Source organism: Notothenia rossii (genome assembly GCF_949606895.1).
Source record: "Notothenia rossii genome assembly, chromosome: 5".
In the NCBI taxonomy this organism is placed as follows: Eukaryota; Metazoa; Chordata; class Actinopteri; order Perciformes; family Nototheniidae; genus Notothenia; species Notothenia rossii.
This window is the reverse complement of record NC_136903.1, coordinates 49,877,228-49,949,316: the sequence shown is the minus strand read 5'-3', so window position 1 is coordinate 49,949,316 and position 72,089 is coordinate 49,877,228. Positions and strand designations below refer to the sequence as shown.

General features: G+C 41.1%; 2 protein-coding genes across 21 annotated transcripts; one reads left to right on the top strand and one right to left on the bottom strand.

Moving 5' to 3' along the window:
• Positions 1-29,543: 29,543 nt before the first annotated feature.
• LOC307038723 (uncharacterized protein) lies at positions 29,544-52,133 on the bottom strand. Of its 17 annotated transcripts, none has more exons than XM_079680350.1 (8): positions 42,673-42,718; positions 41,777-41,809; positions 41,311-41,417; positions 40,172-40,346; positions 39,566-39,721; positions 39,226-39,346; positions 35,491-35,660; positions 34,584-35,079 (listed from the first exon to the last, which is right to left on the bottom strand). In XM_079680350.1, exons 3-7 carry the CDS (start codon positions 41,325-41,327, stop codon positions 35,608-35,610), a joined length of 522 nt encoding a protein of 173 aa, XP_079536476.1. In that variant the 5' UTR covers positions 41,328-41,417; positions 41,777-41,809; positions 42,673-42,718; the 3' UTR covers positions 34,584-35,079; positions 35,491-35,607. The 17 variants fall into 17 exon arrangements, with proteins under 17 accessions (XP_079536483.1, XP_079536486.1, XP_079536487.1 ...); XM_079680364.1 differs by having other exon boundaries at positions 35,540-35,660; XM_079680354.1 differs by having other exon boundaries at positions 35,540-35,660; positions 40,172-40,335.
• On the top strand, positions 44,488-62,503 carry LOC307038722 (uncharacterized protein; the record flags this gene model as incomplete). Of its 4 annotated transcripts, none has more annotated exons than XM_079680347.1 (5): positions 47,211-47,416; positions 59,686-60,549; positions 60,848-60,994; positions 61,107-61,199; positions 61,485-62,503. In XM_079680347.1, the coding sequence occupies exons 2-5, from the start codon at positions 60,535-60,537 to the stop codon at positions 61,698-61,700; spliced, it is 471 nt and encodes a 156-aa protein (XP_079536473.1). In that variant the 5' UTR covers positions 47,211-47,416; positions 59,686-60,534. The 4 variants fall into 4 exon arrangements, with proteins under 4 accessions (XP_079536470.1, XP_079536473.1, XP_079536472.1 ...); XM_079680346.1 differs by having other exon boundaries at positions 47,213-47,416; positions 59,686-59,805; XM_079680345.1 differs by having other exon boundaries at positions 47,218-47,416; positions 59,686-60,521.
• Between the last annotated feature and the right edge of the window lie 9,586 nt (positions 62,504-72,089).

Genomic DNA, 72,089 nt, shown 5'->3' with positions numbered 1-72,089 from the left:
CATAAATAGTAGATACCAGCCTTTTTTGGTCACAATCAAGGGTGAGAAACTGCTTTTGAGCAAAATGCCTAATTTGGAAGAAGCGGAAAAGATTACGGTTTGGCAGGTGATATTTGGCTGACAAGGATGCAAAGTCAGAGAAAACCCCATCCTTGTAAAGATTACTGATTGTGACAAGCCCGTTGGCAGCCCACATTCGGAAGGTGGGGTCCGAGCAGGATGGGGAGAATTAGTGATTATTTAGAATCGGAGCTTGGATTGAGGCTCTGTGTAAGCCATGTTGCTTTCTGAATTGAAGCCAAATATGTACTGGTAATGGTAACAATTGGGTTCACTGAGATTTTGTGCGTCATTACGGGAAGTTGGGAGCAAATCACAGAGTGTAAGGAGCTAGAGGAGGAGGAGATCTCCATGTGAACCCATGGTGGGCTGGAGTTAGGAGTCTTGGGGCCAGTCCAGTAAAGGAGTCGGTTAATATTAGAGACCCAGTAGTAGTGACGGAAGTTCGGGAGTGCCAAGCCGCCCTCCGACTTGGGGAGCTGAAGAATTGATTTTTTAAGACGGGCGGGTTTGTCATCCCAAATGAACGCATTTAGTTGACTGTCAAGACTGGTGAAAAAAGATTTATTGATGCAAATTGGGATAAGCTGGAAGAGATATAAGAACTTCGGCAGAATTACCATTTTAATAAGATTGACATGGCCAACCAGGGATAAGGGAAGGGAAGACCACCTAGATAGAATCGATTTACATTTAGCTAAGAGTGGTTGAATTTTTTTGGGAAACAGATCTTTAAAGGAGCTGGTGATGGACACCCCAAGTATCTGAAGCCGTCTGATGCAATATTAAAGGGAAAAGCGGTTAGGGGGAGTGTCTTCGCCAGTTGGTTTACAAAAAATAGTCCGCTTTTTTGGAGATTTAATTTGTAGCCTGATAAACGACCAAACTGCTCAAGGATTGACAATATAGGAGGGAGAGAGGACACAGGATTGAAGACGTATAGGAGAAGTTCATCCGCGTAAAGGGAAAGTTTGTGAACGATACCATGGCGAGTGATGCCCTCAAACCTATTGTGGCCTCTGAGCCATATAGCTAGAGGCTCAATGGCTAAATTAAACAATAGGGGAGAGAGCGGGCAGCCGTGGCGTGTCCCACGTTGGAGAGGGAAGGCAGACAATTGAATGCCATTTGTGTTTACCGATGCAGAAGGGGAGGCGTATAAAAGCTTAATCCAAGAAATAAATTTGGAGTCAAAGCCAAATTTTTCTAAAATGAAGAACAAGTAGCTCCACTCCACCCTATCAAAAGCTTTTTCCGCATCAAGTGAAACTATGACTTCGGGCACATTGGACGGGGGCGAGAAAATAACATTAAGTAGCCTCCTGGTATTGAAGAAAGAGTGTCTCCCTATCATAAAGCCTGTTTGGTCAAGCGGAACTATAGAAGGTATCACAAGTTGGAGGCGGAGGGACAAAATCTTAGCCAGTATTTTACAATCAACATTTAGGAGGGAAATTGGTCCGTAGCTGCCACAAAGAGTAGGATCTTTATCCTTCTTCAATAGTAGAGAGATGGATGCCATGGACAGGGTTTGAGGTAATCTGCCTTCTTTAAGGGAATCATTATACATCCTTGATAGAATTGGGGCCAAAAGAAACAAATATGTCTTGTAGAATTTGACTGTGAAGCCGTCCGGACCAGGGGATTTCCCATTTTGCATAGATTTGATGGATTCCTGTATCTCTAAAGTGGAAATGGGGTTCCCCATTCCGCCTGCGTTAACTACGTCAATTTGGGGGAGAGTTAAGGAGTCAAGAGGATTTGGGTTTAATGTGCCAATTGTGGGGCATTCAGAAGTGTACAAATTATTATAAAATTCAAAGAAAGACTTTCAATCGGGTCAGAGACTAAATTGCCTTCAGGCGACTTTACTTTGGGGATTAATCCGGAGGCGTTAACTACCCGAGCCTGTTGAGCAAGAAGCCTCCCAGCCTTGTCCCCCTGTTCAAAAAAGCGCTGCTTAGTTTGCCTCAGTTGTCTCTCCACTACGCTCGTCATTAAAAGGTCATGTTCCAAATGTAATAATATGCGTTTTTTATATAAGGTCGGTGAGGGGGAGGAGGAATACGTTTAATCAATTCGGAGAAGTTCTTCCAAAATTGCCGACAGCCGAACCCTTTCATCCTTTCTTACTCTGGAAACATACGATATAACCTGCCCACGGACATAGGCTTTGAGAGCCTCCCACACTGTTCCACAACTTACGTCAGCAGTGTCATTAATTTCGATATATAAACGAATCTGTGATTTAACAAAGTCCTTAAACTTGTCATCTGAGTTGGCAATAGGATGGTATTGACACGCGCTGGCAAGGTGTAGCAAGCTGTCATCAAGCAGAAACTTTTTTATTTGCGAGAATGTGTGGTGGACGTGTGAGAAAAAAGAGAAAGCTTTACTTTGAGGGTTTTTAAATCTCCAAGGGTCTGAGATTCCTAATTGTGCTGCATAATTTGAGACTACATTAGCGGATTTTGAGAGAGTGCCAAGCTTAAGGGATGACCTGTCGAGATGCACATCTTGAATCAAGTTAAAATCTCCACCCATAATTATGCGGCTATTGTCTGCGTTTGGGAGTTTAGCAAAAAGGTTAATAAAGAATTGCTCATCATCCTAGTTGGGTGCGTAAACGGAAACCAAAATTACAGGCATGTCCTGCAAGACACCTGAAACTATGACGTAGCGCCCATTATTGTCGAGAATAGTATTTGTTGGTACGAAAATCACACTCTTGTGAATAATAATGGCAGCACCTCTGGCTCTACTAGAAAATCTTGAGTGGAAGTAATGGCCCATCCACGCCCGCTTGATGCAAAGGGTGTCAGACGCTTTAAGGTGTGTTTCTTGTAAAAAAATATAATGTCCCCTTTAAGATATTGCAGTCGAGTCAAGACCTTACCAATTTTAATAGCTTTGTTCATTCCTCTGGTGTTCCAGGAGATCAGGCGCACACTTCTGCCAGGAGTCGTCCTACTGTTAGTCATATGGGGAGTCTAATGAAGGTGGTCTGAAACCGTTGTGCTTCCCGAGGACTGAGGGGAGAGGAGTGGTGGGGGGGAAGAAGAAGACCGGGGAAGGGAAAAAAACAGTACAAAAAAAACAAGCGAAGGCAAAAATAGACAAACCATAAACAAAACACAACCCATAAACCCAAATGTGACCATACCTGGAGCATCCCAAATACAAACCTTGACTGAGCGCTATAGCTCAAAGCTCAACAGCTGAACTCAGAGCTCCTCAACCTGTGAACACTTTTAAGAGAGCACTAAAAACCTACCATTTTAACAAAGCATTTGGTTAGCTTTTTAAGCCGGTTTTAATAACCCTGCCTCTCCTTTTTAAAACTTGTTTTTAAACTTGTTTTTTAACCTGTTTATACATTTGTTGACTCTTGCAAATGGTTTTCTTTATCTTTTTTTATTATGTACTGTAGCACTTTGAGGTTTGTTTCAAATGTAAAGTGCAATACAAATAAAATGTATTATTATTATTATTAACTTATCTTCCGGGGTCCCGTTCCCTATACTAAAAGCGGGAAGCCCATTGTAACACGGACGAGTATTAAAGTGAACAAACAAAAAAAAACTCAAGTGTATATATATGCATAGAATAGTAATTATAATAACATCCATAGATACTGTAGGTAAACAGCCAGCCAATATAAGCATAGCAGAGGGCAATAAGGCACTGACATAGATCTCAAGTAAAAAAAATAAGGCCCAGAGATCAAGTAAAACAAAATAAAATTGCACTTTAAGGGTTAAAACCCATAGAAGGAATCAGTTCAAACAGCATTCAAAGCAGTCCAAGTACTTGGGTCCCATGTAGTGTAAACAGTAGCAGGTGCATTCATGCTCATTGCAATATCAGCACTAGGCTCAAACTATATCAGTGCAAATATCAGAGCGGCTAAGGTGCATGTAAAAAAAGTCTCCATGAAAGCAGAATCCGAAAAAAAAGTAGTAATAGTCTTTTACTAAACGTCCCATCAGACGCATGAGTTATCGGCACTGTTAGTGCTAGTCAGCGTCAGGACGAATGAATGCTATGTAGCCTTTAGCCTCTGCCACCGAGGTGAATCTTTTCTTACCTCCCTCCTTCGATATGATGGAAAGCCTCGCAGGGAACAGCAGGGCTGGCTTGAACCCTAGGTTGTAAAGCTCCGCCATCACCTCTCTGTATTTGTAGCGCTGTTCCATCAATTCGGGTGTGTAGTCCTCGTAGATGGCGATGGGCGTACCTTGGTACTGTAGCTTGCCTCTCCTGGCCCGGGCCTCGCGGATAATTTTCTCCTTCTGCTTTTACCTGTGGACGCGGATGATGACCAACCGTGGCCTTTGTCCCGGCGTGGGCTTGTCGGTGAGTGAGCGGTGGGCCCTGTCGCACTCCGGCGGCCAATCAAAGACGCCCTCACCAAGGACCTCCATCAGCAGCTTCGGGAAGAATGTCGAGGGATGAGGGCCCTCAATGGATTCTGGCAAACCGACAATTCTTATATTGTTGCGCCGGCTGCGGGACTCAAGATCAGTGACTTTGGCCAGCAGTTTAACATTGTTGTCCGTTAGCGTAGCACAAGTAGCCTCCAGGGCTAACATGCGTTCATCCTGCAAGTTAGCATTGGACTTGAGCGAGGCAATTGTCTGCCCGTGGTCTGACACAGTCGCTTGGATTCGGTCTAGTTTTGCTTTGAGAGTTGAGATGGCAGACTTAAAGTCGGCAGAGAGAGCTCTACGCTGGTCTTCAAGGAGGCCAGCTATGCCCGCCATGCTGAGATTGTTGCTAGCTAGCTCGGGGCTATCGGTCCTGGCGTTTTGTTCTTTTTTGTTGCTTTTCGCCGATTTGGACGGCATACTACGGTGGCGTTGTGAGTAGAATAATATTAATGTTCACTTAAATGTAAGTTAAGGAAGAGTTACGGGCTTCAGAAAAGTTACAACACAAAAGATGCGGGAGCAGAACTACGCACGTCTCTACTCCGTCTTGCCCAACCGGAAGTCCTCCCTGCGTCTGCTTTTAATGAATATTCAAGCCATAGTCTGTTGTTGTACCATGCAGTGGCAAAAGTGCGCTTCTTTCCTGAAAACAATCTCCCTGGATAACGATCCAGTTTCACCTGGTTGGGTTTATTAACCCCAAGATCATCTGGGGCTGTTGGTCTTTGAGCGGTTGCTGGCCCAATAGCACCTGTTGATGTGCTGCAAAGGTAGCGCCTGTAGTGGAGGCACCGGCACGGAGGAGGAGGAGGGTGCTGGCGGGTGTGGTACAGGGTGTGGCAACGCAGGTGGTGATTGTAGGGGCACACAACCGGGGCCCTTTCTCATTTAATCAAATCCCCCTCCTCGACTCCTCAACTCCTCGGTCCTCCGGTAGTGACACGGAAATGAATTTCAGCGCGCCATGTTGAAGGACATCTCATTTCTCGAAATGCACTTCGAGGACCGAGGATCGAGCATCGAGGAGGCTCTCTGGAGGAGATATAAACGAGGATACACTGATGGGTCCTCCACGGTCCTCCACGGCTCCTTCGTGGATGCATTTCCGGGAACAGAGATGTTTCAAAGAGTCGTGACACACGGCCTGCTGCTTCCCCTCCTCTCTCCTCGGTTCCCCTCCCCGGCTCCTCGCTCGCATCTCCGTGCTGGCGGGACTAAGTCTCGAGGATAGGAGTCGAGGAGGGGAGTTAGAGAAATGAGAAAGGGCCCCAGGCATTTCGTGTTATAGTCACAACATTTAATCTATTGATTCGTGTTCACCAACACGATTTTCCCTTTTTTTTCGTGTCACACAGAACGATTTTAAAAGCAATGTATTTCTATTGGTAGTATGTTTTGTGCCCGCAACACGTCTTTCAGTCCGTTCGGGTCTTGCAAGACCGGAAGCTCTGGGGTTCATAAAAACATGTTGTTACTCAATATCAAGCCACGATTATTGTTTTTATTTTAAATCGTATAATGTCTGACTTTTTTTGTCGTCTGTGAGGAAAAGAAATGGGGCTCTGTCATGTCTCGGAAACTTATCATGAAAGGCTATTCTTTATATTAGTTTTGTCATGTCCCTTTGTTCTGTGCCCTCTGTCTTATTGTAATAAGTATTCCTCCTCTCGTTTCAGAACTCCATGCTCCCCGCCCCTATGTGTCTCCTGTGTTCGTGATTAGTTTCCCCGCCCTGATTGTTTCCACTTGTTCCCCTCACCTTGGGTATATATTGTGTTAGCCCCCAGCTGTCTAGTGCCAGTTCGTTCCTCATTCAGGACCACGTTCAAGCCTGCTCCATGCATGGTCATATCCTGTTTTCTCATGATCACGATTATTGCATCTAGTTTTTCCTCGGAAGAGTGATTTTGTGTTTCTTGTTTTTGTTACTGTGTTAATTCCAGTAAAGTCTTTATTTTTGAACACCACCCGAGTCTGAGTCTGAGTTGTGCATTTGAGTTCATGCCTCTGAGTTCACCCCCGTGACAGGCTCAGAGCCTCAGAATACTGAAATCTGTATTTTAAAAAAATCTTTTTTTCCTTCTAATTTGTTATTCAATCACCAATAACACACAATTATCCTTGTTTTTATTTATTTGTTTAATTCCATAATCTCTGCCTTTTTTGGCATCCGTCAGGAATTGAATTTCAAAATAAAAATAACCGAAAACAGACGTAGGCCTATAAGGGACATTTTGAGCATCATTGCGATACACAGCCACTGAACTGATTACCCAAGATCCTCAGCTATGGTTTAAGCTCGCTGATTGGATGTTTTAGCCGCAATACATGTAGGGATATGGTCTTAATGCGATATGAAATACGAAAAACATTTCTGAGTTTAGGATGGCCGAAGACACTACACTACCCATAATCCCCAGCTATCGTTTAGGACTACTGTCCCCATGATTAATCTTCAAGCTCCGGGATTGGATGTTGTAAAGAGAGAAGGTAAAAACCCTGTATTACTTTGGACCTATTTTTCTTCAAATAAACTGATCCCACCTTTTGGATTGGGACAACTTAAAAGACATCTGCGCTCTCCTCTCCTGCTTCAAAGGTAAGATTGCACCCTGCCACACTCACACTTAGGTAGGGCCACACCTCATTTACTGATATCAAAATCCTTCAGGATCGCAGCAGATTTAAGAGAGTTGTCTGAATTGAAACAGCAGTTAATTGAACCTGGTTCTTCAGGAGTTAATAGAGGTGAGAACTTGCTGACGTTGGTGGATCTGAGCCAACCAGTGAACTTACATAGACTCACTTCGGTCAGGTCAATTAGTAGGTCTGAGTAATTTCCCGGAATAAATTATCAGGTCCTCACCAACTCTTACAAGATAGATACCCCCAAAGTTTTTTTTTCTTATTTAAAAGAAGACCTTAATCTAAAGTATTATTTAATGTTTAAATAAAGGATAATTTGTTTTTCTGTTTTGCACCTCCTCCTATTAATATCTTTGTACATCCTCAATCAATCCTCGAATAGTGCTAAGAAAACAATTTAAAATTCATTTTTCAACAACACAATACTAATGTTTTAACATAGGAAGGGCTCAGGAATCAATAATTGGTGGAATAACCCAGATTTTCAATCACAGCTTTCATGCGTCTTGGCTGCTCTGCACCACCTTTCACATTGCTGTTTGTTGGGTCACTTATAGCCACTCCTGGCACAAAAACTCAAGCAGCTTGGCTTTGTGATGGCTTGTGACCATTCATATTCCTCTGGATCACATCTGGATTGACCTGGCTGTGGGGCATGGAGCATTGTCCTGCTGGATAAACCCACCCTCAGCTCAATTGCGAGACAACAATGCGAGAGAAGCCCACACCGTGTTCCCGCCAGTTGATACTTCCTGTGGCTGTGTTACACCCAAAAGTATGAGAATTCAACCAAGCCCTGTTAGCTAAATCACTCACCAGATTCAGTAGATAAGGCAGCCGTGCAGCGTCCCTCCTTTGGAAGCGTAGACAACGCGGTGAAAGGGTGCAAGTGGTGCAAGTCCGGCGTTCAAAGTGGGGTTGCGTCCGACTGAGAAATTGCGAGCGGGAAACGTGGCTGCGGCACATTCAAAGATCCTTCTCTTTCCCATAATGCATTGCGAACATGACTAAAACTTGATAATGTACAGTTACTTAACTTAAAATTATTGACACATTGCTTAACTAACGTAGTATATGCTTACATTTGGTAGTCAGCAAGTAGAATATGCTTACATTTGATAGAAATGCAATCAAACTTAAATAATGTCAGTAATTTGTAATTCATTATTTAATTAGATATGAACTCCGGGCTAACAGTGTGTGATGTTTCTCTAATTGTGCCATCAACTACTCTCTGTGATACATTTCTTACATTTTTTATCGAAAAAGTATCTGCTCTTAGGCTGGCCCACACTAATGCTACCCCATATCCCACTCATTTTCTGTGCCCTGCTGCCCTCGACCACTTTGAGCCTGTATCCCTCTCTTCTCTCTCAGATGTAGTCAAGCACCTGCGGCCGACAAACTGCACCTCAGACAGTATTCCCTCTCGCCTTCTCAGAGATTTTTTCGAATCAGTTGGAGCAAGTATTTTATTACTTACAGTATAAACGCCTCTCTTAGCTCAGGATGTGTCCCAGCTGCCTTCAAACATGCCGTGGTCCAGCCACAACTTAAAAAGAAAAATCTCGACCTTGTAGTGATCACTGATTGACTTAATTCACTCATGGAACTACAGGTTGGGGGTATTGTTCCGCACGGACATGTTTGTTGACGGTGCGTACTGTGTGCCCTCCTTTCTTCTTCCTCTTGTCTTCCCGGGCTTCGACCCGACAACATGTGCGTTTCTGCTGCTCATTAAAGCTAACTTTGTACCTTCGATGCACCACCTCCGAGTCCCGTCTCTCGGCACTATAACCCCTCCATTCTCGCACATTTTAGGCCCATTACCTTTTTTATCTAAAGCCCTGGAGCGAGTAGTCTATGTCCAGCTACAGTCGTTCTTAACCATGCATGGCATCCATGAAAAGTTTCAGTCTGGCTTCAAACCCTTGCACATCACTGAAACAGCCCTTTTAAGAGTTTTTAATGATCTGCTCATAGGCGCCGACTCAGGTAGCCCAGCTGTCCTGGTGCTGTTGACAGCTGCCTTTGAAACTGTGGACCATAGCATCCTGTTGTCACGGCTTGAACAGTCCAGAGGCATCAAAGGCTCTGCACTTGCATGGTTCAGGACCTACTTTACCTGACAGACCATAGCTTCTCAGTGCAGCTAGGTACCTTCTCCTCTGCTAAAGCCCCTCTTACCTGTGGGGTTCCCCAAGGCTCGATTCTGGGCCCCATCCTTTTTCTACTGTACATAATAGGTTCAATTCTCACAAAACATAATATCCCCTTCCATTGTTATGCCGATGATGCACAGATCTATCTGCCACTCAATTCAAATATCAACTCACTACAGCAGTCGATGGACTGCTTAACAGAGATCAAATCCTGGCTGAGCCAACATTTCCTCAACCTCAACGAGAGCAAGACCAAGGTCATCTTTTTTGGACCCCAACCTCCAGCCTCCCCGGTTGAAATTCTGGGCTCCCTCAATAAAAATATCCTCCCCTCAGGCAGACCCGGCGCCAGAACGAATCTAAAGGGAGGGCATATGATTTTCATGGGAGGGCACACAAAACCGTCACGGTTTGCGGGCCTGCGGCACAATATATATCAAACAGCAAGGCCAACAGCATTGCGTAAAGACACACACTTATCGCAAATACATACACAAATAAAGGGCAACATAGAAACCACTTTTGAAACATTGTTTGCGTGGCAACACAAACACTGGTAAATCACGAGCAAGGCACACCCTGGGTAAGGATGGCAGCTTCCTCATCGTTGCACTCGGAGAGAAATAGTAGACACGGAGACGATGAACTGTTTAGCCCTCCTTGGGCATGGTTTATTTGTCTATGCACTGCAGGTGCATCCTTTCGCTCAGCCGAGGCATACTTGTCAACCCTCCCGATTTTCGCGGGAGACTCCCGATTTCATTGCCCTCTCCCGGTTTCCTCCTGGGGTCATATTTCTCCCGATTTCTGACAAAATCAGATTTACTCAGGACTGTTTCCACTCGGACTTTAATACAGCTACACCATTGTTTGGTTTCCATGGTAACACGTCTCTTTAGTAGCGAGCGCAACTGAAAGTCTGACAGGGTGAGGCAGATAGTCACAGAAAACAGAACAAGAATCGACAACTACTCTACTCTCTGCTCACTCCTTTCCTGCCCACACATATGCTCCATCAAGGATGGTGCTACAGGCTGCACTTAGAACTACAATAAGCAAGTTAATGTTAATCTAACAGCGATAAACTAGCACCCCGCCCCCCCCCCCCCCCCCCCCCCATTTTGCATTTTGAAATGCTCCCGATTTCTGAGGTCTCAAGGTTGGCAAGTATGAGCCGAGCTAACTTAGAACATTATTTTGTCCAACTCTGCATCTCTGTGCAGCGTATACTCAAACAGCGATAGGAAGAGCCCACTGCCTGACTCGGACAAGCTGTGGAGTGAATCGTGGTCACCTCTGAGAGGGAGTTGGTTGACAGCTAAAAAAGCTATAATATCAACGACAGCTGACACGTAATAACGGTTCCGTGCCAGCTGACCTGTGTGCACCAAAGTACTCATTTCCTTATTTGTTTCCTCGCGTATCTGTCTCTCTCTCCACAAACTCTCACATGAAATGTGTTTTTCGATGCGGCATGCCTTAGCAGTCCTTTATCAGTCTGTAATGCGTGTTTCCAGTCGCAAAAACCTTTGACAGTAAAAGCCGCATCAGATGAAGACGTAATTACTTTAAACTGTCTACAGGGGAAACAAAAGGCTGCGTCTGCTTTTAACAAATATTCAAGCCATGGCCTGTTATAGTACCATGCAGTGGCCAAAGTGCGCTTCTTTCCTGAAAACAATCTCCCTGGATAACGATCCAGTTTCACCTGGTTGGGTTTATTAACCCCAAGATCACCTGGGGCTGTTGGTCTTTGAGCGGTTGCTGGCCCAAAAGCAGCCTACCTGTTGATGTGCTGCAAGGTAGCGTCTGTAGTGGAGGCACCGGCACGGAGGAGGAGGATGGTGGGTGTGGTACAGGGTGTGGCAACGCAGGTGGTGATGGTAGGGGAACAAGGAGCTGTGCCTCGGAGGACAGCGTTGGTGGCTGCCGCGTTGATGAGTCAAGGGCTCGCTGGGCTCGCTAACTCAGCCCCGGGGTTTGCCAAGGTCAAGCTTGTGACATTAAGGCGTGCTGCTGCAACGGCAGGTCCAGGGTCGCCAGCAGCACCATCGGCTGCAGTTCTTTCATCGCTATATCGTTTCAATAAATCCTTAGACCTTTTAAGCCAATTTCTGATGTCCATTTTATCATCCAAACAGAAATGGGAGTCTACAGAATGCACAATAAACAAATCCAGAATAGGCGGCAGAGTGTGACGTTGTGATTGGTCTAAATGTGGACGAATCACAAATAACAACAGACACATGAATTTATTTGACGTAGCCTGCGATTTTTTTTTTTAGTTACTATCTGACATCACATACATCGTAGCATAAAAGTTCACCGTTTATTTATAATTAAAAACATTAAAAACATTTTTTTTTAAATGTTATAAATAATAAAAAAACGTGTTTATTGGGGGAGGGCAGGAATGTCAAATGGGAAGGCCTGGCCCTCCCACGGCGCCGGGCATGCCCTCAGGTCAGGTTTAGCACCGTAGTCAAGACCTGCTTTTTAAAAATATGACTATTTATCTTTTAAAGACCTAGAGGTAACACTTTACGGTAAGGGTGCATGACTTAATGCATGAAAAAGCATGAATTCATTCGAATAAAGTGGTGACCCGGTCGGTCGGTCGGTCATAGCAGTGCATGTATTCTGTTGAATTCAAAGTGTTGACCCCAACCCTGTTTAGTGTGTTGTTGACCATTAATCATATGTTAGTTATCAGTGTAAACGATGGAACAGGTCACCACTTTATTTGAAGGGGCACAATCACGATAAAGTAATGACAAAGTCATGCTTAATTAATCATGATTACAACACTTGGAATTGCTGTGACTGGTCAGATTTTTGGCCTGACACTTTAATTGCAGATATATATGAAGAAGACATGAACATCATTAATAACTCAGAAGTCATGATGATTGAGATACCTTATTTGATGCATTAACCCTTTGGAGTCCTGGGCTAATTTGTCCGTTTTCGCATACTTTTGATTTGTCTTACTAAACCCCATTAAGAAATGTTTGGCATGTCAATGTTTGGTATCTTTTTTTTAAGAACAACCTCACCTATATAACCTGATAGTTATTTCTTTCATTTTGAGATACTATATGAACATTTTGGACCCAAAATCACAAAAAAACGTAAAAACCTATTAACAATTTAAACTGTATACCCCGGTTATCTAGGCCCTTTTTGTTTTGTTTAATGTGTACATGTCACACTGTGGGAAACGATATTTCTGGATGTATAACACATGAAGAATGACAAGAAGAGTGTAGATAGAGGAGAGAACCACTACAAGTCAGGACACGTAAAACAGTGCAGCCTAGATGAAGGTGCGCTTACCGGTGTTGTCAGGGCTAGCATGAGGGACAAGGTTTATGGTGTCGGTGAGTAGTGATAGCAAGAGTACCGTTAACCTAGAGTTAATTTATTCACATTAATTTCCCATCAACAAATCCATTTTATATGTCACATGAAATCTTTATTAGGCAAGGCAAGGCAAGGCAAGTTTATTTATATAGCACATTTCAACACAAGGCAATTCAAAGTGCTACAAAAAATGAAAGACATTAAGAAAATTTAAAATCAGTCATTAAAAAGAAAAGCTAATAAAATAAACATTAAAAGAAAAAATACATGGATAAAAGTTACAGTGCAGTCTAAGATATGAATAGTTCAATTAAAAGCAGCGACAAAAAGAAAAGTCTTCAGCCTGGATTTAAAAGTAGTAAGAGTTACAGCGGACCCGCAGGTTTCTGGGAGTTTGTTCCAGATGTTTGGAGCATAATAACTGAACGCTGCTTTATCATGTTTAGTTCTGACTCTGGGGACAGAAAGCTGACCACTCCCTGAAGACCTGAGAGATCTGGATCATGGTTCATAATTTAGCAGGAGGTCAGAAATGTATTTTGGGCCTAAACCATTCAGTGCTTTATAAACCAGCAGCAGTATTTTTGAAATCTATTCTTTGACACACAGGAAGCCAGTATAAAGACTTCAGAACAGGAGTGATGTGATCCACTTTATTAGTGTTAGTGAGGACTCGAGCAGCAGCGTTCTGAATCAGCTGAAGCTTTCTAATAGATCTTTTAGTGAGACCTGTGAAGACACCATTGCAGTAGTCCAGTCTACTGAAGATAAAAGCATGGACACGTTTTTCCAAATCCTGCCGTGACATTAGTCTTTTAATCGTAGATATGTTCTTTAGGTGATAGTAAGCTGATTTAGTAACAGTTTTAATGTGACTGTTGAAACTCCGGTCAGAATCCATGACTACACCTAGATTTCTGGCTCTATCTGTTGTTTTGAACATTGCAGACTGAAGCTCAGCGCTAACTTTTATACGTTCTGCCTTGGTTCCAAAAACCATTACCTCAGTGTTATCTTTGTTTAATTGGAGAAAGTTCTGACACATCCAGTCATTGATTTGTTCAATGCACTTACTCAGTGTTTGAATTGGAGCATAGTCTCCTGGTGAAATGGTTACGTACATTTGTGTGTCATCCGCATAGCTATGGTAACTTATTTTGTTGTTCTTCATTATTTGAGCCAGTGGTAGCATATAGACGTTAAAGAGAAGAGGCACCAAGATTACAAATATTACACACCAGAAAACACAGAAATATCCATGAAATAAAAATACAGTAGGCTATAAACAATTAAAGGGATAATTGGGAAGGCATTACAAATGTAAATATATTTTAAATAATAAAACGAGCCCACCACCACAGGTATCTACAGGAGAAGAGGGAATTCTCTCCACAAAATGTGAATGCCTATGTGGAGAATGGAAATGCAGTCATGCGGCTGCATGAGCCATCTTTGCCATCCACAATTTCAGCTGCACTGACACCCCCTGTCAGTGGAAGAAGCCAAAGACAGTTAAACGTACGCATTCAGTGGAGGAGACATTTCCTCCAACCAATAACTAATTTAACCCGCTGACAAGAGAGCCCACCTCCGAAGATCCTGACTGGCTGAGGGACAGACTCGGGGGCAGGTTCTCAGGAATTTCTTGGCTTCTCTCCCCCGAGCCAGAAGAGGAACACTACAGCTTGGAAACACTTACTGTTCCTGAAATTATCAAAACTGTTGGGCATCAGGGACCTGAGGCAATTGTGGCAAGCATGGCATTGTCTGAAGAGCAACAGAGGGCAATTCAGGTGGCTACCACTGGTCAGTGAACCAACCCAAACTGGCATTTGTTCAGGAAAGGAAGGTTGACTGCCAGCAACTTTGGAGCTGTCCTGAGGTCAAAGCCTGTGACTGCTTCCTTTATTGCCAGGGTGCTAGGGCAACAACAGGCCCTTGATGGTGTTTTGTCCGTACAGTGGGGGACTATGAATGAATCTGAGGGCGTCAGGGCATTCACCACTGCAACAGATGCAGGTCCATGAGTCAGATTTGTGGCTCTCCCAATCAGGAGTGTTGAGGGCATCTCCAGATGGTCTGGTAGGGTCTTCCGCTGTGCTGGAGGTAAAGTGTCCCTACGGAGCCAGGGAAATGACAATTAGTGAAGCATTGCAAATCAAGGGCTTCTGTGTCAGTAAGAAAGGAAAAACATTCAGCCTGCGTGAGGAACATCCTTACTGGCACCAAGTGCAAGGTCAGCTTCACCTCACTGCAAGAAAGAAGAAGAAATTAAAAAATTGTGAATTGTTTTTAATTTACATTTACTCGCCTTTGCAATGTTGTGGTTGTTAGAGTGTTAGGTTTCCTGTCAGCTCGTCTGTTGGGAAGATATAAAATATTAGTTTCATGGAAGTCACACCTTCACATATAAGAGCATTAAGACATACAGTACATAGGCTAAAACAAAACGTCTAAAGATATAACCTTGCACTTTGATAAGTCTCGTGAACATCTTCACTATTTTGACATTTTTATAGATGAAAATTGAACTAAAGAAATAAATGGTAGATTAATCCATATTGAAAATAGGTGTCAGCTGCTACACTAATTATAATAGTTAGATTTCTTAATTAAGATAGTATATTACTTTATTGATCCCAATTTGGGAAATGTTTGTGTTGCAGCAGCATAACAAGAAAAACAAAATATAAGTTATTATATATATAAAAGTATGTGAGGGATGGAATATTAAATTGAATATAAATGTAAAATGTACATGTGATTTTACGTCCAAGAGAAGCTATGGAGCAGAGAGTTCTCTGCCAGCCAGACGTGATTTGTTATTAGTTCAATATGTCAAACTGATTTCCCTGACTACAATCTTTAGTTACATGGTGAAATGTTATGCTGCTTGTACTAATTAGACTTATCATTTAAGTCACACAGGTTTTAATAGGATTTATTCATTATCTTTACTTATGTTGCGGTCTTTTCAGCAGCGCCATCTCTAAAACGGCGATACAGTCACTGCCCATCATTTACATTTCACCGTGACATGGTGTTGGGGCAGAATCTCTGCTCCGCGCCGTTCCTATATGAGCGGGTTCTCAAAAGAAGGAAAAATTCCAAGCAGCCAGGATAAGGGTTAAACAATAATCTGCTTTAATGGTAAAACATACAAATACATCACCGAATCACGAAGCACTCTGCAGAGTACTCCGGGCTCAGGTTCTACCACCGTGTGAGACATGTCTCAGGAACGGCCAGTCAGAAACAAGAGCCCCGATCTTCAAAATGATCACAACATTTATACACAGAGTTCACTTCTGAGCGAGCTAGACAGTGAGTTGGCAGTGTTCCATTGGTCGGTTTCCCTTCTGGGCGGGATCCCAGGTAGTAAGTCAGTTTGTTGATTCCATCGTTTGCTTCACAGTGTATGTGTGTGTTTCTGTCCCTCTGCCCTCAGGCAGATCCCCCAATCAATGATTTGGAGTCATGACAGAGGACTCTTTGACAGGACACATACTCATTCCCCCTAAACATTTTCAACACACACATCCTATCATGTATCTTTAACAGAAGTTAATTGTTCTTATCGCTTAATGGCTTCCCTGAACTTCCCTTCACCCCAAAGTCAGCTTACTAGGAATGAATACATTTTATTGATAAGCTCAAAAGGACCTTTATCTCATTTACTGCTGGGTGACCCAAGTCTCAAGGCCTCTTTTGGGGTCTGTAGGAGATAAATCATTAATTCTACAAGGCTTCAACTGTCTTGTATCTGAGGCACATCTCCCTTTGGGCTAATCAATACGGGTTTTAGCAATTAGCAGAGGAAGCTAGAGACTCAGGGCCCCTTCCTTGCTGGGAACTGCAAAGCAGATGTCAAAGGTCATAAAACCACCCTTCTGACTACACATGAAAAGTGGAAGAAAAGACTATTGCTTTAATTTATTATTACTAAGTAGTGGGACATTGTTTCAGGAATATATGAAAAGCCTCTCTATTATTTAAAGAGTAAAAATGCACTTTCAAATTTAACACCCACGAATATATAAGGTGACATTAAAATGAATATACCAGATTGAACTTTCCTGCCATAACACGTTACTTTAATACTTCAAATAATTCAAATAATCCTTCAATTCCCCCTTTTGGTCTCGCCTCACGAGACCAACACACATAAGACATTTGAAACACAACTACTGTCATTCTTTTCTACTGTGTCTGTCCCCCAACATTAAACCTTTGGGAACAGAACACAACTTTTCATGTCAGTGAAGGAACTATCAGAGTGCGAACCTGAGTGCCAGAAAGCAGCATCCTTGCGTGTTGTTGAATCCTCAGGGCCCCCCTCCCCCTCAAAGGAATACACCAACAAGGGCAGCTGATAGGGAGGGGGAGATGCGGCCTTTCCTTCAAAGGTGGAACTGATGAATCTGATCAGAGAGAAGTAGACTCCTCTGCTGCCTCGAGAAGTCCCCCAGCCCGCTGACGCCAGCTTCCGAGTCGTTTGCTGTAGGGATGTCCTCGTTGACGATAGCCAGGTCCGTCCTGATGTCCTCCATGGTCCTAGCCGGTGATTTCCTCGCCGCACACTGGCTCCAGTAGTACCAGATGTCCCCCTTTGCTCCTCGGCGGACGGCATGAGATGTCCTCTGGGTCACTCTGTAGAGGCCGGAGAACCTGGGGTTGAGTCACGTAGGCCTGACGAACTCCGCTGTGTCGGCCTCCTTCTCCTCGGGTCCCCCTTTTGGCGTCAGCAACCTGTGTGGAGAAATCTGATACCCACCCCTCAAGTCTATGCTCAGGGCTTCTGGGCCCTCAGGTGTTTGACCCACCACTGGTAGGCCGCTTCAGAATTCTAATACTTGGCCTGTGTCAACAAAATAAACCCCCACATCTTTTAGGTGAACTAAGCAACATATTTCAATAGCTCTGAATGTTTTACAAGCATCTGTGTTATTTTAAAATGAAATCCTTGAGATCCTATTTAAAATGTAAATATAATATGAACTGCTAATTTTTCTGGTAAAGAAACACACTAATGTTATGGATTAAAAACAACTAAAATCATGATACTGACAAAGTTAATAATTTCCTGGTGATACTGCTTCTACCCGTCAGTGCTTAGATATTATCAAGCTGAAAAATGAATACAGAAATCCAACATACTGTCATCAAATGTCTTTCTATTATGAATTTAAATTAAATGTACATCCCAATAATGATCTAAACAGTCTATGGCTTTTACTTCTTTAACAGGCTAGTTACAAGATGTTGTCTCAATTAAATTATATCTCAATACATTACTATGTTTTAACTTAGCTGTAATATGTTCTTTCTACATTTCAAACCTCAGTTACTTTAATACCTGTTGAAATATTACAAAATTGTTTTCATTATCACAGTTCACCTTCTCATTCTCATTCTGGAATTACCTCTCTCAGTAGCGCCTTGGCCACTGATTCTGCATCTGTGTTACCTGTTATAACTCAATCAATATTAGAAACATGTCAACATTAATCAAACAGTATCTCATCCCCAGATATGGAGCAGGTTAAATCTAAAACTGTCAATCAATGGTCAGATTGAACATCTGAGTTGGGGTGGCAGGTTTCTTCCAGTCCCTAAATGAAAAAATCCCACACTACCCCTTTTTACACATGTACACATGTGTAACAAAATCCCGTATGAGAAGAAAACCTTCAGGTAACCAGTGGTTATAAGAAAATACCAAACATCATTCACAAATGTACATCCATCATTTTTCCCAGTAAACACTCCAGGGAAAATAAGTGTTTATTTCCAGCTGGCAGTCCTAAAAGAAACAGAATCTTTAGATTTTAGTTTGAGTTTTACATTTGCAAACCGCCAACTCCTGTGGGAATTAGAAACGGGTCACATGTGGTTTCCCCCTTTTGCAGAATTTTTAGGAAACCTACGTTTCCCTTGGAGCTCCAAAATAATATGTTAGTCCAAAGACATGCTCGGTTAGTTATTGTTTTAGAATAATGCAGTTGCACTGATCACATGCAGAAATACATTCACACTCACTCCGTCAGGTTTTAAAGTCAAGTTCGGTCAGCCCCAGAGTCTGTCATTGATAGTGCTTTTCTCAAGTCACACTGTCAGTCAGGGTCAAAGGTCATTTGGTCTCAGTTTCATTGGCCATGTGTCGTGCTCTGCAGAGTCTTTAATATTCTACTAGCTGGAGTTGTACTAGTGACATCATTGTGTTGATGTCAACCAATGCAACAAAACATTTCTCGTGTTCGCAGCACCATTTTCTTCAGATGTTTAACAAACAAATTATCAATACACTTTATTAATATACCGCCCCTAGGAAACACAATACCTGACAAATGTTCATGCAAGGCATTCTTAAGTGAACCTGCAGAAAACGGCCTTTTGAATTAATATTCCAAATTAATCAATAATAATAACAATAATCAATTTTATCAATTTGTTTACCCTTAGAAGTGAACATACCTCATGTTACATCAGGATGTTAAACTAAGCTTTGGCCAAATCAATCATTATTACTGTTTCAGATCTAACTGGAGGTTGAACAAACAAAACCTTTTTTTTAATTTTTTTTTTTTACATCATGTAAACCATTAACATATTTTCCAATTTCAGCATCAGCCTTGTTACTCTAAAATTACATCCTAAATAGGAATATTAGGAATGAAACAAATATTTAATCTTCAGAAATGTTCTCAACAAATGGAGAGTAATGCCATCTCTCTGTCTAGTGAATAGCCAACATATTTAAAAAATGTCAGATATACAAAAATAAGCCTAAATACTCTATTACTATTAAAGTCTAAAGCTAGACCTAAGCAGAACAGTTTTTTAATGGACAATTTAATCTAGAAACAAAACAAAACTGGACTTGTGTTCTTGTGATGTGTTCTTCAAAATACATTAGTAAATACCTTGTGAAGTATTCACAATATAACTAATCCTCTCTAGGATATGAAAACCATTCATCTTTAACCAGATACTATTTCCATATTTATTTTTAGTTCATGATAATAATGGTATAACGTCCACACGTTTACCCATAGCTAGTCACTATGTCAAGATTATCATGTGTGTCACGGTTTGTGAAACAAGCAGGACCCAAATGCAGATATAAACTGAAAATTCCTTTATTTCAAGGCTATGATATATATATATATAAAATGACAAAACAGAACACTCACCGCAGAACTAGTCAGGGAACAAGACGAACCGAACAAGACAGACAGAAAACCAAGAACTTAAATACACACAAGACTCAATCACACAACAAGACACAGGTGAGGAGGGAGGAGAAAACACAGGGGCCCAGGTGAACATAATCAGACAATTAGACACACCAGGGAAACTAATGACAAGAGGAAAAACACAGGGAAAAGATCCAGACAATAACCCAAAGGAAAACATGACATGGAAAACAGCAAAAACACCCAAACCTACAAAACTATAAACGTGACATAACATGAGAATCGTGACATAACCCCCCCTCAAGGGACGGATACCAGACGTCCCAAAAAAACAAAAATCCAGCAAGGTGGGTGGAGGGGGTCTGGAGGACGGGTCTCGGGCGGACGGCAAGGCAGAGTTAAAAAAAGGGGAATTCGGGCGGACGGCCCGGGGGCAAGGCAGAGTTCAAAAAGGGGAATTCGGGCGGACGGCCCGGGGGCAAGGCAGAGTCAATGGAGGGAATCTCGGGTGGACAGCCAGGGGGCAAGGCAGAGTCCGAGGAGGGGTGAAGACCCGACAGCTCCGGAGGCCGGTCAGGAGCCGGCGTCGGCAAGATCCCCCATGGAAGAGGACACGGGACCGGCAGGATCCCCGGCAGGAGAGTAGTCGGCGGAATCCCCAACGCGACAGGACATGGAGTTTGCAGGACCCCCAGCGGAAGAGTAGTCGGCGGGACCTCCAACGTGGCAAGACATGGAGTTGGCAGGACCCCCGGCAGAAGGGCAGTCTGCGGGACCTCCAACGGCTCAGGACATGGGGCTGGCAGGACCCCCGGCAGAAGAGCAGCGTGCGGGACCTCCAACGGCTCAGGACATGGGGTTGGCAGGACCCCCGGCAGAAGAGTAGTCTGCAGGACCTCCAACGGGACCAAACATGGAGTTGGCAGGACCCCCGGCAGAAGAGTAGTCTGCGGGACCTCCAACTTGACAAGACATGGAGTTGGCAGGACCCCCAGCAGAAGAGTAGTCTGCGGGACCTCCAACGACACTTGAGTGGGTTGGTTCGCCAACAGAACCCGGGGAGCTGGCGTCGGACGGACAGCCAACAGGAGACGAGGTGCTGGAGTCGGCCGGTATGCCGACAAGACACGGGGAGCTGGCGTCGGACGGACAGCCATCAGGACACGGGGAGCTGGCGTCGGACGGACAGCCAACAGGAGACGAGGTGCTGGAGTCGGCCGGTATGCTGACAGGACATGGGGAGCTGGCGTTGGACGGACAGCCAACAGGAGACGAGGTGCTGGAGTCGACCGGGATGCCGACAAGACACGGGAGCTGGCGTCGGACGGACAGCCAACAGGAGACGAGGTGCTGGAGTTGGCCGGTACGCCGACAGGACTCGAGGAGCTGGCGTCGGCCGATGAGTCAGCAGGTGACGAGGAGCCGGAGTCGGGACCATGGTTACTGGAGCCGGCACTGAAGCCGGGAACATGGCTGTAAGGTCCAGTTCTGGACCCGGAAACATGGCTGTAAGGTCCGGCTCTGGAGCCGGAAACATGGCTGTAAGGTCCGGTTCTGGAGCTGGAAACATGGCTGTGTGGGCCGGCACTGGACCCGGAAACATGGCTGTAAGGTCCGGTTCTGGACCCGGAAACATGGCTGTAAGGTCCGGTTCTGGAGCCGGAAACATGGCTGTAAGGTCCGGTTCTGGAGCCGGAACCATGGCTCTTGGGGCTTGAGCTGCCTGCTTGGCCTTGCGACTCCTCCTCTTAGCAGCCGCCTGAATACTCCGTGGACCTCCATAAGCCAGACGAGTTCCAGAATATGACTCCTGGACAGGAGCAGGAACTGGGGCAGAAGCACGGGCTGACTGCAGATGGAAACCACCGAGGCGTATGGTGCCAGGTTGGGAATTGGGAGGCCGGGAGCTAGCATGCCTGGGGCTAGCAGGCCGGGAATCACACACAGGGAGGATCTTTGAAATCCAGCCAGGTAAGAACTTCACCATACCTGGTTTCTCTCTAGCCATCTGGCGCGCCTCCGACAACACAGCCTCCCGCTGCTGAACTCCGGGTGCTCTCTTCCATCTATCCGAGCAGTTAGCCAAAAAAAGGAAACATTTAATAATTCCGACTCGAACGGATCTGCTGGGCCCATTTCTTGGTCGGTTCGTACTGTCACGGTTTGTGAAACAAGCAGGACCCAAATGCAGATATAAACTGAAAATTCCTTTATTTCAAGGCTATGATATATATATATATACAATGACAAAACAGAACACTCACCGCAGAACTAGTCAGGGAACAAGACGAACCGAACAAGACAGACAGAAAACCCAGAACTTAAATACACACAAGACTCAATCACACAACAAGACACAGGTGAGGAGGGAGGAGAAAACACAGGGGCCCAGGTGAACATAATCAGACCATTAGACACACCAGGGAAACTAATGACAAGAGGAAAAACACAGGGAAAAGGACCAGACAATAACCCAAAGGAAAACATGACATGGAAAACAGCAAAAACACCCAAACCTACAAAACTATAAACGTGACATAACATGAGAATCGTGACAATGTGTGACATAATAATCAGATGTCTTGTTTGCCAAACAAGGATATTAAACTTTATTCTTTTCAACATTCCAGACCATCATTAAACAATCAGCCTCCCGCCCTAAACGCTTAAGCATATCGTTCTACACCACCTTCTGATAAACTCTTGCACAGTTATGCTGTAAAATCATTGCATGATTTCTTCAGAGTCTGAACAGACTGAGACCAGCCTGTCTCTTGATCATGTCATATTGAGAACAGTCAATGATTCATTGTCCTCTTCAGCTGTAGTCAGTGGCAGGCCCCCCAAAAAGCTAGAACCGGCCCTGGTCAGTGGGCTCCAAGGAAACTCTCTCTGGCATTGGGATGTCCTGAGGGGGAAGGGACCTCTGGATCAATGTGATACAATCAGCAGACACACGTTGTCCTCTGTACCGCAGAAATCCCCAACACTGCAGTACCTCTTCACACCACTGTTGCCTTGACAACGAGGCACAAGAAAACTGTCAAAACCTCCTCTGAGATGTGTTCTTTGCACCGTTCTTCTGTTTGCAATGAGCAACATTTCACCAACACACTGATTCAGAGTACAACCCAAAGGTGGCTATCCAATGCTGCTGTAATCACAGCAAATCAGCTACTGAGAAAAACTCAATGTAAATCTCTCCCCCAGCGGGTTACAAAATAAAACAGCTGAGTGTCTATATTGTCAGGAATGCTGAAACATGTGAATGTTAAACCCATTAATGGTAACAGTCTTCCTATTCTTCATTACTTTAGTTTTAAGTTAATAGGCAAAACAAAAAACTTTTCTGAACCACTATAGATTCATCTTTAATCTTCTTGCTTATTCTATTATTTTCAAATTGTTTATCCATGTTGTGTGTTACAAGCATGGTTAGATTTGTAACAGAATACAAAACTAACTGTATCCAGCGCTATATATTTAAAACAAGTAATCTGACTACAGTTAATGAATATATTTTTGGAACACTTAAAGGAATTATTACAAAATGTAATCTTCATTATTACTAAAACTGAAACCTAAATAAACCATCACGGAACATTTTTCTGTCCTTATTACTTAATTGTTTCAATAAAAACTAAAAACATTGTGAAAACTCCCATTTTTGAGAACATCTCTCAACACTTTTATTCAATCTAAGCACGAATGTTTATGACAAACTCGTCCTATTAATCTCAAACGGTATTTAATGGTATCAATTGTGAACTTTCTTAACATTAATTGTAAATGCAACGTATGTTCTCTTTAGAACAAAGATAGGATAGTTGCAGCTGAAACTGGTTAATAGCAATGTTCTGTTAACCTAGATAAGCCTGTTGTTCTTATATCTAGTAAATATATTCTTATCTTATGTTACTCATAAAACAATATGACATTTTCCAGAATAGTAGTAACTCTATATAACCTTTACTCTCTCTATACTTCTTCAAACCATCTGACTTTTCTCTCTCTCTTCCTCTCTGCGCCCTGCAGCTGCCGGCCCAAGCTTCTCTCATCAAAACCTCTTTTGTTCTCCAACTGTGTGAGATGGCTTTTAGACTCGTGCAGCACCTCTGTCATGCTTGAACATTAACAGATTCCCTCTGACAAACTTACAAAAACCTTCTTTTTACTTTCTACTCCTTCTTCATAAACTTAAAAACACCATTGTGGTGAATCGTTCACGTTTTCCGTTTCCTATCTACTTTAAACAACCATCAACTGAGAGTAACTGTATATGATAACAACTCCTAAATAACCTCACAATATATATTTCTTCCAATGAGTTCGTTATTTCATGTCTAACAAATTCTCCTCTTTCCATGTCGTATTCTAGATGGAAAAATCCACCTATCATATTTAATTTGAATAAAACCTTAACTTTAATGTACTTCATATACTCAGTAAATCTCTTTTTACTTTCCCCTAAGGTTACTGTATGTACTATAATTTTCCTTGAAGTATAATTAAGTACAATCCTTAGTTCATGACAAATACCATAAAATTCACAACGCAATGCAACGTTATCAATCAGTTCTCAAAGACTATGTTTAAATAGCAGCAAATCATTGTTTCTTATTTATTTCAATATATCTACTACATCAAATCACACATTGATCTGTTAATTTTCAATGTATTTCCTTCCAACTTCAGGCATTAGAGAAAAAAGCAAGCAGACACCCTCCGGGCTGCTGCTGCTGCTCTCGAGAGGAAAAAAGGTGGGGGGAACTCTCACAGACAAATACCGACACCCCCTTCTCTCTCCCCCGCTGTAGCTCTCAGCCTCTTTAGGAAAAGGGGGTTTCTTTCAACAATTAACACTTCTGCTATCCTTTTATTCAATTTTTCTGCTTGAACCCACTGTTCTCGTAAGCTCTCAACTCACGCTCCTCTCGTTAAAATGCTCCCTTCATTATGACTTCGTATCTATTCATCTGACTTAGGCTGTTTCATGTTCAATAATATATTCTATTTATTCACAAGAAATATATCCTCCTTACTGTCTGTCCAGCTTTTAAGATGCAATATTTCTTTCAACAGAATGGGAGTTTAAACCCAACAGACTTATAACGGAAGGTTTTTGAAGGTTGCGTTACTCTCCTTTGGATTTTACTTAAACCTCAACTTCGATTCCTATGAACCTAAGAATTGTTATTCAGATTCGTCCCCTGGATGCCGTCTGAAAACGGTCACTGGACGTCCCCCAACGAGTCTTCAGCCGTCTCCTTTCTGAAAAAAGTACGGGGCCTTTCACCTTCGTCTTACATACCTCGTTGATTCACTTTTATGTTATATAACTTTCCTACCTATCTAAAATATGTATTTGTATATTCAACCGCAACAACTATGACACCGGAATATGTCTCTGACAACACTAAAATTTAGTTTAGCCAATTACAGACCTTCGATAAAAACAGGCTTGTCTGCTCACCTTTCAATTGTAGGATCCCCGTTTTAGTTGTCAGAGATTATTCTAGGCCTCTTCTCCGGACCATTCGTCCGCTGGCTGCTGCTGATTTTCCTCTCAAAAACCCTACTCATGACGTCACCACGTCATGACGTCATCACGTCGGGGAAACACCATTCGTTGGGGCAGAATCTCTGCTCCGCGCCGTTCCTATATGAGCGGGTTCTCAAAAGAAGGAAAAATTCAAAGCAGCCAGGATAAGGGTTAAACAATAATCTGCTTTAATGGTAAAACATACAAATACATCACCGAATCACGAAGCACTCTGCAGAGTACTCCGGGCTCAGGTTCTACCACCGTGTGAGACATATCTCAGGAACGGCCAGTCAGAAACAAGAGCCCCGATCTTCAAAATGATCACAACATTTATACACAGAGTTCACTTCTGAGCGAGCTAGACAGTGAGTTGGCAGTGTTCCATTGGTCGGTTTCCCTTCTGGGCGGGATCCCAGGTAGTAAGTCAGTTTGTTGATTCCATCGTTTGCTTCACAGTGTATGTGTGTGTGTGTGTGTTTCTGTCCCTCTGCCCTCAGGCAGATCCCCCAATCAATGATTTGGAGTCATGACAGAGGACTCTTTGACAGGACACATACTCATTCCCCCTAAACATTTTCAACACACACATCCTATCATGTATCTTTAACAGAAGTTAATTGTTCTTATCGCTTAATGGCTTCCCTGAACTTCCCTTCACCCCAAAGTCAGCTTACTAGGAATGAATACATTTTATTGATAAGCTCAAAAGGACCTTTATCTCATTTACTGCTGGGTGACCCAAGTCTCAAGGCCTCTTTTGGGGTCTATAGGAGATAAATCATTAATTCTACAAGGCTTCAACTGTCTTGTATCTGAGGCACATCTCCCTTTGGGCTAATCAATACGGGTTTTAGCAATTAGCAGAGGAAGCTAGAGACTCAGGGCCCCTTCCTTGCTGGGAACTGCAAAGCAGATGTCAAAGGTCATAAAACCACCCTTCTGACTACACATGAAAAGTGGAAGAAAAGACTATTGCTTTAATTTATTATTACTAAGTAGTGGGACATTGTTTCAGGAATATATGAAAAGCCTCTCTATTATTTAAAGAGTAAAAATGCACTTTCAAATTTAACAACCACGAATATATAAGGTGACATTAAAATGAATATACCAGATTGAACTTTCCTGCCATAACACGTTACTTTAATACTTCAAATAATTCAAATAATCCTTCAATGGACAAAAATGTAACGTCAGTTTACCTCATGGCACGAATCCAGACTCTCCTTTTGAAAACATTGGCCGGGAAACGATAGAACAAGCACGTTTCATGCGAAGACCTGTGGCTGCAACCCGGAGCAAAGCAACAAACCATTGCGTAGCTAACTAGTAGCGCTAGCTTTAGCTAACGTTAGCTAACGAAACGAACTGCCGAGTAAAATTGGAAAACACTGGTAATTAATTATTCTATAATTTGTAAAACTACGGTGTTAAAAACGACAATATATATATATACAGATATAGATATACAGATACTAAAAATTGGCAGGTGCTTGCTTTCAAGCAGAACACAGGGGAAAACAAACTTAGCGGGAGTGTTTACGTGTTCGGCATAATGACGTACAACGGCCTCGACAATTTCTGTAGTCCTATTCAGCCACTCGGTAACAACCATCGTTTTTCAGACACGTAAACTCTTCAAAAATCTGCAGTGGGGTCACTGCTGATGTATTTAATGTCGTAGAACAAAAAGTGATTTATCTCTTAAATTTGTGTCAACCACAGACCTTATTTCGAGCTATTTTCCAAAACCCTATGGAAAAAATGCATTGCTTTTTCACGAAGGAACCGGAAGTGCTAAAAATGCTAACTTACTTCCGGGTTTTACGACGCGTCACTGCGGTTCTCTATTACTGATATTTCATGAGTACTACATGAATGAATGAATTATTTTTCATGCATTAAGTCATGCAAAAATTCATGATGATTCATGTACCCTTACCGTAAAGTGTTACCAACCTAGAAAGGGTTATTAATGCCTTTGTTACCTCGAGACTGGATTACTGCAACGCTCTGTATGTGGGAATGGACCAGGCGTCAATTAGACGCCTGCAGCTAGTCCAGAATTCAGCTGCACGTCTTCTCACTGGCCATAAAAAGCGTGACCACATCACCCAAATTCTGGCCTCACTGCACTGGCTTCCAATTCGGTTCAGAATTGATTTTAAACTCATTTTATTTGTTTTTAAAGCACTAACCCAGCTAGTGGGGAACGTTCTCACAACTTTGGCTAATGTTACCTACAGGTTCTAATAAGGTTTTAAAGAAACGTTTTAATCTGATATTCAAAGAACCTTTTTAGGATGTTTATTTTTTCAAATAATGTTCCTATAAGGTTTAAGGTTAACTAACGTTTTAACTGCAACATTCAGAGGATGTTTTGAGGATGTTATTAAGGCCTGAGATGACAATATTTTTTTATAAAACGTTCCTTTAATGTGATATGTTAACAAAGGTGGAACGTTTTGCCTGCAACATTCTAAGGATGTGTTTTGGACGTTGTTGGGTAACACATGAAAGATGTTCTTTATAAAACGTTCCCTCAATGTTACATGATAACAAATGAAGAACATTCTCCAAGCAACATTCTGAAAATGCTTTCAGGATGTTATTGAGGCCTGAGATGACAGAAAGTGTTTTATAAAATGTTCCTTTAATGTGATATGTTAACAAAGGTGGAATGTTTTGCCTGCAACACTCTAAGGATGTGTTTTGGACGTTGTTGGGGTAACACCATAGGGTAACACATGAAAGATGTTCTTTATAAAATGTTCCCTCAATATTACATGATATCAAATGAAGAACATTCTCCAAGCAACATTCTGAAAATGTTTTCAGGATGTTATTCTTTTTTTTTATAAAACGTTCCTGTTATGGCAAATATTAACATGGTCAACGTCAGATTTATTTCTAGAGTGCTTTAAAAAAAAAAAAACTTGTTGAATTTGTTTGAAAATGATGTTTTAAAAAAATCTGATGTCACCATATTTTCCTTTTGAAAAAAACAAACAAGCACGTAATTCATGATAAACTGTAAGCAGATATTGCATGTTTGCGGTGGCATGTGTGAGTTCCCAGCTAGAAATGTTTGTTACCATTTGTTGTTCTAGGAATGTTTTCAGCGGGACGTTTTATTTTGGTTCCCAGAATGTTCTTCTGAAAGGTAGGCTAACGCTCTCTAAAAACATTCTTAACATTTTTGGTGATAACTTTCACAATGAAATGGACGTATAAAAAAGAATTTAAGCATGCCAATATTCACTCACATGCACTTATAATCACACTAAGGTATGTAGGCCCACAGTATTCATAATATCATTTGTGTAAAATATCCGAAAATAATCACACTTTTTTCTGACTATAAAGGTTGTGTCTCTTATGTAGGTTCTAACTGTTGGATAAGCTATCTGGCCATGTGTGGTTTGTGACGGCTGATGACCCACTGGAGAGCTGTTTAATTATCCTTGTTAAACAAAACACCTACACCTTATCCTATCCACACTGAGCACTGTGACGTAGCCCCTCCACCCATTCACCGTCCTCTGCCTCTAGGACATAGCGTGTTAGTCTATGTTTGATAACCGTGAAGTAGCCGAAATACACCCTGCGAGCCGGTTTCGAATCCCGCTCAATCCCTTGTATGTCAGAACATGCATAAATGTAAAGGTGGAGCTATTTATTATTTTACCACACTTTTGGGTAGGTTGTGTATAAAATCAATGGATCATTTAAGTAATTCACCATAATCATTCATGATTCATTGTCTGTTTATATTATTGTACTTTGTAACAGAATCTCAATCTTCAAAGTAACTCAGGTTATCAAATCAATGAGGTTCAGAGTCAAATCTTGTAGTGAAATGTAGTGAAGTATTAAGGAGCATGCAAGGAAGTACATCATTGTACAGTACTTCTATAGATGTACTTAATATAGAATAGTACTTAGAATATAAGTAATATGACAAATATGTATGAGGATTATTGTTATGTTGTGCATTTATTATTATAATTACAACTTTTAATAAATGTATTAAAACTTAAGAACAAAGTATTAAGTAAATATAACAATAATGAAAGTGAAATATGATGATGAAATATTCAAAACAGAAACATCCATACTTGTTTTATATGTATTTATATATTTAAAACAACATTAATAATATAACAATAATAACAATTCTTACAATATGTATAGTAAAGTGTAAGGTAAAACTATACAATAAAAAAAGTGCAAAATATAACAAAGTGAAGAAGTTGCACCGGCTCACAACATTTGGTGATTTAAGGTGCATCCCCTCTCTTTTTTTAACCATACCCTCTTTGCTCCAGCACAGCCCTCCAGTCCTCATAGGACTGGGTTTCTGATTCTTTACAGTACCAATTGCCAAAGTACTGTAAGTGGGCTGGTGGCTTCCTGTCTTTGTTGCAGTTTTTGCAAATGATGGCGTCTGTCTTTTTGACATATTTTATTTTGCCTGATCCAGATTGCTCCCTCTCCTCTTGTCTTTCCCTGTACTGCTGTGTGGTGTACGGAACGTTACTCTGAACAGATGTTAGCGCCTGAGTAGCTGATGCCAATGGCATGTTGAGAAGCATCATCTGAGAGCTTCCAGGCACAACCTGTGAGGGTCCAGGCACTTGAGGAAGCTGCACAGATGGTACCATGTATGGTGTTGAGAAGGGTGGAGTCGGTGCAAGGAAGGGAAGAGCATAGTATGGAGGTGGTGGAGGGACCTGGGAGATGGCCACTGGTTGGGGTCTCTTCTGGAGCTTTGCCTCACCAGCAGTGTTTGGTGGTAGAACAAAGGTGTGAGGCTCAGCCAAACTGCCAGGAAACAGAGATGTCCCTTTCTGCATTGCCACAAGAAGCTTCTCAGGTCCTGCCATGGGAGTGTCAGGAGCGGGGATACCCTGCTTCAGGACCTGCTCTTCCTGAGACCTGCAACGCCTGCTGAACCTGCGGAAACATGAAAAAATCAATATTAATGAACAAAATTGAATATTTGTAATGAAAAAGAGTTGGGATTATTTTGAACAGTAAATCATTTTATTGGGTAAGTATTACAGAGTAAGTATACATGTCTTGCAGTACATGTAGTATGCTTATTTACTCACCATTGTGTGACGGTTGCAACATTCACTTCTGGGAAGTGGATGGTGGTCTGAGTCATCACCTTGGGGTGGAAAGCTGGTCTTCTTTTTGGCGGTGCCCTCCCTTCACACTGGAGCCAGTTTGTGCGTAGAACTTCTTGACCTTTGTTGCTTCCAAAGTGTCTGTCAAGTTGAGAATACCGTCCCGTTTTCGAAAGCGTGGTTCCATCTAGAGAATAAGAAAATAGTCATATTTTAAAAAGCTGAGAAATATGTAATTTATAATAAATATTTAATAAACAAGCTGTAAAAGATTACATATTGATTCAAAGAAAAACTGATGACTACATACAATACAAGTTAAAGATGAATAAAAACAAGTAAAAAAGCAGATTATGCATTTAAACGTAATCAATCAATCGAAATGTATAAATAGCCTATATTTTGTATGAACAACTCGACCTTCATACTAACTATTTAATATTAATATTTCCTCTCAATTATAGTGGGAACAGGCCTGCCTAGTATTTCATAATATAAGGTGGAGTTAACTGTCCCCCCCGGACTTTCATTGTTTACAGGTGAGGTTTAGTATTTAAATTAATGGTAAAATAAAAACAGGTGTCCGGTTACATTCAAGGGCAATATTTGTTTTGCTCTTGTTTTATTTGTATATCATATCATACTGTTAAAGCTTGCTTAAAGACTAAATTCACTTTTAAAAAACGTCGGTCGCTGCACCACCGGTTACGGAGAAAAAAAAAGCAATAAAAGAAGCTCCGCTCGCTCCCGTCCAAGATTCTCTACCGGTAGGTAAACATCACATAGTATCGAAAGCCAAAGGTGCCATAATACGCCCGTATGTTCATCCGTAGTTTCGGGGTGGCCCGTAAGTTGGTGCGAAACTACGGACGAACATACGGGGAGGCCCGTAAGTTGGTGCGACAAAACGGGCGAACATACGGGCGTATTTTCGCGCAGTTTTTCATATGATAATGAGCCCCTCCTTCTGATTTCCATAGCCAATGAGTTCAAAGTTTCTGTAACCAATCAGTGAAGAGTAAAGCCAGACCAAAGCAATCTGTAGATGAAAAGTTCCTGACATTGTGAAGCTGTAAATTGTACGTTATTCCAGATGCATGGGACTATGTATTAATTTGCGTTTCAATATAATAAATATATCAATCAATATATCCTGCCTTCATTGTCTTTTAAAATAAAATCGCCTTATGAAGTATTATTTGAATTATTTGAAGGATTAAAGTAACGTGTTATGGCAGGAAAGTTCAATCTGGTATATTCATTTTAATGTCACCTTATAGATATTCATGTGTGTTAAATTTGAAGGGACAAAGTATATTTTTCCTCCCCAATATATTGAGGTGAAGTCTTTGTGTTTAGAGTGGGATGTGAGCAGGGGACATCCTTATTTGGGGATAGCTCCAAAACTCTGGAATGTTTCCCTCATAAAAGAAGAGGGTGCGTTACACATGCTTAGGGCAAATGTGTGTGTTTTCATTGCAGTAAATATATGTGCTGCGTGATTACTGTTCAACCATATACTTCTGTTTTTATTCTTTCATGTGTGGGTACTAAATGGCTACAAACATTGTGGAGAAATTAGCTTAAACATGTTTTATTACTCTATGAAATGGAAGCAGTTTTTATGACAGGGACGAGAGAGCTGGGGGAGGGGACATTCTTCTTAAGATTTTCAGCATGTCAATTATCAGGGAAATCTACTTGTTTTAAATAGATGTGTGTGGTTAATTACTTTGTATTAATAATAACAGTATGTGTAAAGTAAGCTGGAAATATGCAATGTGAAACCTTTTATTTGAAGTAAAGATGTTAACAATAGCTCAAATGGCTGGAAAGGCTGCAGGACAAATGAGTGTGTTCTCTATATTGGGCCTGTGTGAAGTTTGACTATTTGAAAAGCATCTCTAATACTGCTTGTTACGTGCCAGGCAGGCTGTACTTGTGTGGTTTTCTTTCCCTCCTGTGTTTCTCTCTTCTCCCTGTCTTCTGCACAGCTAATCAGCAGCTGATCGGAATCTGCCTTTGCACCTGAATCTGATGGCTGATTGGATCTCCTCACCCTCAGCTGGCCTATCAGCAGCCAGGGCCGACCATAAAGGAGGCACCCAGGAAGTCTTCTCTCTCTCTCACTCTGGGCCTGTTGCTGATGAAGGAGCCTGCAGTGTTTAAGCAACTCATGATCTTTGAATTGTCTGACCTTTGTGAAAGTGTGTGTGTTGAGAGGTGGAGGAGTTAGGTAAGTCTGGGGTACCCTGTACATTTCTCACCACGTAGCTAACTATTGTTCAGACACACTAGGTTAGCGGATTGTTGCCACCCCTGTATATTGTTTTGTCAAATTCTTTGTAGTTTAGTTAGTGAGGGGTTTTTTTGTTTGAGTTTTGGTTTCAAAGGATAGATGTAGAGATAGGCCTGGTTTTGTTATGCTTGTTTCTTTTGTTTGGCACAATCCTTTGACTCCTCCTCCTCCTCACCAACCGAGTGTTTCAAGTATATGTCTGTTCGATTCTGGGTTTATACAAAATAAACCTTTTGTCAACTGTTACACTGACTCCCTAATTTTTATTGGTTGTATGTTATTGTCTCCAGGTCCCCTAGACCTTAGTGGGGACGTAACACTGCTTAAGAGCATAGGTAATGTGTTCCTCGTTATTATTGATATGAAAGTAATTTACATGTATTACGTATATTTAGCCAACTATAACAACTATATCTTAAAACATACTTTTAACTTGTGTGTGGTAACCTGAGGGGGGGGAAGATGGACACAGGGACAAAAAGTCATAAAGGGGATGTGTGTGTGCTGGCTGCAAGATGTGAAATAAGATAAGGAAACTTGTTGTTTAGAGGAGGTTCGTTCCAGACACCAAAAAGTATCTGGTTTTCGTCAAACTGAAAGAGACTTTTTGTTTCCGGGTTTCTTCTGCTGTGTCGCGCTGATTGGGCACGACAGGCCATGTGTTGGTCTCTCCCAATGAGATGACCTCTGGGGGAAAACATCCACACACCTCCTCCTGTGTTTTTAGTATGAAAGCCTGTGTTTTCCTTTGGTTCGCTCTTTTTCTTCAGACTGACCAGAGAGTGAGACAGGAGAAAGAGCAGGAAGTACTTCCTTTGTATTTGTATTATTACTTTGTGTCATTAAAACAAGATTATTGTTTAACTTGCATTCTGGTGTTTCTTAATCCCTTCCTTTTTACGAATTTACCCAGCTTACCAAACGACACGCGGAGACGAGGTTGGTTTTAAACATCCTCCAAATCTCCAACACTTACCTTACCTTATCTTACTGAAGTGAAGGGTATTTATGTCTCCTTAAATCACCTAAGTGTACTTCTTATAACATGGTGTTGCATATCAAAATGTTCAGTCTCTGGTCTTGCTAGAAATGCAAAGTCACTCCTCACCTTATGAGATACTCAGCTTAGAAATCAGATTTTTGGAAAACTTAAAAACTCTTGTGAAAACACAGATGTACTATGAGAGTCGATGAAAAGTTCCAAGGGGACCAAGTATTAATTTTCCTTTGAATATAATCAATAAATCAAACAATATAAAATATATATATATATAAAACATACAATTGCCTTACCCTTTTCCTTAACCCTCTGGAGTGTGAAGTGAAGGGTATTTTCTAAATTTGTTGATGTCTCCTTAAATCAACTTTTAAATGTACTTCTTATAACATGGTGTTACATGTCAAAATGTTCAGTACAGTCTCTGGTCTTGCTAGAAATGCAAAGTCACTCACCTTATGAGATACTAAGCTTAGAAATCCGATTTTTGGAAAACTTCAAAACTGTTGTCAAACACAGATGTACTCATGTCGTCCATTTTTTTGGGTGTTTCAGATTTGGTTCACCAAAGTAGTGAAATATATGAATTACACTATAGGCCTATATAAATGTGTTGTTCATGTCTAAAATGAAAATGTGTAAATTATAATTTAGAGTAAAATATTTCCATCCCTCTACTTTCACCACAGAAAAGTTACATCAGGACTGATTCATATTCCATACCAAGGTTCATGTGATGTGTACAAATACAAATTGAGCATTAAACATTTTTATTCAACCAACTATTTATGTTAACATAAGAAACTGTAAAATCTCAATATTTACAATATCAGAACTTTCTCAACCAACTATTCATTATAAATGTAAAGACAGGGGGAGCAGTGTAATGGTCTGTCTTCCATGACAGTGGGTCTGGCTGCTGTGTAGTTGGGGGTGATGGTGCATGGGCTGCTGGTGGCTTTGTCGGAGGGAGGTAGGTGTGATTGTCCCAGGTTGATGCTGGCGGCTGTGTGGGAGGTACGTATGCTAGGAGAGACTTCTTTGCTGGCTGGGTTGATCGTGATGGCTGTGGTGGAGGCCTTTGTACCGAGGTGTATCTTAATCTTGTGGCAGGCACAGATGGAGGTGGAGGCCGCTGTAGTGATGCTGGTCCTTGGTGGTGATGGCTATGGTGAAGGCTCTTGAGCCACGGTAGATCTTGACCTGGTTGTATGCACAGATGGAGGTTCTTGCTGCTAGGCCCAGGCAGCTGTGAAATCGGAAAGAAATATAGGACAATAATTAACTAAGTTCATTAAAATATAAAGTTCAAGTGGAATGTTTCTCAAGCACAAATAACAATGAACAACTCAACCGTTTCTTGGAATCTAAACTAAGATGGTGAAACAAAAACCTACCGCACCCACAACATTTTCTTTTACATGTGCAATGTCCGAAGTCAAGACGCCATTGTGCTAATAAAGCACTAGGCCATGTTTTGGCCCAGAGGAGGAAAACATTGTTTTGTTTGTCGTTACTCTGAGCTTTGAAGTCTGCCATACAGACTTTGCACTTTGGCGGACATCTTGTGTTGGTCAAGCTGCATGATTATTTTCTAAAGTACTTCAAAAGTGAAATGAAGGGGTTTTTGGATATGCTATGTTGAGTGCATATAGCAAACCCAGAAGGAGGGCACAGGCTGAGGCAACTGAAGGCAGTTTATTCAGCACCTCCACGCCCTCGATGATGATGCCGATATCTGCTGGTGGCTCCTGCAGTCCTTCCTCCTCCTTCCGTATCACAAACAGACCCATTGTGAGCTCCTCAATCTCCTTCTGAAGATCATCTGTTCTGGAGTCGTAGAGTAGGAGTAAATGACAACAAACATCACTTGCATCAATTTGCACTAATATGCAATTAATATGGGACAATAATATCAATGGCCGGAGTCCTACTCGGAGTGATTACCAGTGCTTGAATTGGGCCGGTACTTACCGGTACGCAGTACCGGCACTTCAGATTTTTACCCATGTGGTACTGGCACTTCAGTGAGGGAACAACGGAGCGTGAGATGGGTCGGAGAATCGGAGCAGCGGGAGCGGTACTGCAGTCTCTTTACCGCACCGTTGTGACGAAAAGGGAGCTGAGCCAGAAGGCAAAGCTCTCTGTCTACCGGGCCATTTTCGTTCCTACCCACACCTATGGTCATGAAGGATGGGTCATGACCGAAAGAACGAGATCGCGGGTACAAGCGGCCGAGATGGGTTTTCTCCGCAGGGTGGCTGGTGTCTCCCTTAGGGATAAGGTGAGAAGTTCGGTCATCGGGGAGGGACTCGGAGTTGAACCGCTCCTCCTTCGCGTCGAAAGGAGCCAGTTGAGGTGGTTCGGGCACCTAGTTAGGATGCCACCTGGGCGCCTCCCTAGGGAGGTGTTCCAGGCACGTCCAGCTGGGAAGAGACCAAGGGGTAGACCTAGAACCAGATGGAGGGATTATATCTCTTCTCTGGCCTGGGAGCGCCTTGGGATCCCCCAGTCAGAGCTGGTTGATGTGGCCAGGGAAAAGAAAGTTTGGGGCTCTCTGCTGGAACTGCTACCTCCGCGACCCGACCACGGATAAGCGGGAGAAGATGGATGGATGGATGGATGGATGGTATTAGCACTTCTTACTGAGTACCGGCAAGGTGCCGGTACTCAGTAAAATGCCGGTACTCAGCCGCCGTCGGCACGTCATGACGGCCCGGACTGGCCATCGGGAGGACCGGGAGGTTTCCCGATGGCCTGGCCTGTTAAGTGGCCTGGGGATTTTTTTTTATACTTATGTATTAGGGGTTTCACAGCTACCAATATTTACCAGTCGAGTAGTCGTTACGTCCTAATAAAGACACACAAAGAGAGGTTTACAACTGTATTTTCTATTGGAACTCATACAGTAACATTAAACACTGCATTTTAATTTGTGTTACATGGCTGAGTAAATAACAAACAGTAACTGGACTCACTAAAATCGACAGCAAAAAACTCTTGTTTACATACATGCCACGTAAATCCAGTGCGCAACAGCTCATTGCGCAACACTTTATTCGCTGTCCTCCACGATAGCGTCCACCTTTCCATATTTTTGGTTTGAACACCAACGCATCGACATGTGAGGGAAGGAGGCTTGACCGCTTTCGGGTGACAGTGTTGCCTGCCAGGGAAAAAACCCTCTCACTCGGGGTGCTTGTGGCTGGAATAGCCAGGTAGCTCCTCGAAAGCGGGGGAAGCGGTGCACGTTTTCTGCCCACCACTCCAGTGGATTATCCATTGTGGGGATATGCGGCGTCCGCTGGCAGTAATCCCGTAGCTCATCATCCGCATCACTGTTGACCCGTGTTTTCTTGCTGTTCGTTTGCCTCTGTTCAGTGCTGACGCCGGTCCGTTGCTCACTGGTGCTAGCATTACTGCTAGTGCTAGCTGTCGGCAGCGGGTGTTTCATCTTCAGATGGTTGCGCATAGCAGATGCATTTGTATTGTACTTCAGTACAGCTGTACACAACTGACACTTCACTGTGGAGTTGGTTACATCTTCGTTGAAGTACTTCCATACATAAGAATGTCGGATGTGTTATGTAGCATTTTGCAGCACCTCGTTTACCTCCATTTTTTTCACGACTAGTTGACTAGGGCCTACAGCGTCGACTAGTGGTAAAGGTAGTCGACTAGTCGATTAGTTGGTGAAACCCCTAGTATGTATTATGAATGCAACGCTGCGCAAATGTGGGTCTGACTCTGCCTCACAGAGGGTGACTGGCTGTCTACACATGATGTGGCATGCCGACATGGCCACTTTCATACAGATCATACTAATGCCCTCGATTGGTCTCTGTGTGTGTCATTCAAGCTCGGGAGAGTGTGTGTTGGCGGTTGGCGCGAGCGAGCGAGAAAGCGCGCGCACCTGTTACGTGTATTATTGTTAGCATCTTGTGCACTGCTAGCTAGCTGCGCTAACGGATATAAGGAGCTGTCTCAACAACAAGATGGGGGGAGAGTCCTCTCCTGTCAGACTGAGAGGCTGATAACTACAGCTCAGGTGAGGTAAATTGTGAGAAGAGTGTTTAGATAGTTAACTTAGTCTAAGTTATCTCAGTGGGTCTCAAACGGTTCGGTCACCATTTATGTAAACACATATTTCCATTTGAGGGGGGAGTGATTAGTAAAATATGCATGAATAATACAAATAAAATGTTAACTAGGTGAACAAAGGTAAGATAAACTTGTTGAGAGCTAAAACTAGTCTTTGCTGTTGCCTCAAAGAGGAGCAGGGGGAAAGGAGGGAGACAGGAGAGGCTGATTCAGGAGCACAGACACACTCACAACTATAAATGAACCAAAAACAAATAAACAAGTTTCAATGTTTTTTCAGATTGGATATGGTATGTTATTGGTTATGGCCATGTACTTATGAGTTTATGATTATTTAAAAATATACAGTTCTGTTTCATATGGGTGTAGTCTCTTTATTTCCCCCTCAAAATGCACCAGATTGATGCATTTAAGTCCAACATTTAAAAATCTTACCGGGGGAGCATGCCCACGGACCCCCCTTTAGGATTTGAGGTCCACCCCCACTTATAAAAATAGCACTTTACCACTGCAACCCTCTAATCTCAGATGCACCCGGAGTCATTTTGTTTAAGTACAGTGAGCCGTTTCTAAAATGTACAGTAAAGAGACAAACCCACCAGCATTATAGTATATACTTTGAGCCAAATACTTGTTTTTGGGCTGTATAAATAAATTGACTTGAAACAGTTGCTGATTTAGAGTACTGGCACCTTTTTTATTCCAATTCAAGCACTGGTGATTACTCACTGATTATTCTGACGACTCACATGATCAGAACCTAATATTTAATTCATTTATCTCATCTGATCCATCTGTATTATTATGTTGAGAAGGATTAATATTAATATCATTCAATTGTTGTCAAATTGTGGACGTGCTGTGTGGCTGTCTGTGGGGGAGGGGGGGGTGGGGGGTTGTCGTGCATTGTTCTGTGTTTTGTGTTAAAATGTGTAAAATTCAACAGAGTATTTAAAAAAAAAAAACATGCTAGGACTACTTTTTACATATACATGTTGTGTTTCGCGGTATACTTGGGAAAATTACTAAAAACCCAAATTCCGATGCTATGCTTTAGTTATTCCTGATGAGCAGGTGGCATGGTCCATCAGTGTACTGTATGAATGGGTGAATGTGAACGTGGTGTTAAAGTGCTATGAGGAGTTGGAAAACCATAAAGGTGCTTTAAACTTACATGATGTTAAATGTCCAAGATTATGAATATAATCAAACCCGACAGGTGTTATTTTAGTAGAGAAATTTCCCTTTTACAGCATTAATATCAATCTACAGTAATATGTATTAGCACATGTGCCTTTGACAAGCTGTGCTGACATGCAAATTGCATATTCCTTGATCAGCTCATCTGGATCTTCTCCCAGGAAGATAATGAGGGCTCTCAGGACACACTCCCTCCGAAGATGAATGTCTTCAGTCTAGGACAACATTATTTTGGTTAATTTCATTTTTCAAAATGTCTATTGACAGATTTCCTTACTCTTACAGCTAAAATCCTTCACTTTATTTAGAAACAAATGGACAGTCCTAGTTACAGTTTCATAAAACAACGGTTGCCCTCCCAATGCATCTATAAAAGGATACACAAAATGTATCCCTTTTAGCTGGCAAGGACTCATTTGACAATGCAGATTTACCTGGTCAAAAATGTCCACAATGTCAGCAGTCTTTTGACGTTTTGATCCTCCTTTGGCACGGATGACTGTGATTAGCTGACTTGAGTGAATGTCCAACTGGGCCATGAACTTCTTCTCAAGAGGAATGGTCATTATCCTCTGGAACTCTGCATTGATCTATGAAAGAATAATACAAAAATGACAGTGAGTACATTTATAAAAATTCAATTGAACTCAGTCTGTATGCAATTAACATTTGAAAAAAGAACCTTTGAAGCAAGTGTAAACTTCTTCCGACCCCTTTTCGGACGTGTAATTAGCTAAAGCTTTGTTGTTTATTGATACCAGACAATGACACTACAGATTATTCAATTATTAATTAAATGTTTTGTTATTGCATTCATTTGTATAGTACTGTATCACCTTTTGTTTCATTTGTATTTTCTTTGGTTTTACACACTCGAGGAAAAAAAACTAAACTAAGCATGCCTACACACTGGCAAAAAGTATAACAAACTAAAAATGTAAATTCTGTCAGTAAACACTGTTAAACATAATCTTTACCACACCATATTATGATGAATGGATAAAAGCTTACTAAAAAATGGATACAGACCAGATTTTTACCTCTTTTTGTTGGAACAGTGCCGGCCACCTGTCTTTGAAGTCCTTGATTCCTGGCTCTTGGTTTACCACCTCCTGTCGTCTGTAGGCGAACGTGTGAGCCATTTGGTCTGCGATGACCCTATTATTGTTCCTTATCCTGATGTCTGTCAGAAGTTCTATTCTTTCTTTTTCCAGGCTTTCCAGATTGGCACCAGTGGGGAAGGATGGATAAAAGTTAGACTCAGCTCGCTTTGGCCTCTTGACTTTTTTAGCAGGGAAAGCATCAGCTTTAGATTTCAGGGAATTTACCACCAGCTCTGGGCACCCCTGCAATTTGAGCTGAGTCCTGTAGTTTCCCCATCTTATATTTCAGGCGCTGTTTTCATCCATTGCAGCCATTGAATGAGCCAGGTTCTTTCAAACAAGGATGCTTTTTGATAAGAGCCTCTGCTACTGTGCAGAAATGTGAATCATCTGGATAGGACTTGTATCCAGAAATTGTTTCTGCAAGTCTATTCAGAATATCAGACTTGCTTCGGGAGCTGACAGTCAACATTTTGTGGCACAATACGTTTTAAGAAAGGCACATTAAACATAATTCCTTATTATTCACATTGTTAATGTATCATCTTATAGATGTGTTATCAGTTTTCAGTAAAAGGACTACAACTTCGTGTTAATCCCTTTTCCACTGACGGCATTTGCTGACTGGACTCCATCAGCACATATTTAAAAAATGACATAATGCCCACCCTTACCCTCAATGTTAGGTTCCTTTTAAATAAATGAAATCTGCAGTTGACAACTTGTATGTGCAAAAAAGTTGAATGTTATCATTTGCAATCTCCAAAGGGTTGATAGTTAGTCTTGCACCAATAACAAATATGTAGAGGAAGTCATAAAAAAACAAATATATTGTTGTTCTGCAGGTGAAGCATTAAAACTCTGACCACTCAAAAAAAAAAACACACACTGTTTGAGTGTTCTCACAAATTATTTTTCTGATATTTACCTAGTGTAATTATTTGTTGGTGAAATGATAAATAAAACCTTTGAAAACTAAAAAAAACACTGGTATGAAATAAATCTGTTTTGAGAACACAATAGTTATGAATTATTTCTTTTTCCACCTAATGAAATATCACTTTTCGCTTCCTCACCCTTTAAACATGGACATATCTTTTCAATGTGACAAGACGCATCCCTCGGATTTTGAAGTCTGCCAGTGGGTAATCATCTTGTGGCTCAAGAAGTTCCACTTCCTTGCCTGGTGACGTTTTGAGATCATAAGCTCTATAATGTTCAATGTACCATACACTGAGCTTTTTCACAATGAAGATCAACTTGTCCTGCAGTATCACCATTTGGAAGATTTCACAAAACTCTGGGAGTCCCCATAGATCAAGATCATCCCACACTTTACTGGGAGTATCTTTGTAGGTAAAAAATCATTTGTATATTAGCTTTGGCTGAACTCTAAATTGAATAACTCCACAGAAAACAAAACAGTGGATTTTGTCCTATAATCACCTCCTGCACTTTGGGTTTACGTTGAAATTACTTTCAGAACACACAGCAACATTAAAGTACTCTCTATATCACTCACAGTAGTGTAGCTTCACGTACCTTAGGTAGTAGTCCAATACGATGTGTCAAAGCCTGAAGAAACCACCACCGGTCAGGCATGAGAAATCATGAAAAGAAAAAGAAATACATTTATATACTGTATTAGGGGGACATTTATATTCGTTGTTAAGCTTTCACAGCCACGTATTATCACCCCGAACGTAGTAATGGTCTTATCAGCAACAGCAAATTACACTACAAGGCTTCTTATTAGCACATTAGCACAGCAACACAGAGCTGGATAACGCTTTAACCACCGAGCTACTATAAATGTGAGGCTTTATCAACGCTGCATCAATCACTTCCAGCATAAACAAGAAGGGAGTCCCGCCATCGAGGCGACCAGCACAACAAATTATTACTGCATCTCCCACACAGCGAGGTTAAGTTCTATGTTCGTCAGCCGGATGCATCACCGGGCTTTCACCAGCGCAACATGCCCCCTCACTGCTCAGTGATGCCGTATCGTCTTTATAATTACACTCAATGCAGCGGCGGTGACACTACATTAAACCGTTCACACACACACGCCGAAATATAAAAAAAAAAATGTGTGCAGTTTGGTGACAAGCTATGTACTAATAATGATAGTACTAGCCTTAACATGACCCAGTTTGCGCATTAGTTTGCGCCAATTTGGTAATAAGCAGCTACGCCACACAATAGGAATAACTTTAACACATTTCAGTGACAATATTAAACCAAGAGAGTAGGCTTCTACCCGCAAGCAACCAACTATCATCATGTTTGAGCTAAAGCTAGCGGTTTAGCTAACAGTGGAGCCAGTGCATCATAGCTTGTTTTGGTTTGGTTAAACACTTTAGGTGGAACATGTTATATCTGACATTGTACATTATTTTTATATAAGAAATATAACTTGTCTGAATCACACTTACCGTATGTCGAAGTCACGTCTCAAAAGAAAAAGGCGGCACATGTGACGGTGGAAAGATCTGGCAAAGATGTTGACGTCATGACGTCACACGCACGTTAGATGAGAGAAACTTGATTGATTTGCTTTCACTGATAACAAAATAGCAAATCAAATCGACGAACAAAAAAATCACATGAATACAACCCACAAAAGTACATTGGAATCTCCAAAGCATAAATCTGAATCAGATTTATTAAATGTATTAAGTTACTTCAACTACTATCAAGTACACTTTTTAGAGTGTACCACAAAATGGTTCTGAGACTTATTCAGAAATGTATACAAAGGTTCATCACAAACACTGCAGCATTTTCTGCTTCTATTTCATTGCATGCTTCAGAATAGATATATATATATATATTGATATATAGTGCTTGTGAAGGAAGAGGGGACACATATATACATATATATATATATATATATATATATATATATAAAAACAAGAGGGACATAATATCACAAAACAATTAATGATTATGATTATTTCAGCCATATGTATAGTAGTGTTAATATCTATGAGATTTAAAGTAATAATAATAATTCCCTGCAAAAGCATTAATTACAATACAATAATGGCAAAAATAGCAATTCGATATATAGTACAAATCAATCATTGTCATGTGAAGCACTGAGTGGTTGGACCCAAATGCGGAGACAGCAGAAAACTTAACAAAAATGTATATTTAACAGGCAGAACAGGAACTCAAGTAACAACAATCAACACGGAAAAAAACAGAACTTCATGAGATAGACAAACAAGGAACCGACAAGAACAGGACAGAAAACCAGGACTTATATACTAACAGGGTGACGAGGGGATGAAGTGCAAGTGGACACACAACACAGTGTGTAGCTGTGATGGAGATATTTTCAGTTTAGCTGAATGCCATGGCACACATGTATGACATACATCCCAGGTCTTAGAACACCAAATGTATAACTTTATCAGTTTAAAAAAAAAAAAAAAACGAACCTGAAAACGTGATCAATTCCCAATTATGCATTTTCACGAGAATTTTACATTATCTGTTGCTAGGTTTTAGATTATCAGTAGGTAAAAGTGGTATCACAATTAGTCAGTCGGAATATTTTTATTACATTATGCCCAGGTACTCACAAGAACATATCCTAGATGTCTGAGAACATCCAGAGATTACATTATAAACTTAATTTTAGCCTCTTCATCTCATTGGAGTCAAGAATTACTTTCAAGCTCACCAAGAAACAGCATCGCGTATGAAGACTGAATGAAAATGGATAGATACATGTTGAAAAGCATTGTAATTAGTAAAAGAAACAAGAGCATTTTTTAAACATCATGCAGATATTAATAGCATTTCAAGCTGTGCATGTTCTCAGGCAGCAATGCATAGTGCATTTAACTATAGCTTTTTTTTGTTGCTTTCCTACAGTATGTGCTTATGTACCGTGGCACTAATGAACAATGTTAAACTCAGGGATATGTTTTGTAATATATCAATGTCAACACATTATGTTTTCTTTAAAAAAACATTTAGTGGCTATTATTGAATTTCCCCATGAGGTCTGGACTGTTATTTGTCGAAAACACATCCCAATGGATGACTATATAAAGCCCAGTCACCGTGGCAAAGTGCAGGCCACAAGCGGGCTAGTAACTGTCACAACATCAATGAGAGAGACCATTGTTTAAACTAAGTAATTTATTTAAGGAAAATTCACTCGAATACTACAACATAAAAACATTGGTACACACATATATACACTGCACACTAGAAAAATGTGCAAAGTAGTAGTTTTAAAAAAGGCAATTAGTGTGAGTTCAAAGGGCAAAGAACAGCCTGCAGGGGAGCCGCTGTGAAATATGTGTCATGTCCGTGACAAAATCAGACAACATTCAATGTTGCCATGAATGACAGTATATTTTGGATGACGTCCAGTCCAAGATCTCCTCTACGACCAGCAAGAGGATCAAACTGTGCGGTGAGTTGCTCCATGTCCTCATCGCTTAGCAGGTGCTGGTTTCGAGGTACGGTGACCCTCTCTGGCCAGTCCATTGCAACATCCCCTGCATCAGCTCCACCCTCTCTTTCTGGCTCCTCCTGAGCATCTCCTTGTCCTCCACCAAAGAGTTTCTGCATGGCAGAAGTGGTCTGGCCCTGCCGTTCCAGGCAACCTTGGACAAAAAGTTATATGGGACTCTGGTGTCTTTCGGTCCTCAACCCATGATTGTTCCACTGGTCCAAAAAACCCTGTAGGTCATGGTTTATGCGTGGGAGATAGACATAATGCAGGGCCCACATGTGCATTTCATTGTCTACGTCTATTATATCTTCACTTGTTGAAGAGGTCATAATAGACATTACTCACACCTCGCCACAGGTCACCCCAGAGCCGTTCTATTCAGAGCACTGCCTCTGTGAGAGCCTCTGAAGATGTTCATCATTAGGCAGACAGCGTTGTTTTTGCCCCCATGGTCGGTTCTGACTCTCGAGGGCACACCTTACTTGGCCACCATGTCCATGAAGCTCGCCATCACGGTAGTGCTCCTGTTGTTGTCTGAGGCCCGGAGGAAGACGACCAGGCAGCTATACCCATCAATACCCCCATGAATGACAATCACACTTATTAATTTATTAATGTGTTTAATAAATTCTGGCTAGGACAACCACACCAACGGCAGCAACTTTCCCTCTGCTTCATTCTTTTCTCCTGTTCAACAGGCTTATTATCTGACCAGCTCTGATTCACTTAGAAATTATATCTGTTTTCTTCACAATCAGAATCTGTGTATTCACACTTCCTTTCTAAAACGGAACAAAGAACACAGTGCCCCTTTCACACCAACGCGGTTCCCGTTCTAGCTCCGTGCTAGTGCTCTTTTGGTTCGGAACCGGTTCTTCTTTTCAGCCCCCAGTTCCATCCCCTGAAGACAAGGCATGTGTCATAGTAGAAATGTGCAGCCCAATGAAAGAAGGAAGCATAAAGCTTGTCAATGTCTATAACCCGTCTAAAAATCTTCACATTGAAACTTGACAGACAATAGCAGGGATGGCTCATAGAAGGGAAGCAGTCAAACAGACAGTAATGGGGATGTTGTAGAAGAAAGAGGAAAGATCATTGTTTTCACCTTAATGATGGACAAAAAACAAGAATAGATGTGAATAGGGGGACACAATCATGTTTTGACCTCACACTTGTGACGGATAGTTTAGCTAAATCGTGTGAATGGTATGTAAAAAGTGACTGTACCATAGGAAGTGATCGTTACCCAGTTTTCACTATCATCAACACAAATAGGAAGTGAGTATATTTTCCAGGTGGTGCTTTGGTAAAGCAGACTGGAGAAATGTAGACTTTGCCGTAAGGAGTCAGCACAATTGTTAGCATTAGAAGGAAGTATAGAGGAGTGCTCAAATCAAATCACAATGCACATTAAAGAAGCAGCAAATAAAACTATACCAAAAAGAACAACAGAGGGTAGGAGGAAAGTGGTGCAGTGGTGGAATGAGGAATGTTTGCAGTTCATAAAGTCACCACTAGGAGTGCTCACGGTATTGTTATCTTGAAGTTCGCCGTTCTTAGCCTCACTTCCGGTTTACGGTATCGCCGCTTCCGGTTTAGCGTTAGAGAAACGGCATGGTCCGAGAGAAGAAGAAGAAGAAGAAGAAGAGGACGACAGACACATGGCATCAACTTTCCCTCTGCTTCATTCATTTCTCCTGTTCAACAGGTTAGTAGTGTGTACACAGATTATGTCATATTTCGATCTAAGAAGTGTCTTTGAAACTGTTTTATGTATAGCTTAATGTCATTCTGTGAGCTACGCCATTAGCGTGTGGCTAATGGCGCCCGCTAGCTTCTTTAACACAGGCTGTTGCTCCCTGAATAATGTAGCTCTACTATGTGTATGAGTCCCGTGCACTAGTCTGGCTTACATTTCAAGTTTATTCTGTTTGTATAAATATGTGAAATGCTGGTCTGAGGTCATAATTGTTCATATTATTTAAATGCTAAAGCGCTAATGCTATGCTAATATTGTGCCTGTACAACAGCCATGTTAAAGTGAGTACAGTCATGTACTGTGTGTGTTATCTGTTATCACTGTATTATACTGTAAATGAAAAAGGCTTTAATCCTTCATGGAAGTCATAATATGGCATGTGGATCTATGTCCATTTTTGATTAGAACACGAAATATGTCAGACATACAGTTATTTTGATTGGCTAAATGTATTTTTACATTCTCAGTTAGCTTCAGGCCTCACTGAGGAGAAGTATTGAGGTAGAAAGCTGGTGAAGCCATTTCCTTATATTCTGTTTGCACAGATAATAAACCTGGTTGGCAAGAAGGAAGTCATATTAAGCGCTTTGAGCACCAGGAAAAGCGCTTTATAAATGTAATGTATTATTATTATATTCATTCGACCACACAACACAACACAGAGATACTGTACATGTGGCGTCAAACCAGAGAATGATTAGATAAATAGAGAAAACGGATATAATTTGTAAGTAAATTTATTAATGTGTTTAATAAATTCTGCCTAGGACAACCACACAAACGGCAGCAACTTTCCCTCTGCTTCATTCTTTTCTCCTGTTCAACAGGCTTATTATCTGATTACCAGCTCTGCACAGCGGACTTGTAACACTAGCAGCAGTGGAGATGGAGCATCAGAACCTGGAGAATACAGCAACAACAACAAGGATCCATTTGAAGATAGGTAAATGTAAATATTACAGTAATAGTGTACTTTCATTGTGTGGGTGTAACATACAGGGATGCAAACTGGTCACCTTTCGGCGAAATTCGCCGTTTTGAATCCAAAATAGGTCGTTTGTGTGATTCATGTAGATCTGCAATACAAATATTATTGGGGTAAGGGGGTGTCTGGGACCCGGAGTAATCTGCGGCCGCGAGCTGTTATGTGCCATCATGACACACATGGTGTTCTTTTTTTATATTTATAATGAAGCGGCCTACCAGCATGAGTCATGGCCAGATTCAAAGGTAGATATACTCAGACAAACATTAAGTGTCAACTTTACCTTTTCTTAACTGAGGCTTGGTGGCCTGTAAACTATGGAATGCCATTTAAGCCAAAATTAAATAAATACATAAATAATTAAATAAATACATATATATATATTAGGGCCGGGACTCGATTAAAAAAATTAATCTAATTAATTACAGGCTTTTTAATTAATTAATCGCAATTAATCGCATTTTTAATCACATATAAATATTTGACCTGAGAACAGTGAGAAGCAATTTTTTTCACATGGATTTTAGTATACCATTGAATAATGACTGAATACATAAGCTTAAGCAACAAAACATTGTTTATTTTTTTCAAGGTGGTCCTTAACCAAGACCAACAGAAAAGTGCAATTTTTGCCATAAAGTGTAGCAATAGCATATTTAGGAATATAGTACATTTCAGAGATTCAGGTAGCCTATAGGTAGGTAGACCTTCTGTAAACTATAACACTTTGTTTTTTAAGTATAACACAATACTTTCAAGTACATTCAGAACATTGGAAACCCTGACTATTAGAAAACATCTCTCTGTTGCTTCAGAGGCCATAACAGACTTTGTTGATTTACCAACAGTTGATTTTTAAATTTCAGTCCAACTCTCTCAATAACCTTGGCCAAAACAATAAACAGTTCAACATAAAGTGCCAGTTGCACCAACAAAATAATAAATAGTTCAACATAAAGTGTACTGTACCATTTAAAATAAAATAAAAAAGTGCCAGTGATTGACCTCAATCCCTCCTATTCTTCCAATATCCTGATGAAAAATAAAATCTCTCTGTTGCATAGGCCACTGTTTGATCAACGCGAATTGGGTGTGGGTCCTTGTACTCTGAGTCGGGCTAACGTCCACGCTAGCTTCCACGCTAGCTGCTATAGGTTTTGCATTGAGGTGATACTTGAGGCTTGATGTGCTGCGGTGATATGCAAATTCCTTTTTGCATAATTTGCAAACAACCGTGCTCTTATCGATGCTTCCATCCGTCCGTTTTTTAAAACAAAATGTCCCATCCACGGGGCCAACCAAAGCGGTCTCATCAGCTTGTTCGTTCATGTTTGACTATTGTTCACTGTGGTTTGTTGTTGTTTGAAGTCATGAACGTTAGTTGGTGCTCCAGTATAATCGGTACCCCTGAAACTCATCCAGTGAGAAACGTTCCGCGGTGCAAAAATAAGTGCGATTAAAATGCGTTAATTTTTTTAACGCGTTAATGTTTGTGTAATTAATTAATCTTAATTAACGCGTTAAAGTCCCGGCCCTAACATGCCTATGGAATAAATTCTGAAATAAATAAATGAGGCAATAAATATGTATACATGTACATTTAAATACACATTTATTTATTTCATGGGACTTTTATTTCATAATGAAACATTTATTTATTTATTTCAAGAGACTTGTATTTCATAATGACACATTTATTTATTTCAAGAGAATCGTATTTCATAATGACATATTTTTTTATTTCAGATGACTTGTATTTCATAATGACACATTTATTTATTTCAGGTGACTTGTATTTCCTGATGAGACATTTCATGATGAGACATTTCCATTCCTTATATGCAAATGAACGGGGCGTGGTTAGCTCACAGATCCAGAAACCCAGACCAAAGCAACAGCACCACACTGACTACTAAGAAAATGGAGGAGAAGGACTATAAGTCAAACTACTAAATTCTCAGAGTCAGACATCATATGTAATCTGATACTCTAAATTTCACCCGCCAGAAATGTTCGCTTCTTCTTCTTCGGTGTAAATTGTCCGTTGGCAAACCAGTTGACTTCTTCTTCTCTCAGTTTTTTGGCGGATTGCAAACAAGGTGCATACCGCCACCTTAAAGTGTGAATCATCATATCATTCCATCTTTTAACTCATGGACGTATCTATGATCTAATCCAAAATAAATAAATAAAAAACATAATAAATAAAACAAAACAAAAACACTAATCTATGATCTTTCCTGACCTAATGTTAGATAATTGTACCTACCCCAGTTTCAATACAGGTAAACAGTGCCTTTCTGTTAGCTCTTTCTCCCTCTCCTTTTGCTCCCAAAATACCAACCACACTCCATTCCCTCTCTGCCTCTAAAACGTTATCCTTTAGTTTTTCTCTTTCAGCTTTATAGATGTTCCACATTTTCTTTCACTCAAAAGTTCCTACACTTGTCACTGTTACTTTTACAACAATGGTCTGTATTAGGGATGTGCATCTCCATCACTGAGGCCGATGCGATGCGCATCTCGATACGTTGCCACGATACGATACAGTAACGATACCTTTGAAACACCAGGCGATACGATACGATACGATTCACCCCTGTTGCGATACAGTTCGATACGATTTGATTCAACATTATGCGATTCGGGGCGATACGATGCGATTCAACACGATGCAAAAATAATGATACTTCAATATGGTACGACAGAGGATTTTTGTTTTATTCCTGATATGCAGCAAATCATACATTAACAAAAAAGTGCTTTACATATCTGGTACTGCACATCCCATCATGCCGTTTATTTTTTTTACCTTTAAAAGCTCTCCAGAGTACAATTGTATAACACCTCACAGTTAAACAATGTAAGGATGCATTGCTCATGATTAACAATGTGCAAATAACAGCTACCATAGAGCAATGCCCATACAGCTGCCAGCCTGATGTGCTTAACACTCAGAGGCTAACTCACCAGTGAGCAGAAAGCAGTGGTTTCTATCTGAACAATAAAGAAAACAAATAACCTTTCACAAACAGGTATTTCATAACTGCTTACAGTAAGGAAGACATTTAAATTATTATTGGCCGTCACAGGCTGCTGTAAGCTAAACACCTCTCTCTGACAGAACACCTCACTGAGTGATTTAACTCATATGTCTCACTTTCAGGTTTCTCTTTTCAGCCGCAGACCCCATGTCGCCTCTTTATGTGCGTCGCTAAGTTCCTCGTACTACTTGTGTACTTTAAAGCGGCTCGGCATCGTTAACAATTTGCGAGTGATTTTTCAAGTTGACCGTCTGTAGTAATAGTGCCGCGCACATATACCATCAGGACGTTACTGATGGGGTGCGGCTGCGGAGTGATACTGTGTGTATGCAAGTCCGCATCTAGGACGGATCTATGTATCATGGCTGTAGACCTGTTAAGTAATAAAGATACCTCATACAAAGGTCTACGGATACCTTATTACTCTCCATGACCTGCGGTCAACTATATAGCATAAATGACTATTACACCGTCTTTCTTGAATAATCCGAAGTGTTGCCAAACGTTTGATTTGTAGGTATTTTTCGGTGCGCTGTGTTTCTCTTTCTCCTCAACTTCCGTGTGTGTTGATAACTGAGACTCTCGTTCTCCGTAGTGGCGAAGCAAATATCAAAGATCGTCTCTGCTGAACGTTGACAAGATAAGGGGATTTTATATGAATGAATCGGTTTTTTACCGATGCAAAGACGCTACGCAATCGATGCATCGCGAGTTCAACCCAAACTGTAGCCGATGTGCACTCTTTCAACCGGTGCACTCGCATCTTGAACGTTTATGCCGGTGCACCGATGCGAATCGGTGAATCTTAACATCTCTAGTCTGTATAGTTGAGTAGAAACAAACTGTCCCTACAGTTTCAGGTAGATTAACAAAAAAAAGTTTGCAATGAAGCACAAAACCCCTCTTTGTATTAAGCTAGCTGCCACAGAAAGTACAGCTTAACATACTAACCTGGTAGAGTTAGCTAACGTTAGCTAACTTCATGTCCAACTAAAAACCTCTAACGTGCATTACATTGACGATTTTAAACACAACTTAACTCTCTCAACTTGTAAAATAACGTTAATTTAACATACCCTTAATAACTACATCACGTTTTTCAGGGGCAACACAAACTGCAGAAAACGTTAGCTGCTAACAGTTGTTAGCTAAGACAGCTAGCTCGTAACAATAGCCTCCTAGCAAACTTAAGGTTACGTTAACATTAACTTAACGTTGTAAGAAAGCAAAACGAACCTTCGAGAAATATTTTACTCGTATAATTGTGTAGCGTTGCTTACCAACAGAAGGACTTTTAGCTGTTTCCCAGTAGAGACTAGAGAGAGCTGTCAGAGCGGTTGCTCTCAGAAGAGCAGCATTGGGCGGACCAGATAAGACCAGAGAAGAACCAGTTAAGCACCAGAAAAGCACAATAATGGTTCTTGAACCGGTTTGGTTTATTGGCAGTTTGCAAACCACTTAAGAGTACTGGAGTGTGAAACAAAAGCTATTGAGTCAGTGTTGTGGTGCTTTGGTCTAGGTCACTGGATCTGTGAGCTAACCACCTGAAATAAATAAACGCGTCATTATGAAATACAAGTCATCTGAAATAAAAAAATATGTCATTATGAAATACGATTCTCTTGAAATAAATAAATGTGTCATTATGAAATACAATTCTCTTGAAATAAATAAAAGTGTCATTATGAAATAAAAGTCTCTTGAAATAAATAAATGCGTCATTATGAAATAAAAGTCCCATGAAATAAATAAATGTGTATTTAAATGTACATGTATACATATTTATTGCCTCATTTATTTATTTCAGAATTTATTTCATAGGCATATTTATTTATTTAATTATTTATTTATTTAATAGATAAATGGCATTCCATAGTAAACAGTATGAACAGGCGGGCTGCGTGTTTTCTATTGTAAATAAATAGATAAGACTATGAATTTGTATTTATTACCTGAGTAGAAATTCTGGTGTTAAACGTCAATTTAAGGACAGAGTAAGTGGGCTTCTTTCATTTTGACGAGTGACTTATATTTTAATTTTCGAGTTCAATTGATAAAGATATTGTAAACGTAACTTTAGTTTAGAACATTGTGTTATATATTTTTACATCACCAAAATGTTGACCACTGTCCTAAAATAAAGTATAGGCTTTGAGTAACTCATTTAAGTTTAATGTTTGATATATTTTGAATATGTCAATGCTCTTCTTGTAGCTTAGAAACTTTGATGGCTAATTAATAATAATAATAATAATAGATTTAATTTGTTAGCGCTTTTACAGGTGCTCAAACAGGGTGTCCGCGGGGTCTTAAAAAGTATTAAAAGTTGATAAATCAATTTAGCGAAAATTAAGGCTATTAAAAAGTATTAAACGGCATTTTCCAAGGTATTAAGAAGGTCCACAGCAACGACAACATGAAACCCCCTTTAATTTACTGAAACGACATGTCGGGAAACCCCCCAAGGCGGCCCCATGCATAGCGCGCCGTAAAATGCTGCTTATTATTTTAAGTTTCGTTGCCTTGCTCCACTCTGTGGGGGGGGGGGGGGGGAACTAAACGACTACGGTAACGGGTCCCAAGGTGGGTAGATCGGCATACGCAATGCTCTGGGGGTCCAACGGCTCCGTGTGTAAGCCCTATATGATCATTTTCTGATAACGATGAAATAGCCCGCCTCCATCTCCCCACGTCTCCTGCTGCTGCTGGGCTGTCAGAAGAGGGGGAGGAAAAGAGAGGCAGGCACCGTTTATTAAATATTATTATATTATTATACAGAGAACAGAGTCGTTATGAATTTGTTTTAAAGCTCAATAAATAACAAAGAAGACCTCTGACCGGCACTTTTCTAATTTTGTACGGAAGATTTAAACTTTAACGGACATGTTGACCGGCGGAACATTTTTTTTTACGGAAACTCTGCCGCACGGTCCCCTCGTTCCTTGGAAGAGGCGGTGAGGTGGGTGTTTTTCATCTGCTGTGGACTACCGGAGAGATATAAAGCAGGAGAACACGCGGTCCACCGCGGAAAATAAACAGAAGGGCAACCATGGCAACCATGCTCCGGGGTCTTCTTCGCTGCTTTTGGTGTATTTCGGGCAGCAGCGCCACTTACAGGCCTCGTTTCCAGCATTTCCAGCGGTCTAGTGTGAACGGACACGTTAATGAATCGAATGCGTGTGAACGGAAGCCTTTTTTGCGCTTGCGTATGCGTTTTACCGTATGCGTCCTCGGGGGGCCGGGGTCTAAGCCAAACTATATCCGGTCACAGAGATATGCTATTTTAAAGTAAAGTCAACACATATCGACCCTAAATATAGTCTATATTAAGAACGAGAAAAGTCATAACATATATATCCTTTTTTTAAACATATGACAAATGTGTGAGGGTGATGACGTCAGAGCATCGTCCTATGTGCCAGGGCTTAGCCCCGGACAGCCCAAGCCCAATTTAACCCCTGGGTATTTGTGAGGGAGCTCCTATATGGCATTACCCCGCTGAAGCTCACCAAAGTTTAACATATTTCATAGTTCAAAGTTTTGTCAATTGTTTTGTTTATTGGTCAAATACTGGTTTCTAATGGTTTCTGAGGAGTTTTACTGGAATGAAAGAGCACAGAGTCTACAGAAGCAAAAAAGCAGCATACTGCATTAAACCTGACCTTCACAGAGAGGTTGAAGTTCATGTGGAAAGGAGGCTTCAGTAGTCTTTCTGCACTCTGTTTAGTTTTGCTATCTTACAATCAATATAGTAAATGTGAGATAAAGTGTGCTGCCAATGTAACCGGTTAGAACTCAAAGTTGCGATGAGGTCTTAAAATGTATGGAAAGGGTCTTAAAAAAGGTCTTAAAAAAGGTCTTAAAAGGTATTAAATTTGACTTCAGGATTCCTGCATATACCCTGTCAAAGACGCTTTACAGATAATAGTGAAGAGAAAAGAAAAGAGAAGATACATCTGTCTGATCTGACGCTGTTGTCGTCGTTCAAGATGATCAGCAATCGAACAGGTGGTCCAATATCAGCCATGGCGCTCTTAAGAGAAAGAGAGAAATGAAGCTCAGCGCAAGTTCAGGCAGGAAGACCTATCACTTTGTATTGCGCGTCATGGCAATACTCGCTCCCTTCACTAAAGGATAGGGAGCGCCACTCCTCAGCTAACCTATCACTTCCCTCCATTCACAAGCCTAATCATCGCACCTGTTAATCCCTCTATATATGCTCTCCCCTTTTCCATCAGCTGTCTTCCAGGTGTCAACGCGCAAGCAGCAGCAGGGCTTCGTCCCAGCTCCAGGTATATATTCATCAGCTCCGCAGTCTTGCGGATTAAGCTACAGGCGGCGTTCCCCAGTTGGCTAGCGGTTCTAGCCGGCCACCCCGCAAACCCGGACGCGGAAGAAAAAGACAAGGATACTGGGCTCCACGGAAGTTCCTCCGGCTTCATGGAAATGGGCTACTTCAGGCAAACAATTGACGCACGCCTTCAGTCTCTCGAGAGGGCATCACTGGCATCAGGGCCGCTCAAATGCGGCGCTTCCGGCCTTCACGCGGAACGGGCCCTCATCGCTTGCGAAGCTTCACCCACTTCTGGCTTCAACCACAACCCCTCTTGCAGGCAGGCAGGGCTCAAGCTACATCTCATCGAAGCTACTTCTCCTCCCGGCTCAGTAGCAGCACTGGTCACTAAGTGCGTCTTAGGTGGCAAGCAGGTAGTGATGGCGAGATGAAGCCTTATGAAGCTTTGAAGCTTTCCAGCAATTGGTTCGCAAAGGGTTCATCTCATGAGGCTTCATCATGGGCTTCATTTGAACATAAACCCCCTGTTGGTCAAAGCGTGTAAAACAGGCAAATTGGAAATCTCAACAGTGTGCTCTATCTCATACCGAGTTCCCAATGAGTAAAGCCTTAGAATAACTCTAAACAACGAACATAAAATCCTATTTTCATGTTAACAATATTGTTTTCATTCCAGTTGAACGATTGTGATTGAAAAGCCTATAGGAGGCTGGTAAACATTGCAAGAGGGATTCGTATTCCTTAATATTGTTCATAAACTTAACCATGTTGTAGCCTGAGAAGGCTAAACCATATCAGGAATACATTTATTAACTGCATTATCTCATTTAGCTGTAGCTTCTATAAGCAAACCCTGCGGTCGTGGGTCGGCTGCTTTCCAGCTGAGCCACAGCCCACACGCTGAATCTACCCAAAAACACTGGATATATCTAATCTGCTTTATTCATTTATTTATTCATGTTTTATTCCTACATTTATTTATGCTTGTATCTATTTATACTTATGACATTTTCCGACCTCTATATAAGTGAGGGTCTGAGCTCTTTTAATTCCATCGTGTCACCAGCGGACCCGGGTACAGGAGGGGTAATATGGTTCTTGTTATACATCCATGGGTATTATGAGCGTTGTGGCTCAACGGTTCAAATGAATCGCTTCCCGAAGCAGTCACGTGGTATCGACAGGCAGCGAGGTTCGTTTGTCATCGATGACATCACTGGCCCAAAATGATACAAGCCTCGATACATGCTTCACAAAAAGATTGGGGATTACTCGACACACGCTCCGAAGCCTCGGCGCAATACGTAACGTCACTACTAGCGGGTTCAGCGCACAGCAGGCTCGCCTCCTTTCCCTGCGCCTCACCGCTAAAACAGGTAAGAAAAGAGAAGAAAGAAAAGAGAGAAAGAAAAGAAGAAGAAAGAGAAAAGCAAAAGAAGAGAAGAACGAAGAAGAAGAGAGAGAAAGAGAAGAAGAAAAAGGAGAGAATATCGTTGCCTTTAGTTTAGGGTTAAGGTGAGTTCCAGGCAGTGTCGGGTGTAACGCGTTACAGCATGGAGTTATGCAGTTCGGGTAACTACTACCCGTCACAATGCTCAGTAAGTACCGCAGTTTCAAGCTTCAACACAGCCACGGATGCTGCCCATCCGTGGTTTTTGGGGGTTTCTTTCAGGGAGAAAGAGATGTTCATGTAAGATGATAGAAGACAGTCTAATCACCCAACCAGCACATCAGCATCAACGTCTCACCGTGGCGTAATTAAACTGCTAATTAAGCTAGTCCTATATCAGGGCTCGACAGTAACGGTTGCCAGGTTGCCATTGGCAACCATTCAGAAAAATGTCAACCACTTCTTGGACTTTGGTTGCCATCAGCGGCAACCAGTTTTTAACATAAGAAATAAGGACAGCAAAACGTGCACCCCAAAATAGATACATTTTCATATTTGTTTAAGAGTGATATTTAATTGTTGTGACCAGTCGGAACCTGATACTTAAATTGCACATGCATTGGCGTGATTACGGAGCCAGAAAGCGATGCACGTTTACTCGCGTGCGCGGTGCGCCGTTTGTTTTACAACAAATGGCGAAGCAAAAATAAGTTGGTTGACTGTGTGGTAAAAAAGTTCAGCCAACACCTCAACTTCTCAAATGAATGTTCAAGTGATTCAACTGATGGAGCGTAAGGTAAAACCCGAACGAAAAACAAAGAGGAATGTTTTCCATTCACTTCCGGTAAAAGTTCCTTCAAAATAAGAGTCCCGATCTTATTACTACAAAATAAAAGTGCAAAACGAAACTTTACCATAGAAAAATGGCTGCATTAAATTATAACCACTTCTATAAAAGGTAACACATTTTAAATATAGTTAGACATATTAAAGGTAATTTACAGCATCAATAATTAATATCAAATGTTTACCTGTGGATGGTTTTCATTTATTTAACATTAGAAATGTATTAGTCTGGCAATGCAAGACTTCAATGCTGAAGGGCCAATGGGTCTATGGTGGGGGTCAGCACAAAGGTCAAGAAAACCCACATTTGAAAGGGAGACAACGGATGATCAAGAAACTAGTGACTTGCTCAATTCATTTGTGAGGGATCTATGAAGAACAGGACAACAGCAGCACTACTGGTATTTTGTATACCAGCAATTGAGGGTGGACAAGTTTACTACCACTTAGGTTCAAATAAGTGCGTTAATTACTTATTGTAAAGAATTTGAACATTCTTGTGTCACATGTTCATTCTTAAGTTGATGTATAACTGTATAGCATCTTAATTATTTAAAATATAAGGTATCTTAAAAAAGGGCAACCGTATTTTCAGTTTTGGCAACCAAAAGCGGATGCCTGGTTGCCAGCCTGACAACCACTTTTAAAAGTTAGAGTTGAGCCCTGCCTATATCATGGGTCATGTCTCAGTATTTACCTAGCAATATTATTTCATGCTGCTCATATTGCACTCATATATTGGTTTCATGCTCACATGGCTTATGTTAAGCAGGGTATGATATTAATGCATCATTGTACTCAAGCTAACAGCCGCCTTACATTGTCTACATCTCCCTCTTCGCCGGGCATCGGCTTGTGCCGGCTATCCAAGATCTCTCCTGCTTACCTCTGGTAAACATGCATATAACTGGTGGTGGTGTCTTAAGAGCATTTCAGGGCTCGTTCAGGATAGGTGCAGCAAACCTGCCGCAATCAAGGTAATTGTTCCTCTTCCCTACAACAACCGCTTCTCATCCTACATTCGTCCGAACCTCAGTGCCGTGCTGGCTATCCAAAGGTCTCTCCAACCTTCAAATTGGTACGTATGCATATAACTGGTGGTGGTTCTTAGCATGTCAGCACGTATATTCGCCCCGCGGCTCATGTTTATCCTTGCATGTCTAACCCTGTACGTCCAGGTTGTAACCTTCGGGTCTGTATAAACTGTGTCCCTGCGAAGTCAGGTTGCCCCGTACGTCCGGGATGCCCTGTACGTCCAGGATGCCCCGTTCGTCCGGGATGCCCCGTACGTCCGGGAAGCCCTGTATGTCCAGGACGCCCCGTATGTCCGGGATGCCCCGTACGTCCGGGATGCCCTGTATGTCCGGGATGCCCCGTACGTCCGGGATGCCCTGTATGTCCAGGACGCCCTGTATGTCCAGGATGCCCTGTACGTCCAGGATGCCCTGTACGTCCAGGAAGCCCTGTACGTCCAGGTTGTAACCTTCGGGTCTGTATAAACTGTGCCTAGGAGGCATCAGCATGTCTAAATCCCCACATGTATTAACCTCTCTTTTCATCCATAGATTTCCACTGCATCCCACAAGGTAAGATTTCATCACGTTCAGTACTTCATACTTTCACTTCTTTTGGGGGTTCATTGGAAACGGTTCTTCCCTTCCCGAATGACATCCTACAAAACCTGGGCCTAATCGCCAAACACCATTTCATTCGCTTGTTATAAACTGTCATCATTATGTTTCATTTATATAATGTGACCCGATAATAAACATGTATTCCATACATCACGTCTCTCCTGATTGAAATGAAGCTCAGCGCAAGTTCAGGCAGGAAGACCTATCACTTTGTATTGCGCGTCATGGCAATACTCGCTCCCTTCACTAAAGGATAGGGAGCGCCACTCCTCAGCTAACCTATCACTTCCCTCCATTCACAAGCCTAATCATCGCACCTGTTAATCCCTCTATATATGCTCTCCCCTTTTCCATCAGCTGTCTTCCAGGTGTCAACGCGCATCTCCTCCACCCCTTCGCCTCCTGCTTCCAACTCAGGGCCAAGCTCAACCTTCTCCCTTCCAACCGGACCTAACCACTTATCACCACCACCAGTGTCTAGACCCAGGGGGGTTCATCGGAAACGGTTCTTCCCTTCCCGAATGACATCCTACAAAACCTGGGCCTAATCGCCAAACACCATTTCATTCGCTTGTTATAAACTGTCATCATTATGTTTCATTTATATAATGTGACCCGATAATAAACATGTATTCCATACATCACGTCTCTCCTGATTGAAATAGAGAGATGTGAAGAGGGAATTAATGAAATGCAGGTTTCCACTCAATACATTTTTTCTTTTCAAATTGCATTGTGTTATACTTTACAAAGTATTACATACAAAGTTCATATATATATATATATATATATATATATATATATACTCATTCTGACCTTATACATACATATGTATATATATATATATATATATATATGTATGTATGTATAAGGTCAGAATGAGTATATATATATATATATATATATGAACTTTGTAAAGTATAACACAATGCAACTTGAAAAGAAAAAATGTATTGAGTGTACACCTGCATTTCATTAATTCCCTCTTCACATCTCTCTATTTCTCTCTTTCTCTTAAGAGCGCCATGGCTGATATTGGACCACCTGTTTGATTGCTGATCATCTTGAACGACGACAACAGCATCAGACTAGAGCTTCAAAATGGGATTCCCAACTCAATGGAAGAGCTCATTGAGGAGGTCAAGAATTCATGTGGATTAGAAGGTTACATAAGGCTACAGTAGAAAGGCACTGATTTTGGGAACACATTTGTTAATCTTACATCTACACATGCGATTAAAGATTTAACAGTGATCAAAGTTGTCGAATTAGACCCCGATTCTACAACTGTGGTCTTGTACCCAGTTGAGATACCATTAAATAGTACCCCTACAAGTGGACTGTACAGTGAAGACTCCTCCTCTGGATCTGTGAATACAGATGACACATTACTACTTAGCGGCTCTTCCTCGGAATCATTAAGAACACCGCAGTGGCCTAAAGTGTTTCCAATCCCGGTCTTCTCATATCACACAGAATGTCAATTACAGAGAGGAAATGCAGAGTACACAAAGAACCAATCTAGACTGACACCAAGCTCAAATCATCTGCAGAGCTTGCTGTGAACTCGTTGAAGACCAAGTCTGAGGAAGAGTCCTACCCTGCGAAGAATTTAAAGAGAGCCGGGCGAGCTGAGGCCGACCATTTTCCGTCCTTGCCGATTGGTGAGACTCCAGAAAGCAAGGAGCAAGAGACAATTTCCCTTTTGACAGAACAACAGAAAAGAAACAACCGGCAATCAATAAAAGAAAAGATGGCGAAGGCGTTTGGGTACCGAAGACATGAAATAGTGCATCAGAGGCCAAGCATTGAAGGCCTCTTGGAGCGGTGGCCTGCACTTTTTCACATGGAAGAGGTCATTATTTTTGATGAAACCCTTGATTGTAAGCCTGCAGTGGAGAATAAATGAGGGCCCAACTGACTAACAACTATAGACAGCCACGGCAAATATGTTGATGTTTTATTTTTAATATATATCACAATATAAGTTTTACATCTATTACTCTTAGTGTCTTTATTTGGTGGTGGTTTTCAATAAATATGTGGATTAATTAATTAAAATGTTACATTCATACAAGCTGACTTGGAGTACTTTTAATCAAACCGTTGGCTCTTTATAACAAATATGTGTATTATAAATTCTCAATGTTTTTTGTTTTCTATGCTGCTTATATTTTCTAGGTAAATGCTGAGTTCATAACAACAATTCCATTGGAGACAAAGTTCTTGGCGCAGTTGGACAAACACTCCACCAAACTGCTGCAGGTCATCAGGAGCATGGGAGGAGTTGTGAAACAAGACCACCGGGATCTTGCAGGTTTGGATGAGGTATCTATGAATGAGTTTTTTTATCTGTGGGATCAGTGGCTGAATCGTCCTTTTTTTTGCATTTGATTTATAATATATATATATATATATATATATTTCTGTTCTTACTCAGACTGTGGACATCACCATCAGAAAAGAATGCATCCTCAAATCTCTAATGATCTACCTGGGTGAACCTGTTGACCATCTCATCAAAGAATTCCAGGTAAGACCTCCCACTCACTCACAAGATGTTTGTTCATAAAAGAAAAATTAAATATTTGTACTGCATGCAAATAACTGCTTGGTTAGAAAGCTAGTCATTTTTGATGACCTCCTGAGCTTTCCTCTTGGGCCGACTAAACTGAGAACTTTCCTTTTTTCATCTATCCACTATAATCTTGTATTTTTAAAAGGTAGCTGCAAACTTGGGGAAATGTTTGCGCCTCAGGCCTGTTGAACTACACTCTGTGGTCCTCATCCATTTCCCTTTTGTTCGCATGATCTCCAGGAAGCTGAGGCTGGAGAACTGGAGCAGGCAACAATGGCCATCTTTGTCATTGGGAAAGAGGATCAGTTTCATCGACCCAAAGGCGTCAAGGTTCTCATCGAAGGAACAGAGGTCCTCAGCGGCTTGCCCTCGGTTTGCGACAGCTTTTTCCATGCTCTTCGGGCTCATATACGCACTGAACTTAAGATATCCGAAATAACTGCAATCAACTTTTGAAGTTGTGCGAAAAGTCCTGATGGAGCTTGAGGGGAAAAAGATGAGCCCAAAAGTGAATAGACTGAAAACCCAGCTGTTCATCCCAGAGTAGACACTTTGTTGCACTCACTCAAAGTTACCATTGTTACATGGTAAGGTTTCTAAAACCAAGGTTTTATAATAATTATGCATTATAAAACATTTGCAAAAAAGTGTTGTGTTCAGAAGTTGCACTTACAGTATGACCGATTTTCACTGTAGAAGCATGTCTTATCATTTTCAGAGATTACATGTCTCACAGGCGCAAGTTGTCAGTGTTGCTTTAAAAAAGTGTGCAGTGGATAATAAGGACAAGTCTTTTTTCTAAGAGTTTGATGTTTGGAAGCGGCACATATTACTGCATTTTAACTGTGGTACTTATTAACATGTCTAAGATCAGGTAATGGCTGCCTCAGAGGCCAAAGCTGGTTGTGTGAACAACTTGTTTTTCATTCAAATAAATTGAGTTAAAATATACAGATTGATCTGAAGAAATTGACTTTCATTGAGTCAATGTAAAATATTTCTCTACTCAAATTCTTTTTTGTTGATACAACGTTTTACTTTTATTAGTGTACCTTTCAGTTGCATTGCAGACTTATTTAAGAATACGGTAGGAAATTGTGGAGTAAAATTAATATCTATCTTGTACACACACACTTTTCCTCTACTGATATGAGGAAATGTCAAAGAGAGGAAGACCGAGGGGACTAAAGTATTTCTTATTTTTCTACATTGACCTGAATGTATTCTGTGTATTTGTGCACTGAAATAAAAGTTTTTATAAAGTTTGTGATACATTTATTTGCAGTCACTTCCTTATATGTTAAATTTTATTCAAGCTAAGATACATTAGCTAGTTAGTGCTCTTATCTGTGTGCCTCCTTCAAACAGCATTATAACCAGACTGTATCTTCAAACGATAAGTACCAGTTATAGCTACTTGATTTTAGATAAACAATTGAAAAGACAAAATCAATCAGCTAATGTATTGAAAGACGAATCTTTATTTTAAGGTGCCTTTTCTTTAAACCTTCAGATGTGAGATATTAGTTATGCAGTAATAGTATTGACAATACAAAAATACTGAGCAACTTTAGTTAAGTTAACTTTATATTTCTTGTCTAAAAAGCATTTATTACACTCATTTTTCCCACTCATATTCACAGTGTGTACCAATTGAGACTATTTCCCGTCAGGTGTTATCTCTCTAACCGGAGTACTGTTTTGGATGAAGCGGCTCCATTACATTACAACATACATCAGATTCCCCAATAGCAGTACATACAGCAAGTTGCATTACATAGATTGTTTTGAACATACCTTCAAAATAGCATTGTGATTATATTACTGGATGGAAACTGAAAGCAAGGGAACATTAATAAACTACATAACTGAAAGTATGAATAACAATAATGAAGTTGTGACTGTAGATATGTTTATACTTTATATTATTAACTGTAAATGTTTAATTTAGATTTAATTATTGTGATTATTCTTTATTATTTCTATCTATCTATATAAATCTCACAATGAACAGTTATGTTACAGGAACTTTTCATCAACAGATTGCTTTAGTCTGGCTTAACTCTTCACTGATTGGTTGCACACACTTTAAATGTACTGGCTATGCAAAACAGAAGGTGGGGCTCATTATCATATGAAAAAACCGCGCGAAAATACGCCCGTATGTCCGCCCGTTTTTTCGGTGCGAAACTACGGACGAACATACGGGCGTATTATGGCACCTTTGGCTTTCCATAACATAGGCTTACATGGAACGGTAGCGGCGGGACATGTCCGGTTCGCTAGTCATTAGTAAAATGTCCCTGTGCAACATGTTGTTTATTTAAAATATATCTATAAATCTAATAAGACAGTTTATAAGCATTGACTACATAGTTAAAGGATGATGTACTTACTTTCGTGATGTTGGGAAAAAGTGAATCTCTCGCTCGCAGCGTCCGCAGAGTAGCCCCGCCTACGGAGACGCTGATTGGTCAATTCTTGGTTGCTGCGGGAGCAATTCTTGGTAGCAATACGGGCGCTGATTGGCCAGAGCTCGCAATTCTTGGTAGAATCTTGGTAGCAGACGTGAACGTGATTGGCTGTCGCTACCAAGAATGAGCTCGACTCACAGGTTATGGCTAGAAAGGATCCGTCTTGTGTAAAACTCTCGCGAGAGTTTGGCTGAATGTCACGTGGCTGAATGTTTACGTTGGCAGCAGCCTTTCAGTTACGATCGTTAACATCAGTGGGCCACAGCAAAGGATGATGAGAAGCTAAACTATCTATTAATTATGTCAATTACAGGGAGTGTGATTGTTGAAATAGGGTGTTAGCGGTCTTGCTGGTGTTCAAAGACGAATGACAACTCTGTAGATCACCAACACTATGGTTTATTTTTAGGGGTGCACCGAATGGGAAATTCTTGGCCGAAACCGATACCGAAAATAGGAAACAGTTGGCCGAAAACCGAATGCCGAAAGGCCGAAAATGATTAATAGAAATATATATATATAATGTATACATTTTTTTACCAATGTTGTTCAGCTACCTGATTATGGAAAAAGACATGATTATGGCAAAACTTAACTTAAATAATAATCACTATTATGGGTCCATAAAACATTTATTCAGCACTTTTGAATGCATAAAGTACATTAATTCCAAGTCAAGTGCATTTTCTTTTCTCTGTAGGATAACTACAACAAAGTGCATTCAGAACAAAGCCAAGGTGCTTTAAAACTGCATAAACATCTAGGCCAGTAGGCCTACAACAAAATAGTGTAAATAAAGACTGTAACAGCCAGGCCTTCAACAACAACAAATGCACCTATAAGTGCATGCATACAAATGTGCAAACTGGATAAATCCACATGAATGTAACTATTTACAAATGAAATTACAATTGAATTTCAAGAATCTGAAAATAAGGCTGTCTGTCCTCATAAGCAAAGTAGTAAACATTGTATAAAGATACATAAAGTGAAAACTGGATACAAAATCCACAATCAATTACAAATTAAATTACAATTTCAAGAATCTGCAAATAAGGGGGTCTGTCCTCATGAGTAATGTAAACAACATGGTATCATTTAAATACCGAAAGTACAATATATTGAACACTGTGCTGCTGTCATTTCCCCCTAATGATAACCTGAGATGGTGAATTATAACTCACAATGAAAATGGTTCAGGAAAGTGGGGATAGAGTAGACATGTAGAACTAGATAAGCTTATGATAAGCCAGCCTTGTCTACTTATGAACGAAAAGTGGGAGGTTCTTTTTAATGAACATTAGCTTCTCTGCTTTATCAGCCATAAGTCTGTTCCTCTTCTCATCAAGCACATGAGAGGCAGCGCTTAACAGTCTCTCGCTGTCAGTGCTTTTGATTTGATTTTACTCCGCATATTTGTCCGGGTGTTTTGATTTCAAGTGGTGGAGTAATCCCGAAGTGGTGAAAGTCTTTGCAGTTACACCCCCTCGAGAAATGTCAGCTGAACACGTTTTACAAATCGCAATCCGCGCCTCTTTCTCGGATATTTTTAAATACCTCCAAGCGCCAGACATGTTGGCTGTGAGCCAGCCGCGAGCATGGTCGCGCGCCGTGCTTTTCGCCGCGTTTTGATTACGTCATCACAACAACACGTGAGCTTACCAAAGCCGAAAGGGCCTTTTTAACCATTTTCGGCCGATAATCTTCGGCGGCCGAATATTCGGTTCATCCCTATTTATTTTTTATTCACAGGCAAGTCAACGTTGTCGCAGTAAAAGTCCCAAGATAGCTCCTGGTGCAATACAATGTTCCCTTGCAGTGTTTTACTATTATGTCTGATGTTTCTCTATTAATATTGCTGCTGCATTAATGTGTATGTTGCATGTTACTGCTGTAGATTTGTTTCCGAGCCGCTCCGATTACAACGAGAGTTACAACGAGAATGTGACGTCATATTTACACTAGACGGATCCTTTCTAGCCATAACCCGACTCACAGGCGACCGGGAGCCTCTTCCTCACCTTGCTTTCATGTCCCAGCTGCGCTCGTTGTGTGACGCTGGATGGGAGGTCATGTGATGTTTAATACCCAGGGATTTTCTGCCAGGCATGCTCTGCTTCTCCCTCCCTCTGAGTGTGAGGAGAGGCTGCTGTTATTGTTCTGCTCAGTTCTGCTGCTGGAGGATGGCTCTGACCCTCTGATGGTGTGAGACAACACTGTTCTGTCACTCTGTCACACACTCATCATCCCCCACACACACGTTGGAATATATGTGTAAGAGACGGCAGCAGGGACAGACATCATTTGTACATGTGGCTGGTAAGTGACATTTTGGTGTGTGTGTGTGTGTGTGTGTGTGTGTGTGTGTGTGTGTGTGTGTGTGTGTGTGTGTGTGTGTGTGTGTGTGTGTGTGTGTGTGTGTGTGTGTGTGTGTGTGTGTGTCAGGAATACATTAATCTCTTCACTGCTTCACCCTGCTGTAACTGCACAGCCTCCCTTCAGGCTGATTGGATATTCATTTTGCAAACACTATTTGAGTAATTGATTAAATTATTATAACTTGATGTATGATTGTGGATATGCAGGTGTTCCTGGTGATTCTGTTCAGCATGTGAGTGTGTTATGAAGCCTCCTGTCTGTTCTTGTATTTTGTTAATGTATTCTTCACCGGGCAGAGCCAGTGAGCAGTATGAAACAGATCAGACTCATATCACCTGCTTTAGGGCGCTCCTCCATCATTAACACATTGACAGGCAGGGGCTGCCACCTGAGTTGTCACCATGGCAACCACAGTCTGGAACAAAGTTTTGGACTGACTGGCCACTTCAAAGTTATGGACGTCTGTGGATGTGAGAGGGATGCAGCAGTCACCGCTGTGCTGCTTTCACTGCATTCCGAAACATAATTTAAAGAGTGTTATAGCTCATAGCATTCTAGATTTCATTAGAATAGATTTAATTTTTAACATACATAACAATATGTATGACACAGTTTTACATCGTCATATTTACACCATCAACGTGCTATGTGAGCCAGTGTTGAAGCTGGATGTTGTGCTGAGGCTGACTGTTCTTCAGAGTTACACTGCAGTGCTTCACAGTGGGGGGAGGCTGAGCCTCAGTTCAGGAGGATTAACATGGGGGGAGGGGGGTGATTAAAGAGTTCAGTTTACTTTCAGGTATGAACTTTTTTTCAATCCTGAAATGCTAGAATTACATGGATCTGGTTAGACCTAATTCTGAGGTAAATAGTGTGCATTGATTGCATTTAAATGCATATATTGATCTGAGGCCTCCATGCATCTTATATGGTTTAGGCACTTAAATTTGAATGTTATGTAAAACTGGTGATTATAGAAAATCCAACATTTCTAGCTGATGACATTACTATCAGCAGCTGATTATTGTTGGTGTGACACAGGCGTTTTGGGAGACATTTCATAACCTGCTTGTTTTGTCTCCTAAAAGCAATTTTCTTTTAACAATATCAATTTAAAACATAAAGAATTACAGCAATATGATGTGGATCATATGGAAACATTTTATTTTGCAATGAATTTGAACATGACAAATCAGAATGAATAATCTGGAACAGATAATCACTTCAGAATTGTTGTTATTAATACATTTCAATGATATTATGAATACTGGAAATGTACAGTGTAGCTGGTTCGGACAAAGAAACAGAGTTGACAGTGGAAAGCGAGCACACTGCTTACAAAGACATGATGGGATTCTACTGTTCAGCCTTTGTCAACCATTCACAGTAAACTAACTTCAGCTGGAGCTATTTAGCATGCACAGAGCTGTTCATCTCTACACACACTTACACTTCTTTATTTTTGTTATTTATTTATCAACCGGATAAGAATGATGAATACAGTGGCAAAGTCCCTCCCCTTCCGTTGGACCTCCGTGGGACCTTATTCCGGAAAAATTATGTATCGAAGTCAATGGAGAGAGAAAGATTATCTTTCGATCCCGTTTGAATTGTCCCACGAATTACACATATGATGTTTGTCAATTTAAAAGATAATTTTGCAAGTAAAAAAAATATATATATGTCGTAAAACTGTGAAGTAACACATTTGTTTGTGTGAACCGCTGAATGAACTACATCTCCGGCCTAACAGAACAACACACGTCACCAAGATGGCCGTCACTACTGTCTTGTCAACAAAAGGATTGATTACCCTTACTATCACCACAATGAAACACGTCCAGAAGAATGTCATGCAAAGCTGCCTGCCTGCCTTCCTTTGATTCTCTCTGAACTGCCTGGTCTTTTTATGTTTAATGTCAACCATTTGTGCAGATAGCATGAAGTAGAAAAGATCGCAGGTGCTAATGTAGCGTTAGCATTTCTCTCCCGGGCTTAAATTGTGTAATTATAGAATGATCACAAATATGACTACTACTCTTACTGTTTAACATTTTGGGTTACTTAATTTTAAGGCTAATAAAAATGACAAGGCTGTAATGCTAACTAACGTGCTTGCTACTAGCTAGGTAGCTAACTTGATCCAGCCACTCCTGGTCCTTTCATCAGACGGGAAGCGAAAGAACGAGCCAGACCCATTGCTGGTATGATAACAACCTGGTACTAAGCACACAGGCATCTTGTTAAAGTTATCTTATCTTAGAATCTATCTATATGGCGCTGATCTTAGCTATCTCTTAGTGGAGGAAAACAATTGTGACATCACTTACGCGACTCTGGGATTTGTAGTCTTTCTAGTTGCATATTTTTCATAGTCTTATACAGGTCCGGTTTAAGGATGAAATTACTGAGGGGGCTGTTAAAAAATCAGAGGGGGCAATGATACTGGCAATGTTATGAATTGACACACCAAGCTTTTTTCCTTCTCACTGCTCTACAATCTCTTTGCTTCTTTATTCTGGATTTACCCCTTTCGTTCTGTTCTTTTCCTCTGATCTTTAATAATAGATAGTACACTGAACAAAAATATAAATGCAACACTTTTTTTTTTGCTCCCATTTTTCATGAGATGAACTCGAAGATCTAAAACATTTTCTATATACACAAAATAACAATTTCTCTCAAATATTGTTCACAAATCTGAAAAAATCTGTGATAGTGAGCACTTCTCCTTTGCCGAGATAATCCATCCCACCTCACAGGTGTGGCATATCAAGATGCTGATTAGACAGCATGATTATTGCGAAGGTGTGCCTTAGGCTGGCCACAATAAAACCCATTGAGCATGGTGGGATGCTCTGAATCGGCATATACGACAGCGTGTTCCAGTTCCTGCCAATATCCAGCAACTTCGCACAGCCATTGAAGAGGAGTGGACCAACATTCCACAGGCCACAATCAACAACCTGATCAACTCTATGCACATGTTAGGGTTAGGGTTTAACCCTAGGGTTTTCGGACCCCCCCAGACCCCCCCAATAAAGCAAAACTGCACGTTTTAGAGTGGCCTTTTATTGTGGCCAGGCTAAGGCACACCTGTGCAATAATCATGCTGTCTAATCAGCATCTTGATATGCCACACCTGTGAGGTGGGATGGATTGTCTCGGCAAAGGAGAAGTGTTCAGTATCAAAAATATTTTCAGATTTGTGAACAATATTTGAGAGAAATGGTTATTTTGTGTATATAGAAAAATGTTTTAGATCTTTGAGTTCATCTCATGAAAAATGGAAGCAAAAACAAAAGTGTTGCATTTATATTTTTGTTCAGTGTAGATAGTTGATAGATAGATGGCTGCACTTTGGTTAACTGCCCAGACCAAATTGATTTCCTCAATTTATAGATGGACAGGCTCTGTAATTATGCCATAACCTTTTCTCCTCTATCCCTTAACTCGTCTTCCTATACAGATTTACTTACCTCTAGTCAGGTCAGGATTAAAGAAACATTAATCTGGTTGAGTTTTTATTTTCAGGATTGAATGTTCAAATCAAGGCCTAAAACCTGGCATTTCATAAGAAAGTCACTAATATATAAACCACATGTAATATTGGATCAAATACTACACCAAATGGACGGACACAGATTACAAATAAAAATAAAGTCCCCTGGTTTGTCTCTAGAGTCTAACTGCCATGAGAAAATCAAATCAATGTTCCAAAATCCGTCACTAGATGTCGCTCATTGTACCAATACGGTTGATATAATACATAACATATTATTATTCTAGTAAAAGGGCTCGCTTTGGCAAAAACCTGCCATACAGGCAGCCCTAAATAATAACAAGTGACCATCATGTGTGGTGCCGTCTGTAGTTGTCTGTCTTATTTTTTGTTGATGTCATATTGTTTTCACCAGGGCCGGCCCTTGGCATAGGCAGTATAGGCGAATGCTAAGGGTGCATCAACCAATCGGGGGCGCCGAAAATTGGGGAGAAAAAGTACATCATGTATTTTTTAGCTGCCCGGATTATAACAGACAAAGACTCACTCTGAAAACTGCACTGGAACAACATAACATTAAGGACATGGATTTCAAGTCAATATACGAAAGTAAATCAAGAAATGAAGTAAACAAGCTGATCTTCAAGTTCCTCAAAAACACTGGTCTGAGGACAAGGATTTAATATAAACATTTAATAAACCAACAGTAGGTGGCGTTATTTGCTCCAAGTGGAAGCGATTCGCCATTAAAGAAAAAAGAAGAAGAAGAAGTATTATGAAGAAATACGCTAACGCTACAAACAGGCACAACACTGCTACTCTGTTTTTACTGACATATAACATTTGATTTCACATTGCTCTATCTTCTTTAAACAAACGTTCAAAAACGGGAACATTTTCGGGAGTTTCAACCCGATACCAGCCACCGAAAATGGGGACTCTGCCCGGAAAACGGGGACGTTTTGGTCACCCATCCGACTGTGTTTACAGCTAAGCACACACGCTAACCTTAAGACTACAAGCTCACTTGGTGTTGAGGCTTTTTTACACGTTGCTTGACTGCCTGCCCACATATTTGATCTAAACATAGTAACGTGTATTGGGGAAAATAATTATTTAAAGTTATTTAATAATTGTGACATTTATTGTACTTTTTGATGGATGAATGATGCTCAAAGTGAGGCGGCAAAGAATACAACTGAGGGGGCAATGCCCCCTTTTGCCCCCTCCTGGCGCTGGGCCCAGTCTTATATTTCAACAGTTTCACCACAAACTGTGACTTTTTTGACATGGAAGGGATTTTTTAAGATTGACAAACATCATATGTGTAATTCATGGCACAATTCAAACGGGATCGAAAGATACGTTTTCGCTCTTCATTGACTTCAATGTATAATTCCGAAATAAGGTCCCATGGACCGGAAGTAGATGGACGTGACTTCGCCACTCTATAGAAGTGAGTGTCGGTTCAGGAGCAGCCTGAGAGACTGAGCTGTGGGTGTGTATGCATGTCATTTGGCAGAGTGCTGTGCAGAATGCCACATGGCAGCTCTAAACTAATCCCAGCCAATTCCACTGAATCCTCCGCAGAGCTGATCAGGAGCAAAGCAGGATGAGAAGGCTGTGACTCCTTCAGCCCCACTCTTTCAACATGGTGTGTGTGTGGTGTGTGCGTGTGTTTAAATAGGACGAGAGAAAGCCTGAAGAAACGTCCTGATAGAGTTTAGAATGGCATGCATACCATGCTATAGACATTATCCAGTCTGATGCCACCTGAATCCTCCCTGAGAAACCCCCCACTCTGTATCCTTGTCTGTCACCGAGTCCTCAATGCTGAAGGGAAAACTCTGACTTGTGACATAGTTTTCAGTTTTTTGTTTTACATGTTCAGGGTGAAGTTTAACTGATCTAAAAGTGACATTATAAGATCCCCAGAACAGTGCAGCCAATTATCTTGAATCCAACTTGCAGGTTGCACAGCCATGAAAGAAATCAGGCAGTATAATGTCACCTGAAAGGGTCAATTCCTGGCAAGTCCTGAATATCATCCTGAAATCTATTTATAAGGTCAATACATAGACACGTTTTTTCTCTTTCTTTTGGAGTACCACTTACTGTAAGACCTTTAATTGAAAGGAACTGGATATGTGATGCACCATGATATTCATCCAACAGAGTTTAGCAACATTTTATATGTTGATATTATGTCCAAAAAGGGATGCAGATGACTTGATATTGCTCATGGACTTGAACATAATTAACAGTAGCACTAATAGGATCACAGACACAGCTAAATACTGCACAACAAGCAACATGTTGGCCAGGACTCTAAACACAAACACACACACACACACACACACACGCACGCACGCACGCACGCACGCACGCACACACACACACACACACGCTACTGTATAGCTAAATCCCATAGTCCCACACAGTTTGCACTCAGTCTGACGTCCCTGGAGAATCAATGATGACACCAGTGTA

What these genes read in the sequence shown, in the direction of transcription:
- LOC307038723 (XM_079680363.1), bottom strand. Translation starts at nt 30,572, where the DNA reads ATGACTCAGACCACCATCCACTTCCCAGAAGTGAATGTTGCAACCGTC. An exon ending in GTTGCAACCGTCACACAATG is followed by an intron (nt 30,359 to 30,516) that starts GTGAGTAAATAA and finishes ATGTTTCCGCAG; the next exon opens with GTTCAGCAGGCGTTGCAGGT.